Genomic DNA, 72,089 nt, shown 5'->3' with positions numbered 1-72,089 from the left:
ACATTCACTTTGTCCGAGAACGCGTTGCAAAAGGAGAAGTCTGTGTCCTCCACGTGTCCTCTCGCTATCAAATCGCTGACATCTTCACCAAAGGCCTTCCCTCAACACTATTTAAAGATTTTCGCAATAGTCTCAATGTTCGCCCTCCGAACCCTTCGACTACGGGGGTGTATTAGACTATGTATTTAGTTGTTATTTATCTGTATCATTCTGTTACGTATCTCTAGCCTAGAATATAGGTTCAGTTATTGACTATAGTTGTTCACTACAAAGTGAACTGTATTCTGTATAAATACGACACTTCATATCAATATCAAACACAGAGAATTATACTCTTACAGTCTTATCTCAGATACCGAAAATGACTTCAAGAATCGTAGTAGAGATCATGAGACATTACTTGTGAAGGTAGAACCCATATTCAATTGTACAAAGTTAATAGAAACGGGAAGCCCGTGAACCTTAAACAAGAAAACTCATCTCCAAATTAAATGCATTAAAACCACATGTGGCCCATAAACCAATAAGAACAAAAAAGTGCACAAGATTAACATGCGACTATACCGACAAGTCAACAAACACATTCTGAACAATTATACCCAATCAAAATGTTTTAAAAGAATAATCTCAATGCTTACGTCAGCTGCTAGATTCCTGTATAACCTATAACAATGGCTAAATGTTACACATGCTGCCTATCTTATGATTTAATTAAATTAAAATATAGCTCTATGATTATGTGTATCTTTATTGGTGGATACTAATTTCTTAATCTTTGTCAGAAAGTCTTAGCGGAAGGTCGCGGATTCAATCCTTTCCGTAGCTAGCAGTCCCATCTATACGGACCATGACCCTGTTGCTCCTTAAGAAGCAGAGTTTGTTTCTTTCTTTCCAAACGAAGAGCTTCAAAGGGTTTAGAGTTGAGAAAGTTAGGTAATGGAAACTTTCCTGAGCTTCGTATTCTGCATCATCAATTTATGTGTAAGCTTGAAGAATCCAAGGATCTGCTATGATAAATTCAAGGCAGAAGAACACAAGGCCTTGTTTGTATTTGGGGATTCACTTTTTGATCCAGGAAACAATCAGTATCTTAATGGTTCTACTGATGAAGGAACTCAAGCTACTTCTTGGCCTTATGGTCAATCCTTCTTTGACCATCCCACCGGCAGACTTTCCGATGGCCGGATAGTTCCTGATTTTATCGGTGAGATTGTAGTTCACTTCTTTTATCTGATGAAGTCATAAATCCATCTAAATGTTGTTTTTGTTGATTCTTTGCAGCCCAATTCGCTAATTTGGCTCTACTTCCGCCTTACCTTGAATCAAGTGTTCATCCATTGATTGATGGAGCTAATTTTGCTTCTGCTGGAGCTGGTGTTCTTGCTGGAACTCATCCCGGAACAGTATGTACTTCTGAATTTTTTTTTATAAAGACACTTTCTTTTTCTCCTTAACCTCAGATAGGGATGTAGATGGGCTGAGATTCTCTGTTGGTGACCCGCTCCATCCCTAATGGGTACCAGGAATCTTCAATTTAAAAAAAAAAAAAAAAACCTATGGGATGTGGATGGAAAAGATATCCGGTCCCGTTAATTGCGGATGGGAATCCGATTATTTTAAGTACATTTTAACCACTTGATGGATTGTTTTCCATTTTCAATTTTCCGGTGGTTTGAAAAATTTGAGAATAATTTTGGATGATTCCTATTATTAGCTACTAGTACCTAAAGGTTTTAACTTGAAGAATGAGGATACAAGTTTTGGATCACCTTTAAATGGAGGATTCCCAAGGGACAGGAACGGAGACGGTGATGGGACAAATGTGTCACCGTCTAATTCGTGGGGACAGGGACAATGAGTCTCCAACTAGTCGGAGAACAGGGGGATTGGAAATGCATTCTCCATCCTATTTACATCCCTAACCTCGAGGTCTTTGTCATAGGTTATTTAGTCTTAGACTAATCTTTAGTTAAAATAATTGTGACTCTTGTTAGAATCAATCCGTTGTTAATTTGAGTACTAATTAATACCAAATTTGGAATTTCACCAATTTAGATATTGTCGGCTTTAGTCTAAATTGAATATGGTTTTAAAACATGTCTACATTTTTATGAAAACATATTTTACCATTTTCAATACAGAATTCAGTTCATTCTTATCCACGTTGTCATCAAACATATCTTACCATTTTTAACTGAGAATTCAATTCATTCTTATACATGTTGTCATCCCTTAAGTCACTCCATACTCAAATCTTTCGCTTCTGCGCCACATACTCTAATCCGGATTGTTACATGTAGGACTTTCAATTTCTGACATGATAACACATTTTACAGATATAACATGTTGTATTTAACACGATTATCATTTTTATTACCCATTCTTTCCCAGATACATATAAGAAAGCAACTAGAGTATTTCAAGACTTTGAAGAACTCACTAAAACAACAACTAAATGGAGCAGAAGAAGCTGAGAAGTTCTTAAGAAGAGCTGTCTACTTATTTAGTATTGGTGGAAATGATTACTTCGACTTTTATTCCTCAAATCCTAACGCCACTGAATCTGATCAAAGAGCTTATGTAGAAATGGTGGTTGGAAACTTAACATCCGTGCTCAAAGTAAGAACATCTTATTTACAAAATTGATTTATTTATTTGGATCAAATCATCCCCAAATTGTTTATGTTTATGTTCATCCATGGCAGGAATTATATAGCTTAGGAGCTAGAAAGATTGCATTTCAAAATGCAGGACCATTGGGTTGTGTACCTGTAATGAAATCAATGAATCCAGAGATTGGCACCAATTGCTTAGAACAACCATTAGCATTAGCAAGATTACACAATGACTACTTATCTATCAGTCTTAATTCGTTACAAAAGACGTTGCCAGGATTCGAACACGCGATCTTTGATTACTACAATTCGCTCTTCGATAGAGTGAATAATCCCTCCAAATATGGTACCTTATCTATCAAATTTATCTTTTTCGAATTGAATTTTAGTGAACATAATGAGACTATCTTCATAGTTTGAAGACGGTCTTTATTACGTACTTCTAATTGTGTAGGATTCGAGGAAGGAAAGGTTGCGTGTTGCGGTTCAGGAGCATATAGGGCATTTGGATGTGGAGGAGGAGATGGAGAAGAATATGAACTATGTAAAAATCCAGGTGAGTATGTGTGGTTTGATGGTGCACATACTACTGAAATGGCTAATGGACAGTTAGCTGAGCTACTATGGAGTGGAGATGCTAGTGTTACAGGGCCTTATAATATGAAACAACTCTTTGAACATTCTTAGACTTTTGTTGTAGATAGTTAAACACGGACTTCGATTTACTTTGATCTCGGTAGAGATGACAATTCGGGTTGGCATGTCATAATCTTGTTATATGTGTTATGTTTAACATGTACGGTATATGTAATGATCCGTTTTGAGCAAGTTATAAGGTTATGGATCGTAGCACAGATTGTAACATAAGTCGAGCATTTTTTTTTTAAATTAAGTTTGTTTCTCACTATATACATCTGTAAAGAGAGGTGAAATAGCTCATAAGTAAACATGTGAAAAAAAGTAGTTGATTAATACGAATCAATTTAGTCTGAAATAAAATTTATGTATCAATTTAGTCCTGTAATTTCGTATTTTAGAATTAAATTAGTTTAAAATATCATGTGTTATCACGTGAAAATGAGACATTCATTGTTAGGGTTGTCAATTAGATGGGGATTCCCCATACCCGTTAGAGATCTGTCCTAATGGGGACGGGGAATCCCCATGAGACGCGGATGGTTTGTATATTGTCCCCGACAGTCGGGAACGGTGCAGGCATGGTTATAAGTGTCCCATCTCCGTCCCCGAGTGTCTCCAATGGGGATTCCCGACTAAATACCCGAATAAAGAAAAAAAAACTAAAAATATATTATTAATTTATTTTGAACTTGTTGTTATTTTATGCTTTGAATCTTTGTTTGTAATTGTTTAATTAATTTTCTATGTCTAGTAGTTTATGATTTTACATGTCCCTCAAATAGTAGTTTATGAATTTAAAAAAATTATATACTACAAATTAATGTGTTACAAGAAAAAAGTAAAAAATTTAAAAACTTAAACGGGGATGGGGATGGGGATCCCCACAGGGTGGGGATGGTAGCTAAATTTTCCCTACTTATAATTCGGGGACGGGGAATCCCCGATAGACCAGTGGTCAGGGATAGTTAATGCAATCTCCGCCCCGTTTACAGCCTTATTCATTGTTCAAAAACAAAGCCGTCTGGACCGGCTAGGTTCCGTCTAGACACTAGAAATCGAAAATTTGCTCCGATTTTCTTCGATTAGTCCATCTGAGTATTTTTTTTTTCTCTTAAACGATTTTTAGCCACCTCAACGTCGCCTAGACCACCTAAACAACAATGAACAAAAGCATTTGTTTTTTATGAATTTATTTTTGCTTTATTATAAATCATTTTTAAATTGTTTCAATGATATTACTATTGAAATCTTGATGTTTGTACATTTTTAAAGATATATGTTACAAATATACGTGTTTTTCTGTGTTAAATAATTTTATATTATTATTTTTAGATAGTATAATTCATATTTTAATTGAATTTATATAACAATTTGTTAATTAACAAATAAAAATATAAAAATACAAATCCAATTAATCTCCGATTAATCCTCGAAGGCATTATCCGTCTGACTAACGTCTAGCGTTTTTTACAACGTTAGACATATCAAGTAATTATTAGTAATATATATGAACAATGTAGCTTCCGCCTGTTAGCCCATGGCCCAGGAAAATAGTCCACTCTAAGCCCAATTCATCTAAAACCTCTTTTTCTGGTAGCAGAACAACACATATTAAAAAGAAAGGAAATTTATTTAAAATTTCATTTTTATTTGCTATATATCAAAAATATTTAAATATTGAGAATTAAGTTTGATGATATAATTTTATAGGTATTTATGATATTCATATGGAAAGCTCAAAATTTTTAAGATCTAACATTTATAATTTAAGATTTAGAGTTTATAAATTAACATCTAGAATTTATTCTTTTAGAGGCTAAAGTTTATATATTAGAGTTTTATATATGGCCTATAATTTCTTTTTAAGAAATATGTGATCTGTATTTTAGATACTTCTATTTTTATTTTATTTTTTTTGAAAGAAGATACTTTTATATTATTAATTAATTAAAATATATATATTAAATTAACTTAGCAAATGTCTAAAATTAATGCTTTCCTTTGCGGTTTGACATTTCTAAGATAAGATTAATGTTTTGATACATTAAGGATCAAGTTACCAACATTAATATTAGTAAGCAAAATTTAGATACACGTTATGATGTCCCTGTCCGATCCTGCGGCAGCCCTAGGGTTGTCTTCGCCGGACCACCGCCACCGCTCGAATTTCACCCCGACCGAAGATCAGTTACCCCCGCCACAGTCTAATCCGCCGCCGCCCAAGCTGTCCTGGAAGGATATTGCCGCCGTGAAGCCTTTTGCTTCGTCTTCTCGCCCTCGTAAGGACCTCTGTGCGGAGGGGTTAATCCGGATTAATGAGAACAGCGAAGACCCCCTTGTCCCGATTGTCACCATCGACCCTGAGCTCAAAAAAAGGTTGGCGAAACCCTGGGAAAACGCCCTAATCATTAAGGTCCTTGGTAGAAGCTTGGGTTACGTAGCGCTTCAACGGAGAACCATGGAATTGTGGAAGCCAATTGCAGGGGTGAGTATGATGGACTTGGGAGAGGGCTTCCACCTAGTTCAATTTGATTAGGAGCTGGATAGAAGCCATGTGATTAATGATGGTCCTTGGATGATCCAGGGACACTACCTGACAGTTCGTACTTGGTCCGCCTCTTTCAGTCCAGTTGAAGCTAGCGTGGAGAAGTCTATGGTTTGGGTACGTTTCCCTCAACTCCCTCTCTTATTCTATAATGAGGATACATTGTTAGGAATTGCAGCGACCATCGGAAAACCGGTTCGTGTTGATGAGAATACGGCCATGAGGACTAGGGGACGGTTCGCCAGGGTATGCGTGGAAATTGACCTACTGAAGCCTTTAATTGCACAGTTTGAGCTTGATGGGGAGTTACAGCGTGTGGAATATGAAGGCCTCCATATAGCTTGTACAAAATATGGTAGATACGGCCATCTAAGGACGGAATGCAGCTGGCAGAGTGTCGTGCCTATCAAGAAGACCCAGGAGACCAATGATATGGTAACAGCTGAAAGAGAGAAAGAAGTTGATAGCGATAACCAAACTACGGGTCCGAATTTGATGTCTGAATCAGGATCTGGAGTCCAGGACATGAACGCGGAGGTTTATGGGCCCTGGATGCTGGTGCCTAGAAGGAAGTTCCAGGCTAGAAATACCAACCAAGGTAATGAAAACAGAGGGAGATCGAATGCCTGGAAAGAACCAGTCTTGAACCCATTTGTCCAGCAGCAGGTAAGGGAATTGGGAAGCACAAGCAAGGGCGACTTCACAGGTTTTAAGGCGACGGAGCCCGAAAAAAGTGAGAAGGAAAGTACAGGTGGTACCTCCGCCCGGAGGCAGAAATTTAAGGGACCGGTAAAGCCTAATAAACAGAAGGAAAACAAGGAGCAAGGTTCGTTCTCCCATCCTAACAGATTTGCTAACTTGAACAACGACCTGATGGAAATAGAGAAGGGCAGCCGTATGGGAAGTGATGGGATTCAGGAGAGTGCCATGACAGATACAGGGGCTGGGAGAGGGAAAAGAACCAGGTTTGACATGGATCCACGGGAGCCTCTCAGCGCTCTAAACGTCAATGTTCAGCATGAGAATCCTAAGTTGAAAGGGAATGACAGGCTAAATCAGAAATTAAGAGAAAGGGCAGCAGTGCAGAGTTTAGGCAACGTAATCAGAATGGAGGAGGAGCCTCCTGGTTGGAGCCCGAATTGAGTCGGTTCTGGCTTCTGTTCCTTTTTATTTTGTCCATGAAGATTATTATTTGGAATTGTTTTGGTGCCGGTGGCACTAATTTTCAGAGAGCCTTAAGGCACATGGTGAAGGTTCATAAACCACATGTTGTTGGTCTGCTTGAGACCCGCATTCCGGGGACTCGGGCTCCGGCTATTGGTAAGCAGATGGGCCTCAATAATTGCGAGATCGTTGAGGCAGAGGGGTTCAGTGGAGGAGTCTGGCTTTTCTGGGATGAAGCGCAGGTTCAGATTAATATAAAAGAGAAGAATTATCAGTTCATCCACTGTGCCGTTGCTTTGAAGGAGGGTGAATGGAAGGATCAATTTTTTGACCTTACGGTTGTCTATGTGAGACCTCAATTATCTCACAAACGTACTTTTTTTGTGGATACTGGCCAACTTCTAAGATACACTACGGGGCCCTGGATTCTTTGTGGTGATTTTAATTGCATCAAAGAAGGCAGTGAGAAGCAAGGAGGATCGTATAGAACTCTTAACAGATGTAATCTCTTCTCTTCCTGGATTAATGAGCTTGAATTAGTGGATTTGGGGTATGAGGGGCCGAAGTTTACGTGGTACAGGGGATCCACGCTAAGAACCCGTGTAGCGTGCAGGTTGGATAGGGGCTTGTGTAATGCCGAGTGGCGTCTCCGCTTTCCCTCTGCTGTGGTGAGACATCTCCAGAGAACTCAGTCTAATCACACTCCTATCTTGATTGACGTTCTTAATAACATAAGCAAGCCCAGGAGCTCTTTCCGCTTTATGAGTGCCTGGCTTGAAGGGAATTCTCTACAGGAGTTGGTTAGTCAAAACTGGAATGACGCGATTCCCCTTGGTAGAGCGCTCAACGATCTGGCAGATCGGTTGACGGTTTGGCACAAGGAAGATTTTGGGAATCTGGCCCACAGGAAAAAGAGAGCCTATGCTAGGCTGGGAGGGATCCAAAAGAGCTTGGCTTCTAATTGCACGTCTGGGATGCTGAGACTTGAGAGCAAAGTAAGACAGGAACTAAGCACTATCCTGCATTAGGAGGAATTGTTTTGGGCGCAGCGTTCGAGGGTGCAGTGGCTCAAGGAGGGTGATAGAAATACAAAATTCTTCCACCTGTCAACCGTGATCAGAAACCGCCGTAATTGGAAGATTGGGCTTCGATGTAGTGATGGTACCTGGATTTGGGAAGATCGGATGCTGCGCATCATGGCAGATGATTTTTTTAAGCAGCTGCATTTTGATGAGTTACCGAACAGGATCCAAATTCAATCCGCACATGGGTTCCCTGCGATCAGCTGTTCGGATTACTCGGTTATGGAGCAACCGTTTACTATGGATGATGTGAAGGAAGCCCTCCGTAGCATGTCTCCTTGGAAAGCGCCAGGTCTGGATGGGTTTCAAGCGGGATTCTATCAGCGGTTTTGGGATACTGTGGGAGCCAGGACTAGGGACTGTGTTCTTCGGGGCCTCAACTTGGGGGAGTTGGAGGAGGGAATGAACGACACCCTCATTTCCCTCATCCCACTAGTAAAGGATCCTGAGAGCCTTACGCAGATTAGGCCGATTAGCCTATGCAATGTCAGTTACAAGCTCATCACCAAATGTATTACAAATAGGCTCAAAACTATTCTCCCTGATGTAGTTGGTCCTATGCAGAGTAGCTTTGTGCCGGGTAGACAGATATCGGACAATGTGATTCTAATGCAGGAAACCATCTTCTCTTTCCAACGCATTAAGAATAAAAAGAAGCGAATGCTCCTAAAGCTTGACCTGGAAAAGGCGTATGATCGGATCAATTGGAATTTTCTTCAGGATACTTTGACCTTGCTCGGCCTTCCCCCGGGTCTCATCTCGGTCATCATGAATTGTGTCACTACACCGGTTATGCATATCCTATGGAATGGGGAGAAAGGGACTGGTTTCAAACCGACCCGAGGTCTCAGGCAGGGGGACCCGCTGTCACCTTATCTGTTTGTCCTTTGTCTCGAGCGCCTGAACCATCTCATACAGGATGCGGTGGAAGCAGGGGAATGGATTCTAGTTACTCACTCTAAGAATGGGCCCAAAATATCCCATTGCTTCTTCACTGACGACATTGTTCTAATGGCTGAGGCTTCTAAAAAACAAGCGGAAACGATTAAAAAGATTCTGGGGGCCTTCTATGATGGGTCTGGGCAGAAGGTTAGCCTTGAAAAATCATGCTGCTTCTTTTCTTCTTGCGTCCAGACTCAGCTCCAGAACCAGATAACATGGATTTTGGGGATAAAGAGCACCAGGAACCTTGGAAGTATTTGGGAACTTACCTTGCTCATGAGAAAATAAACAAGCACTCTTTTGACTATGTGATTGACAGGGTTAGGAACCGCCTAGCGGGTTGGAATGAGAAGAGCCTATCCCTTGCAGGGCGAGTAACACTGGTTAAGTCGGTCCTCTCGGCATTGCCTATCTACACTATGCAGACGTCGACACTTCCGGTAAGTGTTAGTAAGCGTATGGACAGCATGAACAGGAGCTTCATCTGGAGTAGTGAGAACAGTAGGAGGAAAATGCACCTTGTAAAGTGGGAAACTATATGTAAACTGAAGGAGCTTGGAGGCCTTGGCATTCGTCAGACCAGGAAAGCAAACCTCGCTAATATTGCCAAGCTAGGCTGGAGACTCCTCACAGAGCAGGATTGCATTTGGGCTAAGGTGCTAATGAGTATATATGGGGGGAACAGGACTGGCTTGGATGTGTTCAGGAAAAAGAACCCGCAAAACCCTGTGTGGAAAAGCATCATTCTGGGGGTGGATTTACTGAAACAGGGCATCAGCAGATTAGTTAAGAATGGAGAAGATACGAATTTCTGGATGGATAGGTGGCTACAGGCTGGTCAGTTGAGTGAGGAAGCACTTAAACCCTTGATGGAGGAAGAGAAGGGGAAGAGAGTGGCGGACTTATGGATTGAAGGCCGTGGTTGGGACTGGGACAATCTTCATCTCCTGCTCCCTCGAAATGTCTTGTATAAGCTAGCAGCTACTGTTCTATTCCGGAATGATGAAAATAGGGATGGCTGGAATTGGGAACCGAGCAGAACGGGTTGCTTCTCAATAAAGACGGCCTATTTATTACAAACGCAAGCAAATGACGCTGTCTTACATGGGAGGGCTACTGATTGGAAAATCATCTGGGGTATTAAAGTGACGGAAAGGATTAGGCTCTTCCTCTGGACCGTTGGGCATGAAGCGGTGCTTACTAACGCGGAACGGGTGAGGTGTCACATAGGTAACGAGGACAGGTGCGGAGGCTGCGGGCTAAGTGAAGACCTGATCCATGTTCTCCGTGATTGCGTTGAGGCACGCAGAATTTGGACTTTTTTGATCCCTGTGAATAAACAGGCTGTGTTTTTTTCAGGTGACGTGAAAACTTGGTTGTTCGGTAATTTGAAGGCTAAGGAGGAATGGAATGGGATTTCTTGGGCGGTTGTTTTTGGGAATTGCTGCTGGTTAATATGGAAGTGGAGAAATGAAGTTATTTTCGAAGGCGTGGGACGTGGTCTGATAGAGAAAATCGATGAAGTGATCCGCCATGCCACGGAACAAGCCGTTGCGGTTTTAAACAGCTACAGCATGAGTTTGGCTCCGCCGTTTGCTGCAGATCGTCTGGTAAGGTGGTCTCCTCCAGGGGAGGGATGGATAAAAATCAATTGTGATGGAGCGCACAGCATCAGTACGGGGTGGGCTGCTTGTGGGGGTTTAGCTCGTGACAGCAATGGCGAATGGTTAGGGGGTTTTGCTGCAATTTAGGTATTTTCACAGCAGATCTGGCTGAGATTTGGGGCGCTTACGATGGTCTCGAGTTAGCTTGGAGAAAGGGTTGGAAAAAAGTCTTGATTGAGATGGATGCCCAGACAATTGTGGAACTATTGAAGAAGAAAGGCCATCGCTCTCATCGTTATGTTTGGCTTATTGAGGAATGTCGGAAACGGATAAGTTCAGATTGGGATGTCAAAGTTACTCACACCCTTCACGAAGGGAATAGAGCAGCGGATTACTTGGCAAATTTCACAGGAGTTATGAGTTTGGGGTATCACGGGTGTGATAATCCCCCTACAGGCCTAATGGACATCATTAATACGGACCACTCTGGTGCTGGCATTATTAGGAGAGCGCGGAATCTGGTTTGATTTCCCTCTGTGTTTTGTTTTCGGGGCCTATGCCCTTCCTTCTGTTCAAAAAAAAGTTACCAACATTAATTAAGGAGTAGTATTTATGATATTTATATTTAAATTATATAGTATTTATGATATTTATATAAAAAGCGTTATATGTATATATGTAGACCTAACCTATTGAAAGTGGGTTAGAACGAATTGGATCGGCACGCGGATTTATGAATAGTTGTATTCAAGAAGTAGGAAAATGGTGTACAATGAGCTCTTCCGCACAGGGTTCCAAATTTAAGAGGGTCTAATTTTTTTTATTATACAAATCTAAATAAATTATTGTTATTAATTATTATAAGAAAAATTAAGTGAATGTTAATTTATCTAGAAAATTGACGTTTTAAGAGTCTTAAGGGATCCAATTTATTATTATTATACAATATCTAATTTAATTATTTCTATTATATTTATTAGGTTAAAAATCAAGTCAAATGTATTTTAGTGTTTCATTTTGTAGAAACATTATTTGAAAGTATTAATTTTTTAATGAATATTTACCAAAAAAAAAATTAATGAATAGAAGCCTTTTTTTTTCATTTAGCACAGGGCCTTAAAAATGTTTAAGACAGTCCTGGTTGTATTGGAGCTTGTCTCCTCGTAAAACAAAAAGAGATCAAGCGTAAAAATATTCCTAACGTTAATTGCCAAAAGCAATTTTATCAGCAATTTTAGTCATAATATTAGTATTTAAATTAATTTCAGACATCATTATAAAACATATATATTGTTTTTGGTTCTATACCAGTTACCAATCAGTTTGTTCTAAAAAAAAATATTTCATATTTTTTTTACAATTTAATAATAGAATTAGAGATTGACATTTTTAAATTCTACAAAATATTTTGATTTCTTTTATTCAATTCTTACAAAATACATTATGTTTTTTTTAAATCACGTCTATTCACTTGGTTGTGATTTATTCTAAATAATTGATAAAATGACTCACATATTAAGCATAGTAGATGACACAATTCATAACTGAGTAAACAGTTTGATAAATTATTTCTCAAATTGACTTAACTTGTTAATGTTAAAGGTAAATTTGTTTCTTATTATCAATACTCTGGAATAAAATTACATCATTTTAGATATTATAAGTTATTTGTATTAATATTGGAACATTTTTACATCTTATTCCAAACCAAAAGGCAGATGATATTTATTCACTTGTTTTTTTTTTTTTTTTGTGTTTTGATAAAGATAACAATATCCATATATTTAGTAGTAGTGTGAATTTATATATAAATTCCACAAATATGGCTGATCTGATCTGACACATGTTTGCTCAAATAAACAAAAATGTCCAAAACATAAAATCATATACAAGACAAATAATATTGGCAATTGTGGGGATTAGCTAGGGCTAGGCAATAGGATTTTAACCACACAAAAAAAAGTGGTTTCATAATGCTATTATTAGAAAAATATTGATAGAAACTTTGAAGTAACCCCTGAAATAAGAGGACAAGTGAAAGCAATAACTAGATAATGATAGCATATACATAGCGTGTGAGAAACAAAAAAATATATTAAAATCAGTATTATTAATGTATCGATTCAACTCTGGAGACATCGGATAGAATATTTGAACAGAAAGTGATTTAAGGATGATGAAATATGAATGAACTGAATTTTACATTAAAATCCATATAAACACTGTTGTACATTGAAAATAGATAGAAATCGATTAAACTATACTAGTAAGCTAGATTTTTAATATAAATAGAGGTGTTTTAAATTTTTGAGGTCCAAAGAATAGAAGTTGAGTCAAAGTAAACAATATCTATGTGGCATTGGATCGGATTGTTACAATCTGGTGATATCGGAATAGAGGTACTGAGGAGTAACCGATCATATGAGACATAAATGAACTGAACTTCATATTAAAAATAGAGAGTGTGTGATTGTGTTTTATTAGTATTATGTGATTCTAGTATATGTACATGTGTTTTAAAACCGTTGGCATAATACATAATTATACATCTAGAGTTGTAACTTTCTGTCGTTTGATACGTTGTACTTATATTTGGATCTATCTCATACTTTTTTTTTTTTTTTACAAAGACCTATTATATATCTAAACTTGTCAATTTAGACCTATTACACATATAAACTTGTCAATTTTAGACCTTCGAAGCCCTTATTTATAGATTCCACAAACTTCAATTATGACATTGCATGTAACATTTTTTTATATGTGGGTGTCTAATCATCAAATAAGAGTGTTAAGTTGATGAGTTCAGGTGTTTGATGAGTCCAAATTAATAAGTTCATGCGCGGAATAAGTTAAAATATGAGTATAATGTGACAAACGAGAAAATATTATAAGTTCATATGTGTAATTATATATTAAGTCTCAAAGCAGATAATATAATATAATATTATATTAATATAGGTTAAATTACAACCATGTTAAGTGAATTTTGCCCATTTTAACGGTTGGTCACTAAACTTATATACATAACATAAAAATTACTCAATTTTAAACTCACTAGTGCAAACCAGTCTTTAGGGTCTATCCTTTTTTACTATTTGAGTCGGTCCTTGTAGGGATGTCAAAAACTAGTGATGCCAAAGGTATGCTCTTTAGGGTCGGTTCTTAGTAAATGACTGATCCCAAAAACCCTTCAAAAATTGGAAAAACATGTCTCAAAATGATCGATGACAATATCAAAATGGAAACATTGAAAAATTAAAGTTGTTTAGAACCATTTTATAATGGAATCACGTTTTTTATTTTTCAAAATCATGATTTCGAAAGTTTTCTCTCTCTAAACATTCACTTTCTCTTTCTTAACCAAATAACACATAAATGGTCTCAAAAAGAAAAGATTGAAGAATTAAATTTTTTCAAAAGATCATCAATAGTAATTTTAAAGTGTTAATTTAAATTTAGTAGTTATAATTTTTTTAAAGTAGTTATAATATTAAAAAATGTAAAATTGAATTATTTTTTTAGATACGTTTTGAAGTTTAGTTACATTTTAGTGGCAATGGATATAATTTACTTGACTAATATAGGATTTTATTAAGGTGTGCCCGCTATGGTTACTTTGTTTTTTACAAAGTACCGTTACTTGATGTGTTTTCACCATTGGATGATGGAGCATAAAATTAATCCAATTGTGAATATGAGTATAAAGTAACGGTACTTTATAAAAAAACAAAGTAACTATAGCGGACACCTTTTATTAAAAGGTACTTATAATATTTGCTTAAAAGAAATGAAAGGGTATAATATAAAGCACAAAGTTGGAAATAGATAAACATAGAATTGACAAATAATTAGGTTCAATTATTGATAGCATTGAAAGACTAATTTTGTAGTTATATACATGATATGAAAAGGCTATAAAAATAGGCTATTTATATATAAATGTAGTTAGTGACACATAAGATTAAAAATATTCTTTTTAGAGTAGAAAAGAAAAGAAAAGAAAGTGAGAATCCAAATAACATAATTGTTTGACAATTTCTCCATTGCCTTTGCCATACGCATCACGTTCTCAATTATTGGCTTTGCTCTCTTTCACTAAACGACACACTCAATATTTATATACTTATTTGACACGTGTCAATCTTCATCATTTTCTAGAAACATATACTAACAAAAATATATGGAAACTATGATAGTTATTTATTTTAGGGAGAGGTAACTTAAACGTGCTTTATCACTTTATCATCACTATAATACACACACAATTATTAAAAAAAATTAACAAAAAGTATTATTAAATTTTATTTTTTAATAAAATTATTCCGGTTAATTTAGGTATAAAAATTTACTCCCTCGTGTTATATAAATACACTGTAGTTTTACTGATTTACAGATGAGTATACTCATGGTATTTTTTTCTAAACCCAACCATGTGGTTTTGAAAATTTTGCATTTTGATTCATTTTGTCGGAATTTGGCCGATAACGATCTCGAAATTAAATTTTTCAAGAGCTAAATGATATTTTAGGCAACTTTAATTCTTCAATATTTTAGGTTTGAGATCATTAGAGAGAAAGTTGATGTTTAGAGAGAGAAAACTCCAAAGATGATAATTTTGAAAAATTAAAAATATGGTTCGATAGTAAATATGATACTAAAAAACTTTAATTCTTAAAAAAAATCATTTTGAGGTCGTTATCAATCAAATTTGGTAAAGTAAAAAAATACAAAATTTTACAAACCACAAGGTTCCGTTTATAAAGAAAAACCACAGATACTCCTGTGTAAATCTATATAACCACAGGACATCTACTTGTAATTAGCCTTTTTTTTAAATAAAGAAATTCCAGTTAAAGGATATCAGCATACAAAACAAGAACAATAAAATGAAAAGGCCTTAAATACCAGTCTTTATGCTATGACAAAGAACAAGGTACTGTAGCAAAACTATGAGTAATTCTGTTCAGAGAACGACTAACAAATATGACAGAAACATCATTAAAAGGCCCAAACAATGTTTTACAGTCATCAACAATCAAACCATAAGCAGAACAAAAAATAAAGTTGATGAATATCTCGTGTTTGATTCCACAATTATTCCATCAACCCCTTTATCTTTTATCCAACTCAGAACCTTTCTAATGTCTATAGTCTCCCCTCCTCTAGGATTATAATTACCAGGAAAAAAATATGGAGAAAGCACCACCAAAAACACCTTTGTTGTCCCTAATCATAGCTTCCACGTCTAATAAACTAGATTCCTCAATAGTGGACGTGTCATCCTTAATTATTGTACGAGCAGAGGGAGGACACATCCAAGACCTTAAACAGCATACTACACAAAAATCGAACTACTTTGCCCACGCACGTTCAAACTGTCTAATTGAGCATCTTACTAATCAAGAAGGTAACACTTCCTCCAAAATAAACTATTCGTCCCAAACTACACTATTTCTTCTATACCATAAGCTCCAAATCACCATCGTCCAACATTTATCCAAACTAAATTTTGAAAAAACCCAAACCATCCAATTGAAAAAAGAAAACTCAAAGGTATGCAAAGGAACCAATTTGTTCCAAATTGGCATTGTAAACTACAATCAAACATGGCATGAATAATAAATTCCTCATTAATGCCACATAGAACACATAAGTGATTAGAGTTTACATATCTTTTTCTGAGAATTACAACCGTATGTAGGATCCTAATACAAGCTCTTCACGCTAGATTTCTTACTTTGAGTGGAATCTTGATATTCTAGAGTTTATTCCACCAATGGCTATTATGGGAAGATTAATCTAGACACATAAGCTTATAACAACTCTTAACAGTGAACTCACTGTGATGCTCAAAGCGCCAAAACCAGTCTGTTGAATTATTAGAAGACACAAGAACCCTGAAAATATTTCCCTGAACTTCGGTATTAAAAATGTCAGCAATCACTTCTTTATCCCACCTTCTACCACCAACTTCAAAAAAAAGAAAAAACTTTGATTTTGCAATTTTTAGGGTAACACAGTAATGAGACAACCCAATGGCCCATTTATAAACCAAGGATTGAAACCAGTGTTTAGATTATCTCCACTTCCCACCATTCTCCTACAATCTCTTTGAAGCACATTCTGAGCTTCCAAAATACTATGCAAAACTTGGGTTACAAACTTTTACAACACTCAAGAAATCACCATTTGTGAAATATATTGCCTTAAATATTCTTGAGGCCAGAGAGGACGATTCTGTAATGAAGCGCCATACTTGTTTACCAAGAAAAACGAGATTGAAGTCTCTAAGCCTCCTAAAACCCAAGGCACTGGTCCAGATAGAATGAATATGAGGTTCTTTCACACTTTTTGGTCATTTTCCTCTAGGTTTGAATAATACTAATATGGTCCTAATTCCTAACAAAGAGCATCTGATTTGTATGTATGATCTTCAGTCAAATTCTTTATGTAATGTCATTTATAAGACTACTCTCAAGATTATCGCTAATAGATTAAAGCCTCTTTTTTTTAATTCTATGATTTTAGATTCCCAAAGTGCTTTCACTCCTCGAAGATTAATTATAGATAATATATTAATTGCTTTACGAGCCACTTTCTTAAACATAAAACCTAAGGGCGCAATGGTATGACGACTTTAAAAATTTATATGAGTAGACATATGATAGATTGGAATGGAGTTTTAATAGGTCTATGCTTTCTAAGTTTGGGTTTTGTAAAAAATGGATTGATTTGATTTTAATTTGTATCTTCTCTGTTCAGTACAAAATAGTAATTGAAGGTCAAGAGTTAGGCCCTATCATTCCTTTCAAAGGCTTAAGACAAGAGGATCCTCTATCCTATTACCTGCTTATCATATGTGCTGAAGGCCTGAGTGCTTTGATCAAGAGTAAGGAAAGACAGAATATCTAGCACGATTATAAAGTGCTCATTCAGCTCCCTTTGTTAGTCACATATTCTTCACTGACGACTATTATTTATTTTTCCATTCTTTTGTAAATGAAAGTCAAGTTGTTCAAGAGGTTTTCTAGGAATAATAGTTAGCTTCATGTCAAGTGGTAAATTATCAAAAGCTTGTCATTCTTTTCAGCAATAAAGTGTCCAGTTTATTGGGAGGGGATATTTAAAATATGCTTGGGGGTCATAGAGACCTTGAATCAAGGTAGGGATTTAGGTATTCCATCTATGATTGGTAGAAGCAATGTGAAGTCTTAAAATTCAGAAAAAGATCGCGTTTGGACTAAGCTGAAATCATGGCATTCTAAACTCCTTTCAAGGGCTGGTAAAGAAATTTTGTTAAAAATCGTGCTTTAGGCTATTCCAGCGTATGCTGTGAATTTCTTTTTAGTACCAATTACCCTTTGTGATGAGTTAGAACATCTTTTTAATGCCTTTTAGTGGTGTAATGGCAACTTTGGGGTACATGTGATAAACTTTATGCTCCAAAGTCGGCTAGTGGTATAATTCTCTATATTTAAATACATAACGCCTAATACATTTGAACTTGTCCATAAAAATAGACTAGTTCTCTAAACTTTGTTAGTGTCTCTCCAGTTCCTTAAACTTGGCAGGATTGGGATAGTAGCTTGGAAGCAGTTATGGTAAATTATTTTGATTTTTTTCTTTCAATCTTCTAACTCTTTTTCTTTTAAGGTGTTAGACAACATCGACCCTGTTATAACCGATGAGCAAAACCATACTATTTTAGAAGATGTTTTTAATGATGAAGTTATAGAAGTATTCAGTATGCACCCGATTTAAAACGCATCAAAAACATATTTTTTTTTTGTAATTAACAGTCAATAAATTTCTTCAAAAAAAAAAACAGTCAATAAATTGAAAATAATAATGGATAACTATAAAAATAAAACTTGTGATTTTATGCCTCTGTAAAAAAATTATTTTTGGCTCATCAAAAAAAAATATTTTTGTAATTTTTGTAAAAAATTTATTATAAATTAGTTAATATAAATTATTTATATGTTATAGCAAATAGTATAGTAAATTTTACTGTATTTCCTATGAGTCCTTTTTTTTATGGAAGTGGAATTTAGAGCTGAATTAATTTAAATAGTGATGTTTAAATTCATGAATCTTTTTTTTTTCAAAAAAAAAAATTCATGAATCTTTTATTTTTTATATCCATTTTCTTAATTATTGGACTTGTATGTATTTACATTTAGAAAAAGGAAAAAAAAAACTGAAAAAAATTAATTATTTAATATATTTTTTAAATAATAAGATAATCAAGTATTTTTTTTAATGAGATACTTAAGTATTAAATATCAAAATACATAATTATATTTTGAATTTTTAAAATTTTAAAGATTAAATCTCTTATATTTCATTTCACACGTACATAGACTCACTAACGGGTTAGCTAACAGAGTCTTTAGTTAAGAGCTCAATGTATATAAAAATTAAAATTCAGAAAATTAAATTAAAAAATAAATGATGAAAAACTTAAATTCTTTTTTTCATAGAAAGACAAATTGTTTCAATTATAGAAAAATTAATATATCTTGATATAAGTAATTATAAAATTGCAATCCACAAATATATGAGAAAAGTTTGAATTTACATCTTAAATATCATAGATCGTGATAGTGCTTGAAACTGTTTTTGACATAACGGTAAGAAACATATTTCATCCAGAATGAATTTCATAGTTTTTTTCTACATAAATAACTTCATGATCTTTAAATTAATTAGATTTATATAATAATAGATAAAACTGTTCTGTTTTTCTATAAGGAAAAAATGATAACACTCATGTAAAAGATATACTATAACCACTAAAAAAAACTAAAATACTATCAAATTGATTCTAATAGATTAATTAAAAATTTATTTAATAACAAAATTTAAAATAAAATAAAGAAGCAATTTAGGGGTTGTTTGTTTTGGGGGGTTTCAGGAAAGGGTAAGGGAATGAGAAGGTCTCATTCATTTTATTGGTGGTTGTTTTATCAATTCAATCATTCCTTTTACCTCTTTTTTAATTTTGAATTTACCCCTAACTCCTCTAATCTCATTCCTCCCAATCCCCTAAGGTTTTCCATTCCCTTTCCCCTTTTCTTACTAATTTATCTACCCTCCTTATAAAATTTCATTTTAGTCTCTATTTTATTTTTAATTTTATTTTGGTCCATATATTTATTTATTCTTGCTTTTTTAATCCTTGGATTAATTTCACTTTTGATTCTTATACTTATATATTATTTATTTATTTATTCTTAAAAAATATTTTTTAACTAATTTTTACTTTTTTATTTTTATTTTGATCCTTATATTTATTTTTTTTATCCCTACACTAATCTCACTTTTGATCCTTATACTTATTTGTTTTTATTTTTTATCGTAAAAAATAATTTTGACAAATATTTTTCTTTCATCATATTATTCGGTTTTGGTATTTATTTTTAATTATTTTAAAATAATTATTTTCTTTTTAAAATAAAATACTTATTCATTTTTTATTTTTTTATTTTATTTCTGTTTCGTCAATTTCATCGCCTTTTGATTTTAATAGTTGAATAAATTGATTTTCATTCTTATATTTACATGTGATTAATTTATTAATATAGACATATTATTGTATAGAAATTATTATTAAAAATACAAGTCTAGTTTATTACCTCATTTGAACCAAACAACCACAAAGGGAATTATGAGTATATCATTCCTTCTGTGGAACTGAAACATACAGCGAAGGAAATTCAGGGTCATTCTATTCCTTTCTCCTTGTTTCTCTTTCTTGATTCCATCCGTTATCCATATGCGAACCAAACACTCCCTTAGTGTTTAATTATTGTGTTGGATAAATTGTTTAAACATTTACAAATTCGTAGATAACTTAAATATATAAAAGCTATTAAAATTAAATGAGTGTGCGTGACATTTTTATAATTTGTGGGACATTATTATATTAAAAAAAGAGAAGAAGAAAAAAATGTAATGAATCCAATTACCTATGGATTTGAAAAAAGAAAAAAAAAAGTATATATATTATTAAATAATAATTAAAAGAGAAAAGAAAGAAAAAAGGGTAAATTTTTCTGTAATTGCTGTAAATGAGAGTAGGAAAGAACAGAGTAAAAGGTCCCACATACGATCTAGGAACCACTAATATAATTGCTTTGTTCTTAACCTATTAGAGACAGGACACGTGGCGTCACTGTCGGCTGAAGCAAAATGTTACAGTTTTGACATCACGTTTCACGTGGTTGCGACTACGAAACGTTCTCATATTTCCACGTCATCTTGCCAGCTAGCTACAGCTTACCCCGTAATATCTGGCCACGTTGATGTTAATATCTACATTTACCATTTCCTTTTTCCACTACTCTCCCTCCCTCTTTCTTTTTCAATTTTTAATATTTTCTGATTTCAATATATTAATAAAATAAAGGGTTAATTATAAATAAATATCCCGTGGTTTGACCGATTTATAAACTGGTAAATGTGGTATTTTTTTTTTATAAATACAATCTCATGATTTATAAAATTTTGCAAATAAAAATATGTGGTTTGTAAAATTTTGTATTTGAGTTCACTTTGTTATAATTTGGTCGGTAACGACATCGAAATGAAAATTTTCAAGAGTTAAATGATATTTTAAACAATTTTAATTCTTTAACTTTTTATGTTTAAGGTCATTTAGGTGTTTTTTTATAAGAGAGAAAGATAATCGAGAGATTTTTAAAAATTAAAAATATGGTTCTATAATATATATGATACTAAACAACTTTAATTCTTGAAAATTTTCATTTTGAAGTCGTTATTGGTCAAATTTGACAAATTAAAAAACATATAAAATTTTACAACTACATGATAGTGTTTGGAAAAAAAAATACTACAGATAAACCGCAAAGTTATTATTTATAATTAACCCTAAAATAAATAATTTAGTATGAGTTTATGAAAGAACACAAGATTTCATCAAAAAAAAAAAAAAAGAACACAAGATAAATCTTAAAAAAAACACAATATAAATATAATTTTATGTATGAGTCCTCCGTAATCACAAAATGGCCATGTTTGGTAAAGAGCGTTTTGGGATAAAAAGAGCGGTTTTGACTAACTTTAGCGGTTTGACCACTGAAACCGCTGATTGGAGTGTTTGGTGGAGAGAGGTTTGGAAGAGAGTTTTGGGATGAAAACGCTAATTTAGAAAAAGCTCCTTTTAGAAGCTTTTGCAATTAGCGTTTTGCAATATTAAAATTAATGGACTTCTTTAACCCTAATTATTTTATGTATATTTTTATGTATAAAAAAAGAAGGGTAAATTCCAAAAAAAACCCATGTGGTTTCACCGATTTCCAAATAAACCCATGTGGTTTGTTTTTACCAAAAAAAAAGGAGCGTGGTTACGCCGTTACCCGAAAAACGGAAAATGAATTAACAGTGTTAAAAATGCTGACGTGGCGAAGGGTAAATTTAGAAAAAATATTTTTTTTTATTTTTTTCTTTTTCTTTTTCCTTTTTTCTTTCTTCTTCTTCTTATTTTTTTCTTTTTCTTTTTTCTTTTTTCTTTCTTCTTCTTATTTTTTTCTTTTTTCTTTTTTCTTTCTTCTTCTTCTTCTTCTTCTTCTTCTTCTTCTTCTTCTTCTCTTTCTTTTTTTTTAATCGGAATTTCCGATTTCCGATTAAAAAAAAGAAAGAGAGGAAGGAGAAGAGAGAGAGGAAGAAGAGAGAGAGAGGGGAAGAAGAAGAGGAGGAGGAGGAGGATGAGGAGGCTGGAAATTTGAAGAACAATAATATGCATAATGAAATCATTTTATGACAATCCTATATGCAAGTTCAAAGCTGACACAGTTGGTAAAATAAAATAAAAAATTATAAAGCCTATTATTGAATTGAATGCTTCCAATCCAACTGATAGCTTGCCAGAATGTTGAAGAGTAGGATAGTTAATTTTCCATTTGTTTGGTGTCATACATGAATATGGTTTATGTATTTCTGAAAATGCAGCATTTGATGGATATGAAAGACTCATAATTTGTGATTAAATGGAGCAATTTGAGCTTTCGGGCTAATAACATCATGAAGCTTCAACTTTCAAGTATGGAGGATTACATTTTGCAGAAGTCTGAGCGGTGCCATATTGTTTCAAATGCTGCATTTAATCGGAAATCCCCAGATTTCCGATTTCGGAAATCTGGAATTTCCAGATTTCTGGAATTCCAGAAATCTGGAAATTCCAGATTTCCGAAATCGGATATCTGGGGATTTCCGATTAAAAAAAAAGAAAGAGAGGAAGAAGAAGAAGAAGAAGAAGAAGAAGAAGAAGAAGAAGAAGAAGAAGAAGAAGAAGAAGAAGAAGAAGAAGAAGAAGAAAGAAAAAATAAAAAATAAAAATAAAAAAATAAAAAAAAAGAAGAAGAAAGAAAAAATAAAAAATAAAAATAAAAAAATAAAAAAAAATCTTTTTTTCAAATTTACCCTTCGCCACGTCATCAGATTTAATGGTGTTAAGCCATTTTTCGTTTTTCGGGTAACGGCGTAACCACGCTCCTTTTTTTTGGTAAAAACAAACCACAGGGGTTTATTTGGAAATCGGTGAAACCACAGGGGTTTTTTTTGGAATTTACCCAAAAAAGAAATGCCCTTATTCGTCTTTTTGCAGAAACCGCTATTATCAATCAGCTAATTTTTATCAAACAGGTCTACACAAACAGTTAGTCAAATCAGCTAATGTAATAAACTAACAGCTAACAACTAATATAATCACCTAACAGCTAATTCCCAAATAGGGCCACAGAATTTCTTCCCGGTCATTCTATAGAGTTCTTTAGTTTTTTTTAATCACCTATTTAATCCCTTCATCAATAATTTATTAATTAACCCTTATATATTATTACAAAATAATAATTTCACGTTTAATCTATTTGATTAGATCATATAAACATCAAATGTATTAATTTATTACAACATAGAACCTATTTATTATGTATTTAGATTAGGAAAATTTTAGGTACTTCTAAAATAATACTCCCGAGCAATTAATTCACAATACATGTACATATATTTTTTCTTTCCACCAATCATGTCCATAAAGTGGTATTAATTGAATTTGTTGTCACGCGATGCTTATTTTTAAGGTAAAGTTCAAATAAAATCCCCGTGGTTTCACTAATTTTCAGATAAATGACTGTGGTTTACTTTTTGTCAAAACGAGGACGGAGGTTTTTAACTTTAACAAAGTAAGGACTTTTTCGATTGATACTATTAAAATCACCTTTGACGACTTCAAAAATGACATATTTTAGGAACTACTAATATTCTAAGCAACTTTAATTCTTCAACTTTTTTATTTTGAGATTGTTTAGATGATGTTTGGGAAAGAGAGAGAAAGTTAATGTTAGAGAGAGAAAGTTCCAAAAAAGATGGTTTTCGAAAATCGAAAATGTAGTTCCATAGAAAATATGACATTGAACAACTTTAATTCTTGAAAATTTTCATTTTCAGGTCGTTAAACATGGTTTTAATAGCACTAATCCAAGTTTGAAACCTCAATCCTTGTTTTGACAAAAAGTAAACCACAGTCCTTTATCTGAAAATTAGTGAAACCACATGGGTTTTATTTGAATTTACCCTTATTTTTATCTTAAATTTCAATCTTCATTTATCCTCCGTTAATCTAAAGAGAAATTTTACAATATTCCGAGACCAATTAAAATCATATTGTTTACTAGGACTGTACAAAATATACCCAATCTACTAATCCAATCCAACCCAACCCAACCCAATACTATTCAATATGATTTTAATTGATCTCGGAATACTGTAAAATTTCTCTTTAGATTAACGGAGGATAAATGAAGATTGAAATTTAAGATAAAAATAAGCATCGCGTGACAACAAATTAAAATGCATTATGTTTTTTATTGTTGATTGATTGACTAAACATCCTAATTAGTATTTTCGATGAAAATTAGATATGAGAATATTCAAAGTGATTTTAATATACAAAATTATTATTTTATGATTAGATAGCTTTTTATTTATGTAATTTATTCTTTTTCTCCTAAAATTAATTTTTTAGCTTGCTCTAAATTAAACGTGGTTGTACTCAATTGATAATACAAATTGAATTTATAAAAAGAGTTCTCACTAAATACTACTACAAAGAGAAATAATAAATCTTAACTATACCTAAACCCCTAACAAGATAATAAGAATAGATGTGGTTTAGAAGAAAAAACAATGAAAATAACTTATAATTCTAATTTATGTAATGTAATATCTTTAGGGTCTTGTTATATTCAGCACCAATTTCCCACCCACAGCCCCGTGAAAGGATGAAAATGCCCTTTCATGAGTTTTGGGAGTGAAAAGTTTTTTTTTTGTCGGGCGTGATAGCCACACGCCCTACCGTGTGGTCGGGCGTGATAGACAGAACTAGCTAGATGGGGGCGAAATCTTGATGTTGAGATTATCCTTATAGAGGAGGTGTCGGATGAAATATCTCACTGTTATTTACAAGATATATGTAATCTAGCTATTCATTAATACAATTCAAAATTTCCTCAAAAAAAAAAAAAACTTTTGCTTACTTTGTACATAGTTTATTTAAACAGGAAGAATAAAAATTTATTTTGATAGTTTCCACACTCTAAAGGAATGGTAACATGAAAAGAATACTGAATTGTATTAAGAGGAAAGAAAGATGAACCTTACAGAATATGAGAAGAACTCTACAATACAGGAAAAATGAATCGTAAAATATAGATGAGCTTAGCTGCTATTTATATTGTTTTCTAACTGCTCATAACAACTAACTATAGAGCTAACAACCTAACTGATTGGATAACTACTCAATTGTGTAACTAATTATTTACAGCCTTGTAACTGGGAATATAACACAGTAAACTTAACATTCCCCCTTCAAACTTGGTGTTCTTGTGTTGATCACGCCAAGTTTGCACAAAAACTTATTGATGTGTGTGCTGCTCAGTATCTTCGTAAAAAGATCAGCAAGTTGGTGTTCAGAAGAGACATGTGGTGTAATAATGAATCTTTGCTCCACATAATCTCTTATGAAGTGAATATCAATGTCAAAATGCTTTGTTTTCTCGTGATCAACTGGATTAGCTGCAATTGCTATTGCTGAGGTGTTGTCACAGTATAATGGAATTGGTTCAGAAATAATAATCCTGAAAGCTGCTAACATGAAAGTAATCCACTTTAATTCACAAGCTGAAGTTGCCATACTTCTATATTCAGCTTCTGCTGAAGATCTACTAACAGTATATTGCTTTTTGCTTTTCCATGACACTAAAGATTTTCCTAGGAAGATGCAATACCCTGTGATTGATTTCCTGGTAACCTTACAAACTCCCCAATCTGCATCACAGTAAGCATACAATGGAAGTGTAGATTGAACAGGATAATATATTCCTATAGTCAATGTACCCTTAAGGAATCTGAGTATGTGTAGGGCAGCATCCAAATGATGTTGTTGTGGATTGGTCATATGTTGGCTCAATTGTTGTGTGGGAAAACAAATATCTGGACGTGTAAATCCTAGATATAACAACCTTCCAATGAGCCTTCTGTAAGTATCTGCATTTTCTAATTTTGCTGATTCTTGTTTGGGTTGAAACCCTGAGGGCAATGGAGAACTGACTATACTAGCCTCCTGTAGTTGAGTATCAATCAACATATCTTTAATGTACTTCATTTGGGATAGTACCATTCCATTTTCTGATCTTGCCACTTCCACTCCAAGAAAATATTTTACATAGCCAAGTTCTTTAATGGTGAACTGTTTGTGTAAAAACTGCTTCAGTGCAATGATGTGTTTTTCTGAAGTACCTGTAATTAACAAGTCATCAACATACATTACTAATACAGTTAGATGTCCATTCTCTTGTTTGGAATAGAGACAATGATCATGTGATGCTTTTAGGAATCCAAACTGAACCCATTTAGCTGACATTTCTTTGTTCCACATCCTACCTGGTTGTTTTAAACCATACAAGCTTTTAACCAGTTTACACACTTGACCTTATTTAGCTTTCAAATATCCCTCTGGTGGTTTCATATAAAGATCCTCCTCTATAAAGCCATGCAAATATGCATTGTTGATGTCGATTTGATGTACTGGCCATTGTCTAGCTGCTGCAATAGCTAAAAACATTCGAACTGTTACGACTTTGGCTACAGGAGAGTAGGATTCTGTATAATCAAGTCCATAAGTTTGATTGTACCCCTTTGCCACCAATCTTGCCTTAAATCTCTCAACTGAACCATCAGGTTTCCCTTTTATTTTGAATACCCATTTAGAAGCTATACAATGCTTTCCTGGTGGTAGTTTAGTGAGTATCCAAGTACCATTCTTGTCTAAAGCTTGTAATTCATCTGCCATTGCTTGTACCCACCTTGTATCTTGTGTGGCTTGTTTGTAAGATTTTGGCTCTTTTTCATCCAGCAAGTTAGTGAGAAATGCTTGGTGATCTGAAGAGAAGTGTGGCAGCAGACAAACACCTTCTTTTGAAACATTATCTGTAGTAAGCAGATCAACACTACCTACAAAATCTGTCATCCAACCAGGCTTCTTTTTAATTCTACGTGATGTGTGAAATGAATCCTGGTTTGTTGGAGGATCAATATCAATGTTAGAAGAATTTTGTTCCACTGTTGGTACATCATGATCATGTGAATCATTAGATAATGGTTGTATAGTATCAGATGATTGAGTTTGCTGGTAAGGAAAGTAACTTTCATGAAATTTGACATCCCTGGTGATGACAAATTGATTTGTATCTTGCCTCTAAACAACATATCCTTTCTGACCAGCTGCATAGCCAAGAAAAACTCCTCTAAAAGCTCTTTGTTCAAATTTATCCTTATGTGGATTCAAATTTGTAACAAAGCACAGACATCCAAATACTTTGAGATGTGTGTAATCAGGTAGTCTCTTGTATAATCTCTCAAATGGAGTCTGCCATTGTAAACCTTCTACTGGTAGTAAATTAATGATGTGAGTGGCAATCTTAATAGCTTCTCCCCAGAAATCATTTGGTACTCCTGACTGAAACAATAAAGCCCTTGCTACCTCAAGCAAATGCTTGTGTTTTCTTTCGATAACTCCATTTTGCTGAGGTGTATAGACACAAGCTTTCTGATGTTGAATACCAAGACTAGATAACATGTGTTCATATGCAGCATTCACAAATTCTTTTCCATTGTCACTTCTTATAGTTTTAACTGTAATATTAAACTGGTTCTGGACTAAAAGAATGAACTTTAACATTGCAGTGTGAACTTCTGTTTTGGAACTTAACATAATTGTCCATAAAGCTTTTGAATAATCATCAACAACTGTTAATAGAAATCTAGCATTATTGGAAGAAGATATATGGTAAGGCCCCCAAACATCAGTATGCAAAAGCTCAAGAACTGAATTAGAAAATGTATTACTAATAGGAAAGGATAATCTGTGTTGTTTTGCAAGAGGACAGATTTCACAAGGCACTAAAGATTCCGTACAACTAATATTAGGCACATGTTTGAGTTTTTTCCAAGAAACATGACCTAACCTATAGTGCCACATTACATTTTCATCTTCCAAATCAACTGCTGCACTTGTTACCTATAAAGCTTTCTCTTCTCCTTTGAGTAACCTTGGACTAAAAGATTTCTTGGTCAATCTATATAAACCTCCATGCATATGACCAACTGCCAATGTAACTTTAGTCTTCAGGTCCTATAATATACAATGAGTAGGATGAAAACTAATGCCTATCTCCTCTTCTTGCAACAATTGACCCACTGAAAGTAGATTGAACTTAACATGTAGCACATTTTGTAATTAGAACTGATCACTAAACTTTACTGTTCCCTTATGTGTTATCAATTTCACTGAACCATCTGGCAAACACACTCTTTGAGATTGTGGCATTGCATAAGTTTTCACAAAATTAGTGATCTGCCCACACATATGAGAACTGGCTCCAGAGTCTATTATCCAATCATCTATATTCATACAAGATAAAAGAGCATAATCAGGGACATTACCTGCAAATCCTGTGAAACAAGCCATGTCATTTGTAGCTTTGGTAGTGTTGAGAAATTTTTGGAATTCTTTTTGTAATAATCCAGTCAGAAACTGTGATTGTTCTGGCTCAGAATCTGCATCTCCGTTATTCCCTTCTTGTGTTGCATTTGCATATTGACCAGGCTTCTTGGCTCCTCTCTTCTTTGGTTTAAACAAGTATGGATAGCCTTTAAGCTTGAAGCAAGTGTCTTTCAAATGACCTGGTTTCTTGCAATGAGTGCAGAACATCTCTTCCTTTGATTTCTCAGCATCATTCTTCTCTCCTCGAGGAACAGCATTTGCAATTTCCAATTTGTCAAAAATGTGACCTTTATTGACATTTTGTCTCTGTTTCTCCATCTTTTGAATCATTGAGTAAGCTTTGTTGATTGATGGGAGGGGATCCATCATCAAAATTTGATTCCTAGTGTGTTCATAAGTATCATTTAAACCCATCAAGAAATCCATCAGGTGATCTGCTTCTATTAAATCCACCATTTTCTTTACTGCTGTATCACATGTGCAGTCAGGAATGGAATTCAGTGAAGCTAAATCTTCCCATAACTTTTTCATTTTTGTGTAATATACACAAACAGTTAATTCTCCTTGCTGAAGACCAGCCAATTCTTTATTGATCTGATAGATCAGTGGTCCGTTTGATTCTCCAAATCTTTGCTCCAGTTCAAGCCAGAGTTCCCTTGTTGATTTGACATACAAGAAAGAATCTGCAAGATGCTTTGTAATAGAGCTCAAAATCCATGACATAACCATGTTATCACAACGTAACCACTTTCTCAGAGAAGCAGTAGTAGATGGATTTGGTTTTGAATCATCTTTCAAAACAAAATCGAGCTTATCTTTTGCTGCAAGTCCAATTTTGACTACACGCAACCAAGAAAGATAGTTAATCTCTGTTAAAGGAACATTTACCAAAGATTGGCCTGGATGATCAGATTTTTCAAGATCGAGATATGAGGTATCCATTTCCACCATTGTTGTCTCTTCTTCTTTGCTTTCTGTATCAAGAACAGTGAATCTGTTGTTTCTTCTTCTGTCTCGTTTAGAATTTACCATAAAAATCTTTGCGGAATTGTGCTCTGATACCATCTAAAGGAATGGTAACATGAAAAGAATACTGAATTGTATTAAGAGGAAAGAAAGAGGAACCTTACAGAATATGAGAAGAACTCTACAATACAGGAAAAATGAATCGTAAAATATAGATGAGCTTAGCTGCTATTTATATTGTTTTCTAACTGCTCATAACAACTAACTATAGAGCTAACAACCTAATTGATTGGATAACTACTCAATTGTGTAACTAATTATTTACAGTCTTGTAACTGGGAATATAACACAATAAACTTAACACACCTATATTCTTGTATGTCAAAATAGATGATAAGAAATTCTATAATAATAAATAGTTAGAAAATAAAAATAGAATTAAGTTATTAAAATAGGTGTAATGTTTTTGAAAAGTATTAATATGGGTTCTACGTACAAAACATCATCCATGTAAGTTTAACGTTAAAAAAAGGTATCAATTTAGATATCGATAACGAAATGTGACACATCATTCATATTACTCCGATGAGTTCTGTTTTCTCTCTCCGTATACAATTGACAGAACTTAACGAAATAATATGAATAACGTGTCACGTTCTGTTATCAAAACATTAATTGGTCATTTTTTTAAACGTGAAGCATATCTTAGTGTTATTTTATACGTGGAACCTAAATTAATAGGTCTCTAAAACCATATTCCCATTTTCATACCTTATTTCTAAGTTTTATTACATAGTACTGGACGATTTAGTTTATGCTAAAAAAAACTCATAATCTTGAAACCCTGAATTACTAAAGTCAATAAGTGTATGCATATAAATTTTAAGCAAATCAGATTAGTTTTGTACAGCATGTTGGAAAATTTTGAATAAAATTATACATTAATTGAAATACCAACAAACACCTCCTTTCATGAAAAGATATATTCTTTCGAGTTCTATTTATATAGAATGGATTGTCAAATTCACAAGTGGTTGAAAAGGTTGTTCAAAATACTCTTTGTCTATTCATAATCTTCTTGTTTTCCTACTCCGGTGATAACGAGCCTACACACGGTTTGAGTTCATTTGCGTAATCTGTTGTATCCTGGGAGACAATCGTCAATAGCGACGACATATGTCTTAAGAAAACTGCTAATACAAGTCTAAGATTTGTCTAACTCTTTCCTTTTAATTTTCTGTTTTTTATTGTTCATATATTTTCTGTGTTCGTTTTGTTTTTTAGTTAATCGCATCTAACATTCTTAAAACAGACGTAACTGTTTGTCTAACATTCTTAAAACTGACATAATTATTTGTCTAACAGAGCAGAAATGTGAATTAGTAATATTTAATTAAGGAAGTATTAAAGAAAAGATTTTGGCAGCTTATAGAAAGTCAATAACTATATTGCGTTTGGTAAGTTGGGTTGGGTGATAGATAGGTGGGTGAGTGGGTGTGTTTTATTTACTTCCACCATATGCATCTAATTTCTCATCTAATTCACATTATATTTGTTGCTTATTCTTTACTCTTTTCCTATATATTAACTTTTTAATAATTATAAATATGTATTTTCCATTTCTGTCACTCTTTTGAAATCATTTTCAAAGCATAACATTTTGGGTAAATTATATATGAGGTGTACTGCTTTTGTTCCATTTTACGGTATAATAAACGGTACTAAAAAACTCTCAACCCCTTCAATTTCTCATCATTGATCTATGTTTCTCGATTCAAGTACGTGAGAATTCAAATGCATTCTAGATCGGTTAGGTTTGAGCTTTTCAAATTCAATTTCGTAGGCGAGTTGGTAGATTCTATAATTGATGAGTTGGCGGAGGAGGAGCCGCAGCTGTGGGAGGTTTTCAAGGTTTTCAGGAGCATGATAACAAGAGAAAAAAAGTTAGAGGAGAAAGAAAATATGGGTTCTTCTGAGTTTAAAGCTCTAATAGATCTTCAATGGCGGTTTGGAGGGTTTGGATAATGAAAATGAAATTGGGTTGTAAATATAGTAGAGGAGAGAGAAGAAAGAGTGTACTTTAATAGTTTTAGGAGGGAAATTCAAATAAGAGTATTTTAATAATTACATAAGATGTGAGTCTCACTTTTTTAAATGAGTATGATAAAAAATATTAACAGTTGACTGGTTATTTTTTTCCAGAATATACACCATAATGTGATGTCACATAACGATGTACATTTCAGTATGCAAAATAAAATTATATACTAAAATATGCAATAATACAAAAATTATGTAACTTACCATAATCATTTCCTTATACATTTTTTTGGTGTATGAAACTAGGAATGCATGGAAAAAAAAAAGTTAATAACAATAATAATATATATTAAACTAAAAATTTAGAATATCGGACTTTCCTTTTAAAATTCCCACTCAATTCAACTATAAATGGATTCCTTTGGTTATGTCATTCTTTTAATTTTATAGTGATAAAAAACATACTCAAACCTTTGTTCATTAAAATTTTGGTGAATTTATTCCTTAACCTTTTATTTTAAATGAGAATTACACCTAATGCTATTTTTTTAAGGAGGATTATGATAAGAGCCTCAAAAGGGCAATAAACTTATAAATCGGGAGTTACAAAACTCGAAATCAAATTAAAAATAACATGACAAGTATTAAAATGCGAAAATTGAGCCAAAACGTGGGAAAACTCGGTGCTTTATCGCCTTACAAAGTAGACTAAGTAGGAACCATTTTGATGGAGATGGGTGCGACAACTTTAAATAATATCTCCAAATTCAGTACGATCATCGTAAGGGAAATTGATATCATTCACCACCAACTGGACATCCGATTCAAAAATAACACGAGCCAGACCCTGAGTTGTGACCCAATTGATCGTTTCAAGAGGAGGGAGAGAGAGAGCTTCGTGTTCTTGAACCGAAGGAAGAAGAAGAAAAAGTTCGAGCTGCTAAAAATCCCAAAATCATTGGCAGAACAACCCCATGCCACTACGCATATCAGTAGAAAAAATTGTAGCATCAACATTGCATTTGAAGAAGGAAGGAGCAGGTTTGTGCAACAGCAAACAATGATGGAGGGGAGACTCCATGGTTGAGACATATTTCAGTTTCTATGCCTATTTTAGTGAGAAGTTGTGCGAGTCGAGATAAAAGTGAGCCACTTATGAAAAGGAATTCTATGCGGTAGTCCGGGCATTGAAGACGTGAGATCATTATCTTGTGGGCAAGGAGTTCATGTTATACACCGACCACCAAGCTCTCAAGTATTTGGGAAGTAAAAAACAGCTCCGGAGCTTCATGCATGCTAGATGGTCTATCTTTGTGGACCAGTTCCCTTATAAGCTTCTCCACAAATCGGGTCAACAAAACAAGGACGCAGATGCATTAAGTAGGAGGGTTGCACTCCTCAAAACAGTAGCACTTGAGCTAGAGGACTTTGAGCACATCAAAGGGGATTATCGGGAGGATCCAGATTTTGGGAGTATTTGGGAGAAGTGTAGAGATAGAACCAGGGATAGCGAGTATCAAGTGTTTGATGGGTATCTCATGAAGGGTAGTCAATTGTGCCTTTCGGGTATGTCGATCCGAGAGAGAGTGATCCGAGATTTACACGAAGGAACATGGGGAGGACACTTTGGTAGAGACAAGACTTTCGAAGCCATGAGTTCCCGTTACTATTGGCCGAAGTTAAGGTGGATTATATTATAGAGCGATGTCGAATTTGCCAAAACTTCCAAGGGGCACGCCACTAATGCGAGTTTGCTTATACCATTGCTGATGCCGAAATATATTTTGGAGGACCTCTTCATGGACTTCGTATCATGGCTACCTAGAACTCAACGTGGTATGTACTCTATTTTTGTAGTATTAGACTGGTTTTCCAAGATGGCTCATTTCATCCCATGTCGTAAGACAAATGATGCTATGATAATCACTAAGTTGTTTTTCCAGGAAGTAGTGAGGCTACATGGGGTTCTAGCACTACCGTTCACCCGTGAACGGATGGGCAAACTAAAGTGGTTAACCGGACATTGGGCAATCTATCGAGGAGTAAGTGTCGGGACAAGTCCAAGATGTGGGACTATATGATAGCACAAGCCGAGTTTGCCTATAATTTTGTCATAAGCTACCACTAGGAAGTCACCTTTTGAGGTCGTATACACGAAGAATCTAAAGCATTCGCTTGATCTAGGGGATATTCTGAAGGGGGAAAAGAAGAGTGTGGCCGCTCAACACCTAGCCAATGACTTCCACCAAATGCATCAAGACGTGAGGCAAAGTATTGAAGAAAAGAATAACAAAGTTAAGGCTAGAGTGGAGGAACACCGACGGGATCTTCAATTTAAGGTGGGGGACGATGTGATGGTCTACTTGAGCAAGGAGAGACTCATGAATGCTCGGAGTCTCAAGCTTAAACCGACGATGTATGGGTCATATAAAGTGATCAAGAAGTTAAACACCAATGCTTATCATATAGCACTTCAAAATTGGTTCAGGAAGATGTCACCTTCTTTCAATGTGTGGGATTTGAGGCTATAGAAATCGGAAGGAACTCTCGAAATGACATGGAACAAGTTGGGGTCCAACTCCTTTGAAGAGGGAGTGAATGATGAGGGCATTTCCAACACGGGCCTGTGTGAAGGAGCAAGTTCTGTCGCGGCAGACACCGCACCAAGACAAGTAAGGAGCTGCTAAAAATTGTAGCCCACACGTCGTATGGCATAGCCACATGTCATGTGGACTCATGAGAAAAGCTTCTGCCCACATTTTCATTTAGCACTCGACATGTGGAGTGCAGGCCAAATTGGCCATACACCGTGTGGCTTGCTATTTTTGCTATCCTGACCACTTTTGTCCTAGTTGCCATTTCTACACCAAATTCTAAAATTAATGTTTTTCCATTCTAAATTTTATTGTTTGGCCATGTGGGTTTAATCACCCAAATGCCATTTAGCCATTTTGTCTCTTTATTACCCATATCCTTAGTTAAGTGATGGTAACCCTGGTTGGGGAATTAGTGTCTTTTGCTTCCTTTGGAAGAGGTATATAAGTCTCTTTTGTAAGAAACACACCTTTTATGAAATTAAATCAAATTAGCCTTCATTGTTGAGAGCTTATTCTTTAAACTGGGGATTCACTCCTTCAAGCTAGGCTTGAGAAGAAGCATGTGGATTGAAGATTAAAATCCTCACTTTGATTTCGATCCGTGTCACTAGCTATAAATAAATAGATATGAAGGCTAAACCCAAGACCCTAATACACAGATACAAAGATTAGAATACTGCAAAGGTAATTATCCTCTTCCTGCACCCTGAAGTTGCCGCCCCCTCTCTGTCTCGGTGTGTGTTCTTAGTTCGTGGAACAACGATGATTGCTCCTTTGATGTAGCCTTCATCTAGATCAGTGACAGGGAGCCAAGATTCGTTTCTTCTGCTGTTATTCAATAGATTTGCGCTACAATATGTAACTCTAAATATGTTGTTTGTTAATTGATAGATCCGAGTTCATTACCTATCTTTTTGAGGTTAGAAATAAAATATATAACGACTATTATAGCCTCACCAACAAAGAAATATTCTAAAAAAACAAAGGAAAATAGCTTCTCCTTTTAAGAATGGAAAGTAATTTTAGAATGTTTTAATTCAAGCAAACACTATTTAGCTCTAAATTATTTTTGAATTATTTTTGGTAAGAAAAAGTTTAGGTAAGGGTAGGTCTATCCACTTTCAAGGCCAGGGTAAACCACGGACCTCGATGAGGGTTTACAGTAGAATTTACAGATCACCTACTAATGAGGGTTAAATTTTGACGGAGTGGGGAATCGAACCTCAAACCTATCAAGCAGAGGTTCAACGCCTTAATTTGTGTACCAAAATAAAAATAAAAATAAAAAAATTACAAGACTAACATTATAAAATATATGAAATAGAAAGATAATAAAATATATACCATGGGGAAAATACTTTTCAGAAATTATTCTTATTTTTTTTGTTTGTCTTTTTTATAAAACAGAGAAATAAAATGCCCCTGATTTTTCATCTTTTATTTATTTAGCCATTGGTCTTTTATTTAGATACATTAGATCCCTGATTATTTATTTTCTGGTCTCATTAAGTCCTTAATAATCAAATTAGTAAGTTGTGAATATGAAATTCTGTTAAAAATCGTTATTAACTTTATCTTTATATGTATTTGAATTTTTTTTTACAATTTGAATTAAGGTTTTTATAGTTTTTTTATAATCACATTACACATCCAAAACTGCTTTTAGATAGTGAAAAAAATACAAATTTCGAATGCAGGTACAATGAATAATAGTCTGTTAATCGAATGTTATATTTAAAATTACTTTTTTTTTTTATCATCAAGGACTTAATGTATCCAAATAAAAAATTAAAGGCTTAATGAACTAAAAAATGAAGATTAAAGGTCTAATAATGCTTTTTACCAAAAAAAAAACAAGGGTAAATTACAAAACTAGGTCAAATGGGAGGCTCATTTATATATTTAACCCATTTACTCAACCTACTACATATCTAGACTGATTTTGTGTGACTTCCTCATAATACCCTCAATATTTACGCTCGTCTCGCCCCCTTCCGTCTGACTTCGCAGATTCCATATTATACGAAGCCTGCGAAGCTAATGTTTGGGTTTACTTGATGAATTTAATTAGCACATGCGAAGCCTGCGAAGCTTGCGAAACTAATGTTTGGTTTACTTGATGAATTTCATTAGCATATGCGAAGCTAAAGTTTGGTTTACTTGATGAATTTAATTCACATATGTGAAGCCTGGATATGTTTTGAAGCTAATTCATGAAGTGGTATATAACAAAAAAAAATGGCAAACAACAACGGATTCTAACATTAAAATCATAACATTATCAAAATTTACAACAAGATTGCCACAATAACAACATTAAAATCACAACAACATCAAAATTTATAACAAGATTGCCACAATAAACTCCTAACAAAGCACATTCACTCCTAAAATGGTTGGTTAGGAGAGATTGTGCCAATAATCCGGTACCAGTTTTGAGCGGATGAGTAAGGTTGGTGTGCACCGTGAGACACATCCATCCCAAAAGATCTTGACTTCTATTTCTCATCCCAAAAGTTTTGGACTTCCTATAGAGAAGTCCAGACCTTTTGGGATGAGAAATGGAAGTCCAAACCTTTTGGGATGGATGTGTCACATGGTGCACACCAAGATTACTCATCCGCTTCAAAATTGGTACCGAATTATTGGCACAATCTCTCCTAACCAACCATTTTAGGAGTGAATGTGCCAATCTTGAGGGAAATTTCTCCATGTACAGGAAGGAAAGTTATCTCCCCTGCATCCGAGGACGCCGCCTTCTAGAAAGGGATGTTATCTAATCAACCACCTTCAGAAAAAATTAATCGTGTTAGGCAGGGACAAAAACGATTTTGGCTTCACGAAATGAGGATTAGCGAAGCATGCGAATGTAAATGTGCAGGGAAAGAGGTGATTTTACTTCGCTAATCGATGTTTTCGCGAGGTATGGGAGGTCTGAAACGTGACGATCTACGTCGCATATCGATGCTTTCGCGAAGTCGGTGAGTTAAATCATGAACTTTTCTACTCGCAGACTTCGCGAACTAATCGATTGGCGAAGTAGATCCACACGTTTCAAGCTCTTTCTCTTCGCAGATCTTCACGAAATCATCAATTCACGAAGTAGATCGTCACGTTTCAGGCTCTTTCTCTTCGCAAATCTTCACGAAATCATCGACTACGCGAAGTGTATTCATGAAAAAACGCAGAAAAAACAACAGGTACTTACATTTTTCGCGCCTTTCACCCTTAAAAGCGACAATAACAATATGATAAACTGGGAAAAATGAAGGAAATAACGTAGAATAACCATTTCTTTGATGGTAACAAGAAGAAAGAAACCAAGTAAAGAGCAGGAACAGGAAGATGAAGAACCATGACTTCGTTTTCTAGGATTAGGAAGTTGCAGAATTAAGAGATGAAGAGAGGAAAAAGAGAAATTCATTGTGATTTGGCGAAATGATGCAGATTTCGTGTAATTTAAAGGAAGATAGGAAGATCAAAAGTCTTGAAATCATTATGGAGGAGTCAACTTTTTGCGTAACCAAGGAGATGAGGGGAAGCAGCTGTTCGCGTTGTGGGAAGTGGGAAGGTTAGGGGTATTATGGGAAAGTCACACAAAATCAGTCTAGATATGTAGTAGGTTGAGTAAATGGGTTAAATATGTAAATGGACCTCCCATTTGACCTAGTTTTATAATTTTCCCAAAAAACAAACATAGAACGAAGAGGCATTTGTTTTAGATTTGCGTTAAGGTGTAAAAATACTCCCAACGTTTTGGGTCAAGAGCAATTTTACTTTTAACGTCTAAAATTGTGCAATTTTACTCCTAACGTTAGAAGCGAAGAGCAATTTTACCCCTAACATTGATAAATTGTGTTAATTTGAAAAATAATTCATCAAACTATCTTGTCGGTCATAAATCTCGTCATCTACACTTCGCACGTGCGTCATTTTACCAGTAACAAATCACAAACATATGTTAGAATGTGAAAAAAAAATATTATTTTTTTTTGTACAAATTGGACAAAAAAAATCACCGAATTTATAAATATTAATCTTCAACTTTATTATTAAATTATAAAAAAAACATGAGATCGGTTTTTTAGAATGAATTGAAATGTACTTGGTGCAAAATAAGGAAAAAAAAATCTGTATTTTAGGAGTAAAATACTATTACATTAATGTATCACGTCGGAATTAGATGTTATAAAGCTTTGGTAAAATTGCAAATTTTAGATGTTAAGAGTATTTTTTTTCACCTAGATTTTTTTTTTTTATGGAAAAGAAAATCAAGTTTTTGGATGTTACACAAATACTATTATATTAATGTATCACGTGGGAATTAGATGTTATAAAGCTCTGGAATATAGTACATATATAGTTGAAAATTAAGGCCTCTTAATAATTCATGGTTAAATAAGGCAAGAATTTTTTTCAAAATAAATAAATATAGGGCAAGTAATATACTGGTAATAATTTAATAATGAAGCACTAATTGATTTTTTTGGAAACTATTTGTCCAAATTTTGAATTGAATCTAACATCTAGACAAACAAATAAAAATAACACTATTTTTTTTGGCAAAGAATAAAAGTAACAATTTGAAGCGCTGTACACCTTTCTTAAAAAAAATAAAATAATACAACCTATATAATTTTTATACATATTTTTTAATATTTATTTTCATGAAATTTGGCCATCTATTAAAAAAGAGACGTGCATTAAAATTACAATTTGAATGGGTAAAATGTATTCAATTCTATGCTTAACGTATAACCTTTGAATAAAAGATTTATTATTATTTTGATAGAAAAATAATTGTTAACCCAAATAGTTGAAATGGAATATATGATATTGTAGTTGAACACGGAATATATGATACTAATATTTTATGCTTATAAGCTAGTTGTGCAAAAGAAGGCATAAAAGCATATCCTTATTCACTATGACATGAATGAATTTAATTATATATAAGTGTTGCTTTCCAATTCAATATATAAATTAATATATTAGTGGCAAATTATTGCATTTGGGAACCTTTCTCTTTGTAGGAATTAAAATATTCACCACAACCCAATTACACATATATTAAATTAAATTTATTAAATTAAATTGATATGCATTTTCTTAAAAAAATTAAATTAATACTTTATTTCTCTTCAAAAAAATACTTTATTTCTTTTCAAGTTATTTTCTTAGTAAGTACTTATGCTTTATATAAAAAAATGTAATTATATTACGAGATGGAATTACATAATCACAAGTGTCCACCAACTCCCAAATCCGAGAAAAGATAGTAACAAATTAATATCACCAACTCCTGAATCCGAAAAAAGATAGTAACAAATTAATATCTATTGATAGAAAATATAATAAAACGTTGTTATTTTTATTATAACAGAATTTATGATAAATTAACAGAATATCCACCAAATCAAATCCAAGAAAATGTAATAATAAAATAATATCTATTAATATATTCCATTTTAAACATAAAAAAGCATTTGGTAATTTCATTATAATAGAATTTATGACAAATTTCATGATACGGATGAAGTTAATAACATATTTTTAATTTAACAATTTATTGTTTTTCTCATGATAATCAAAATAATTTATAAATTGTTTATTCTATCAAATACAATTTGAATTAAAGAACTTAATTCCACTTTTATTTGTAGTAGGAATTTTTTTGTTAAATATTTTCAAATTAAATTGAATGTTGTCATGTGTAAGCAAATGGAAATATGGAAATATTAAAGCTTATTATAAAAAAACATATAATTTTTTCATGAGTTATTGGTAGTATTATTTACTTATTTTTCTCTTTTTTCATGAGTTATTGTTAGTATTACTTACTTATTTTTCTCTTTTGCTGCATAAATTTTTAATTTCTAATAATAATTTTTGGTGTAAATCATAGATATTTTCACTGAAATAAATTTATTTAACATTGAGAATTTTTTTTTGATCTCTAATACTGCAAAATATTAGAGATAAAAAAAATCAGTAAAAAGACCTATTATAAAAATTATTTCAGTGAAAATATCTATTATAAAATATTTTTATTTTGAAGTAATGTTTAATTTAACACAAGCTAGAACTTTGTCAACTTTGAAACTCAGCGCGTCACGACTGACAAGCGCAGGTCGTTATTAACGTTTTCATTTCACAGAACAAAAGAAGAAAATTACGGCGTGTGTAAAAAAAAGAAAAAAAAAAGTTACGGCTACGTGTGTAATTTAAACAAAGAAAAAAAAATATTTAACAAAATAGTCTGGGCGACTTTTTCGCGTATTATTCCAAAGACAAATCACATATTCCCATTATTATTTCCGTTCGTAATTCAAAATTATACTGTATAAAATAAATCAGCTGAGTTTCTCTCTCCTTTGCTACAGCTTTTTCTCTTTTCTCTCTGTGTGGTCTCTGTTTCTTTCATCCTCTCTCCTCTCTACCTCTCTCTCCGTGCTCCAATACGCTCCGTTTTCCGGTTTGCTTGTCCCTCGACGAACCTCTACTTCCTCCTCCAAGATCACAGCCCTGAGCTGCTCTGTGTTTTTTTCTTTTTCCATATTTGAGGTTTTTAGTTAATTTGTACTGTTATTGTCTGCGAGTTGGTTGATTTTTTTATGTACTTGAATATGAACTCTGCTACAGAAATATACAGAAAATTATGTCTGTTTTATAGTGTGTACGTGTTTAGATTTGAGAAATAGAGGTTTTGTTTCAGTGAGAGTTGACCCGGGCTGAGGATTGCTCTGCTCGGGGAAGAAAGATAGATCCCGCATGGATATGGTAACTAATTTTGACGCTGTAAAGCCTGCCCCGAATTCTTCCTACTTGCAGAAGTTCCGACTCTATGAGACTCGCGCGGTATTGTACTATATACTTTTCTTTCTCATATTTTATCTCCTTCAGTTTGGATCGTTCCTTACTGCCTTTCACTAACTCGTTTGAATTATCTTTTTCCGCTGGTACGCTCATGGTTTTCGTATTTTGTTCATGTTTGTTTGGTCGTGGTGATAGATTCATTGTTTTGTTTTGATAATGAGATAGAATTTTCATTGGCTACATTGATTGTGGCTTAGATGAGGTGCACATGGAAATTTTTCCTTGGTTTGTGTTGATAAGGATCTAATTGAAATTTTTGCTTCCAGAAGCAGCACTATCCGATTGCTGATTTTCTGTGTGCAGTATAATTAATAAAGAGTGCGTTAATGGATATTGAGTTCTGCTCTTGATTCTTTGCTTTCCCTATTCCTTTACTAAATGAAGTACATGTGAATTAATTTTAGGTGCTCTTGGATTTGCACTAGTTTGAATTATTCAATTCCGTCTAGGTTTTTGGTGATTTCTTATTCATGAATCATGATTGTAAGAAGCGATTCTCCTTATCTTTCAAGATTTGGGATTCAAATGTTCATTTCTGTTTTTTTTTTTTTTTTGTGATTTTTTCAGCTAAATTGCAGTTGAACAATCGCTAACAAATTTTACCTGCATTTTTTGCAATTATTACTGGTTTATTAATCTCAATTTTCATATGGCTTCTGCCAATATTTTTTTGTTTTCAATCAGTAAAATGTTCATGATATTTTCATAGGACCCCTTTCCTGTTTATCTTGCTTTGTTATTGAGCAGTCGAGTGTTTTAAGATTTTTGGCATTCTGAGATGCAAATTATTGAATATGACTCGGTTATGAGTCTAAATTGAACAAAGTATTCAACCATAGTTTTTTTATTTCTCAAGCCTATCTGATATTAAAAATGGAGGTCATTTGATTTCCAATTTCAATTGAAGGTTTAGTAGAATGTGGTGACATAGTTGTTTCCAAATTAAGTTCTCCAATATTTTCGTAATGTTTATCTATATGTAATTTGTAGTCACTATATTTCTTTGCCCTCATATTTGGTTGTTGCAATTTATGACCCCTGAAAGTTTCCATCACTCTCACAAACTGAGGTGCCCTTTACAATTTGACCACAATGTCTGCAGGAATTGTATCTTCCTGCCAATGAACCAGGAAACTAGTTGCTTCCTTCCTTTTAGTATGCAGTCTTTCTGGATTTATAACATGTGATTCAATTTTGTCTATTGGCTACACTTCTGCGTGGGGGGACTTTTTAATTCTTTCATAGTTTCATTTTCCCTGTATTTGATTTAAGAGAGACAAGTTGCATCAAGAATAATAATAAAGAGAAAGAACCGCAAAGTACCTTTTTGTGTTGTGTGCTGTTTTTGATCCATTTTCATTTTTCATTTTATGTGCAACAGAATTTCTATATGATTGGAAGAGACAAGAATAGAACCTTTTGGAGGGTTTTAAAGATTGATCGGTTGGAGCCATCTGAATTAAATATTCTTGAAGATAATACAACATACACAGAAAGTGAATGCTGTGATCTGCTAAAGCGAATCCATGAGGGGAACAAGTCAACAGGCGGACTTAAATTTATGACGACTTGCTATGGAATAGTTGGTATGTATTTCATTTACAAGATCCTCTTTGTAAGATTTTACATCCACTTCACCAGAAAACTCATTGACTTGTTCCTTATTTTCTTCGAAACTAGGTTTTGTTAAATTCTTGGGACCCTATTACATGCTGCTGATAACAAAACGAAGGAAACTTGGAGCAATTTGTGGCCATACAGTATATGCCATTAGCAAGAGTTCGATGATTCCGGTTCCACATTCTTCTGTGCTGTCCAATATGACTAATTCTAAGGACGAGAACAGGTCTTTTGTTCATTCTGCATGTAAATGTAATATGTACTTGGTACTTCAAAAGAGACCCATGAGATTAAATATGGTGGTCGCTCTACGTTCATTTGTAATTAGAAGAGGATTTTTCATGATTCTACTTTTCTTTTTTCAATTGTTTTTTTGGATTAATAACTTGAGTTGGGTATCCTTATTAGAAGTAGAAAAGTTCAACACTGTGGAGGTAATCCCTGTACTGTTTTCGTCAATACACCCCACAGTGTTAATTGATGATCTGTTCTGGTGCTATTTCTTTTTTCTTTTTCAGTTGTGTTTTTCTTTTTCTCTTTTTTTGGTATTGACTAGTAGAGCATCTACTTCCTAGTTATATAATAGTATATGTTACTGCTGCATCATTTGTACTTCATAATGTTGTGTCGTGGCTATTTCCAGTTCATTTCCTTCATATGTACAGGGGCAAACTTCATTGCCGTTGTGATGATGTTAGTATAACATGTTGAATGAGACCAGGTATCACCAGGGTTTGTGGGGGAGAAGTCACTTCCTTTTTTTTCACTCTTTCGTTTCTTATTTCTTCCTTTTAGCTTCCCGATTTAAATATATTATGCAGGCACTTATTTTAAATTTATGGCCCGTGATAACACTATTAGAAATGCACTAACCTTGCAGTTTCTTTTGTTGATTATGATGGTGTAGATACAAGAAGCTCCTGTGCACAGTGGATCTTACCAGGGACTTCTTTTTCAGCTATTCGTACCATGTTATGCATTGTCTTCAAAAGAATTTGAAAAACAACGGGACAGGGCAACTTCATTATGAAACAATGTTTGTGTGGAATGAATTTTTGACACAAGGAATCCGGAATAACCTCAAGAATACTGTATGGACAGTGGCATTAGTATATGGCTTCTTTAAACAGGTTCAGTTTTTATGACAGCTTTTTATATTAGCTGAGCTATCTTAGATACATTAAAAAACAGTTGTATGTTCATATATTCAGTGTTAACTTGAATAGGATTCCAATCTTCAATATTTGTTATATGTTCATTAGATCCTTGCTACTTTGTGATGGTTGTAGTTGTATGTTTAGCTCTTTGAAGTTATTGAGGTAACTTATATCTGACTTCGAGTTGAATGCTGATGGAGCTAATATAGCAAGGATCAAATGAAGAACAATATTGCCTTTTGTAATTGAAGCCAGTAAACTTCAGCAGATCAGAATTTATATTGCATTCACAATTATTGGGAAATTAAAATGTACGCAAATTGTTGTGTAAAACGCGTGCAACTTTTTATTTTCTTTTGTTTTATTTGTGCTGCTATCCAGGTCAAACTTTCAGTATCTGATAGGGACTTTAAGTTGACCCTCATTGCCAGACGTTCACGGCATTATGCTGGCACAAGGTACTGAGGCTTCTAATTTTGAACAACTTGGTTCTTAATTGCTTAAATAATCTCAGCTTTTATATTGTGCTTCTGAATTTTATAAGCACCAAATGTATGTAAACTGTCTGTTCTCCGTCATATGGTGCTGCTGATATTAAGTTGAATTTTATTTTTTCTGCTTTTATCTTGTATAGATATTTGCGACGGGGTGTGAATGAGAAGGGCAGGGTAGCTAATGATGTTGAGACAGAACAGATTGTGTTTGAAGATGTTCCTGATGAATATCCGGTGCAAATTAGTTCTGTCGTGCAGCATCGGGGTTCAATCCCACTCTTCTGGTCCCAAGAAACTTCAAGATTAAATATTAAACCTGACATAATGTGTATGGTTTCAGCACATTAATCTGTAGTATTTTGATGGCAACCTCTCATAATTATATGCTTATTTCTTGTTCTGGTTTACAGTATCAAGGAAGGACCAAAACTACGAGGCCACAAAACTTCATTTTGAAAATCTTGTCAAGAGATATGGAAATCCGATAATTATTCTAAATTTAATAAAGGTACGCTTCTGCATCTTGAAGAAATAAATTATTATGTATGTACAAGTCCAGTTTTCTCTATGTTCGGGCTGATGAATTTGGATGTATGGTTTCTTTGTTGTTGTCATCATCTTACGGTAATTATGTTGATGGTTGACAGACTCATGAAAAGAAGCCTCGTGAAATTATACTCCGTGCTGAGTTTGCTCATGCTATCAGACATATAAACAAAGGCTTATCTGATGAGAATCGCCTAAGGTTCCTCCACTGGGATTTACATAGACAATCTAGAAAGTACTTAGCTTGCCTTAGTCCCATAAATTTTATTCCCACATTATCTTTAGTATTGTTAATGTAAATGGCATTTTCTTTCTTTTTTCAACAGAGCTTCTAATGTGTTGTTGCTTCTCGGGAAAGTGGCGGAATATGCAGTGAAGTTAACTGGCATCTTCTATTGCCAAGTTAATCCAGGCTTAAGGCCCATAGGATTATACAATTCTTCCTACTCTGAGTAAGTGAATACTTTGGCTTCCAACTCTTTCATACCAATTTTTGCCTTTCCGTCCCAAGTTTAAGAATGGTTTGAAGCATTCATTGTCCTGCTCTCATATGATATAGTTTTCATAACTAGTGCTTGAGTAACGTGTGAAATGCAAATCTTATAAAGCTTTGGAAGAGGGAGAAAAGAGACTTAAGGAGAATAAAGTTCTTGGAAGGAGTTGCTATTAGGAAATTATATTCTATTAGCAACTTCTCCATTTTTGCCTACTTCCCATACTTTCATTTTCTTTTCTTTTCTACGCTTAGTTCCTGCTAACTTCTTATGCTGTTGGCAATGCAAATGCTTTCCAGGAATGACGATGATGAGTGCTCTCTCGAAATTTCTTCCAATGAAAATGACTTGGCAATGAGTTTGGATTTGGGAATTGACAATGTTGGTTCTGAAAGTAATTTAAATCAGAGTATTAAGGCCCCAATGTTTCAAAAAGGGGTTCTAAGGACTAATTGCATAGACTGTTTAGATCGCACAAATGTTGCCCAATATGCATATGGTTTGGTGGCTCTTGGCCGCCAATTGCATGCACTTGGATTTATAGAATCCCCACTTATTGATCTAGATAATCCACTGGCGGAGGATTTAATGCAGATTTATGAGACAATGGGTGACACGCTTGCACTGCAGTATGGTGGATCTGCGGCACACAATAAGGTAATACCTTTTGAGAGCAAAGTGGAATTCCTAATTTCTAGTTAGGATAAAATGCAAATATTAAGTAGAGTTTGTTTCCCTCCAATTCCTTTTCCTGAGGGATAGCCGTCATCTTATTTTTTTTGTTTGATAACTGTAAATGAATTCTTATGGTCGGGATCTGGAACTCCTGAACAAGAGTTGGGCATTAGTGAAAATTAAAAAAAGAAAGTAGAATTTCTAACTAAAGTGAAGGAATTATGCTAGAGAATTAATTAATAAATTCTAAATTGATGCAAAAGATCAATTTATGTACATAGCTAAGATATATTCACAAGCTTACGTTATTACATAGATGCCATTCGGTGTAAATTTATTATACAAGGCAAGGCAAATACTTGTTGTCATCCTATGGTTTAGTTACTAAATTAGCGCCATATCCAATACCAGTATGGTAAAAGAAGTAAAAATTGGAAACAGGAGGGGAAATAAGAAGAAATAAAGGTCAAATTATGTTGTAGAAGAAGCTGATCACATATATTATTGATAGGAAAAAAAAGCATCTTTAGGCCCACCTTTTCGATTTTTGTTGATTAAGTCCTTGATCTTTCAATTTGACACATTGAGCTCTCGATCAATTATAATTACATATATTAAGTCCCTGATTACCAAAAAAGTTAGTTGTGCACATCAAACTCAATTAAAAGAGTGGTATTCATTTCATGTGTTTGAAATTGCATTTCTTACAATTCAAAATTATGTCTCTACAGTTTTTCTATAGCACCTCAGAAATTTAAAAAGCTGCTTTCTAATGTTAAAAAATGCAATTTCAATTGCAGATGGAATGAATAACTATCTTTTAGCTGAGTTTTACATTGTCATCTAAATTTATTTTAACCACGGGGTTAATGTGTGCGGTTATAATTTGATCGAGGGCTTAATGTGTCAAATTGAAAAATCAGGGGATTGAGGATGCTTTTTAGCTTGTTAATACTAACATTTCATTGTTCTTAAGGCTAACTGGCAAACTGATCTTATTTTTCCTACTTCTTTTCTCAAAATAGTTGATTTGTCTATATCCTTGGGATGATTGTAGATTTGGAATATAAACCATTGGTCTATGTTCAACAAATAAATTCACCTGCCTAGTTATGCTTGTCTAGGCATTTAGGAGCCGCTAAAACGCAAAGATTCCAGTATGAATTCACCTCTGGTTTAATGGATCACATTTTCCTGTTCTTTTTAGCTTTTCTATTTCTCTTGGCAAGAACTTCCTGTCGCTTATTTTTTGCTTGTTTGTAACAATGCTTCACAGATATTTTCTCAGAGGAGAGGTCAGTGGAAAGCTGCAACTCAGTCCCAAGAGTTTTTTAGAACTCTTCAGCGTTACTACAGCAACGCTTACATGGATGCTGAGAAACAAGCTGCCATTAATGTGTAAGTTAAAAAGCTGATTCTCAAAAGTGGGAGTAATTCTAGAGTAGAAGTTCAGGAGCCTTTAATTGTATTCCCTTGATGGTAGGCACTGGTGACATCTGGTTTTTTACTTTTTATCAGGTTTTTGGGTCACTTCCAGCCACACCAGGGAAAGCCAGCATTATGGGAACTGGATTCAGATCAGCATCACAATGTTAAAGGGTGTGGCCCTTTTTTAGTTGACGGGGATACTCGGTATTATTTGCCTCACTACTGCCAATCTATTTATTGTATAATACTGAACAGTGCTTTGTTCAAAGTTGCGATTTGGTTGCATGATAGTAAGAAATTCACGATATATTAACGTGCGCATATTCCTATCATCATGAAAATACAAAAAGCTTAGCGTAGTGGAGATGGTAAAATGATGCTCAATTATTTATCTCTAATGGATGACAGTCTTGCCAAAAGAAAAGTCTGTTTTGTTCGAAAATTTGCTTAATTGGGTGGTGGACCTCAGGTACGGAAAATATGCTTCTCTGTGCCCTATAAGATATCATTATGGTGTTGAACTCCATCATGCAGTTAAGATTTGATCTTTTTGTGCATGTGTTGTCAAATTCAGACCTGTCTGATAAAATATAACCTACGCTAGATCAAGGTGATATCATATGTGATAATGATGAATGGATGATCATACTAATAATCTCTTAAACATAGATTTTCCCTGTGCAGATAGACTTTTAATGTTAGATCCCCATTGTTTGTAGGTCATTTGTCAAAAGATCACTATCAGAAGGCAATCTTGCTAGTGAAAGTGAGTCACTTGCAGCAGATACGGGTTTTCGCCATAATAATCCTTTTGCAGAAAAAGATCAAGTAGCTAACAAGGTTCTTTCAGAGTCTACTCCAGAGATTTCAACCTGTGAAAGTGATATGTCCTATTCTAGGTATCCTTGAATCACTTGCCTGTACTTATGACATCATTACGAATCTTGCTAATAGATGATAACCATGGTAAAGCCTGTGGTATAAAAGTATTCTGCTGCTATTAATTATGTAGCTGTTATTTGAATGCTCAAATATAATTTTTTGGTTTTTGTATGCCTTGTTACAGGAGCGTGGTAAAATTTGATTCTACCTTGTGTATTCCAACTCATTAATTGTTGATGTCATTTCAGATATACTCCCTCAATGCCTAAGAGAGAGCTTTTCAAAGACATCGAGGAGCAGGAATACTCTGAAAGTAATCATATCTGTTATGATGAACATGGTGTTGCATGTAGCTGCTCAAATTTTCTTGATTTAGATTGGCTTTCTTCATCAGGGAATTCTTGTGAAGAAGACCCATTTGATAGGTAAATTATATGGTTTAGTTCTACTCCAGTTGGCTAAAACCAATACTTAGTCTACATCGACAGTTTTACATTTGCATACATTGATGGTTTTACATTTGCAGATCAATTGCTGGCCTATCATCCGAATATCTTGCGAATGAGCTGAAAAGTGAAACATCTGCTAGCGAATCTGGATCTAGCTTGAAGGTCCGTATCTTCTGTTTTAGTGCTGTGAAATTTTTCTATTGATGCAACATCTTTGTGCTAGCCAATTGCATCTATTTATTTTCTTTTTCATGTAACTCGCCTGCTGTGCATCCATCCTTTTGCTCTTGGTTTCTTGCATTAGTTTGTTGAAACATAAACTCTACAATCCCTTTTTCTCCAGGGAAGAAGTCAAACTGGGGCTGACCTTTCTTCTGATGACCTGATGTGCGGATTTTCAGAGCGGTTTGCGCAGTGGGTAACACATGGGGAGACACTTTTCTAAAATGATAAGTTGTTTACTTGAGAAGTTTCTGACCACATACTATTTATTCAGAGCAATTATTCTCTTTGTAATCCTCATCCGAAGGATGTGGATTACTTACACAAATGAATAAAAAGGAGATAACGATTCGAGAAGCAAAAATGTAAATCTCAGGCCATGTAAGGGCTGCGGCATTTTGTTCAAATTGTGCACCTCCAGAGTTAAAAAAGGCTATGATAGAGGGAGCACAAACACAAAAGGGTAAAACACAGCTATAACCTATATAGCTAACACATTTGGAGCTCCACAATTCCTCCAACAACTTTAGGTTTGTAAGCCAGATTTTAACACCATGTAAATATTCTTTAAATGTGTTTTCCAGATTAGAGTGCCTTAGTTTACAATAAATAGACGAATTAGATCTTCAAAGTTGGCTAACTAGATTTTTAGTTTGATGTCTATAAATTAGCGGGATAAAGGTCAATTTTGCGCTAAGGTTTTTGAAGAAGACTAAATTTTTTATTTTCATCGTACAGAAAGAGTTCAATATGCTCTCATAGTGGATACTCTAGTTTAATTTTGCTCTTTTTTAAAAATTTCGTCCGTAATTTTTAGGCATTAATTTGGAAAATATATTGGTGAACTAATGCCTCTACCATAGTGGCAATATTGCATCATTTTGTATTCAGTCCATAAAACCAGGAAATTTGCCAATTAGATGGACCACTCACTTCGATGATAGTACGAAAAGATAGGTGGTTTTGTTGTGGCTCTGGACTTTCGAATTCAGGAAAAAGGACATATTCATAATTATGTTTGAAAAAAAGTTCTATTATGGTTCGTTTGTTTGCTCGAAAATATTATGTTGGAAAATATTTTCTGATATTCGATGTTTGTTTGCTTATTAAAATAAGTGAATGGAAAATTTTGTGAGTCAACGGGAAACTTTATGAAGAAAGTGAGGATATAAGTAGAAGCTCTGATTTTTATGTTTCTACTTTCCAAGCAGAAACTAAGCGAAAGTCTACCTCTTTTGGCTCTCTGAATGTAGAGAAATTCTACTGTGAACCGGTTGGTTCTTTTAATATAGATAATTCCACATCAACAGTTGGTTCTTTCATATAGATAATTCCACATCAACAGTGACATCATCTGAGTGAATAAGACCAGACTGGTTCGGTCCATTGTGAATATTAATAATAACAGTATATTTGTGGTTAATATATATAACATATTAACTTGTACAACTGGACTATGATAATCTATTGTGTTCACCAAAGAAAAAAAAGATGATAATCTATTAATTCATAATTCATTTGTTTAGTTTTGTCAGCTGCATTTTTTAAATAAATAATTTTAAAAAATAAGTAATGGTAATATACTTTAAAAACTTATTTATATATGATGATATTATTCATCACCATCTAATGGTGGAAAAAACAAAGTAATGCTTACTTTGTCAAAAACAAAGTAAACATAGCCTAACTCTATTATCAAAGTGTAAAAGATTATTTCGATTTGATTCTACATTCTTTAAGTAATTAAAATACACAGTTTCTCTCCCACTATATAGGTTTTAACATGATTGAATTTTCATATTTTATATTCACTTTTCCCATTTGATCATTTTGCAATAAACTTTTTAAAAAGAAAAACTCTAAAATGTTGGAAACATAAAGAAAATTGTACATAATTAAGATGGAAGACCTGAGATCTGAATTAGTACACGGAGTGCTTTAGTAAATTATAAAATGCATCTTAACTCACTTGTGGTAATTGAGAAATTAATGATCTTCATATGAGTACATATATTCATGAATTATATCAATAATAAAGACGAAAAATTCATGAATTATATGGTGCATGTCATAAAATGATTTGTAGCCTAAAAAGTAAATTTACAATAACGATGAACAGAAACAAGCTTTCAATGCAATTTCTCATGGACACAATTTTCTAGTCAATTGCAGTACATGCGGATAGTAATTTCTCCTCTGAGGGCATTAGCCTTCCAATATTACCAAAAAAAATTTCTCCTCTGATCGCTGGTGGTCACTTAGAAATTGCTAATTGCCTTACCAAATAAACAAATCAAAGGTTAAAGAAAGAATGTCATAATAGTCTTTTGAATTATAAAAGAATGCCTTACAATTATATAAAATGTTTTTAGAAGTGTTTTGAGTGATTTCTTACTATTTTTACAAATGACGAAAACCTCTGTTTATAGGCCTACAACTAACCTAGTGAATTTAATATACTCCATCTAGTTCATATTATTTGTCATATTGATTTTCATTAAATTTATAGATGTACTAAAATATCATCCATCTCTCTTAATTAATAATCACAATTTTCCATAATATTCATTAAATTATACCACTCTTCATACATTAAAAACTTAAAATGACAAAAAAAATAATTAATGCTAAACTCATTAATAAGGGTAAAATGGAAAAAATTTACATGGAAAACCTAAAGTGACAAATAATATGAACTGGAGGGAGTAATAGATATACTTTAATGTCTAGAAAAATTTGGGACGCCAGACTAGCAAGCTTTTGGGACACTTTTGGGCATCTCTATAAGCTTCCAGGACGTTCTGGGACGCTTTGGCAGTGTGCAGGCCCGTAGCGCGCCAAACTTTGGTTCGAGTGCGCCAATTCTAACCTTCATGCCAATTCTTAAATCCTTTAGAACTTTCTCGTGCCTTATCGATTCTTCTAGGGCTTATTTTGTTATTTCAAGACTACCCTTAAATTTTCATGGCCATTGGATGCCTATAAGGTACTTCGGGGAGCTAGGTCCAATGGAACAAAGTAATGTCTACTACCCTAGGTCTAGAGTCAGTATAAGCCACACTATAGGCGAAGTATACACTACAAATAACAAGCATGACCGCGATGTCCAGCTACAGTGAGCCCGTTGGCTATCCAAAATGGCCTAATGTGGGGGAATTAGGGCGAAGCATGACATCCTCCCCACTCAATCAAGCAACAACCCTATTGCTTATCGTTGATGATTGTCGACCTTGTGCATGATGTCCCACAAGGGAACATCTCGTTTCCATCTCGCCTTGCTATCTGGAAGTCCCTTCCATTTTACAAAATAATCCTTATAGTCGGGATGAACCCTCGTGCCTTGACATCGGTGTGCTAGAATCTCCTCGATCTCATGGCCATGTGCATCGTTATAGCCGCAGGCTCTCGTTGTGACTCATTTTCGCTAGGGTCCTCATTGTAGGGCTTCAAATAGTTAACAAGAACAAAATATGTAATTCAAAATGCAATGGAAATTGTACTCGGTACACCATCTTGCCAATGCATTTTTCTATCAGAAATGGGCCCTCGCAGCATCGTACTAAGCTTACCGAAGCTTAACGATAACTATCACCATGTCTCCTTCCTCAAACTCCAGGTTATAGGCCTATTTTTATCGACCCATTTTTTCATTATTTTGGCCGCCTTTGTTAAGGATGCTTTCGCCAGCTTTGTCTTCATGTGCCATCCCTTGGTAAACTTGAATGAGATAAGGTTTTGGCTTCGACAGCCGGCAACAAGGTCTTGGGGTATTGTGGATTGCTTCCCGTTGGTAATCTCAAATAGGCTCGCCCCCGATGACTCGATCTTCTATAAATTATACGAGAATTGGGCAATGTCGAGCAACTTTGCCAATCTTGTTGGTTAGCACTCACATAATGATGCAAGTAAAGATCCAACAAGTTGTTCACCTGTTGTGTTTGCACATCGATTTGTGGGTGGAAACTTGTGGAGAAATTGAGTTTCGACCCTAGTAGTTTGACAACCTCCATAAAAAAACTTCCATAAATTGGGTGTCCCTATCGTTCATTGTAGTTTTTGGGATGCTCCAATACCGCGTATGGGGAAAATAGGCTCATTGTGTCTTCCGTGTTGAACTTCATCGATACTGGAATAAATACCTCATACTTAGTAAACATGTCCACTGCCACCATGATATTGTTGCAACTTTTGGACTTTGGTAGGTAGGTGATGAAGTCAATAAAAAAATGCTTTCCCAAGGCTTCTCATGGATCAATGGAGGCCGTAGGAGTCCGACAGACTTGTCTTGATCGACCTTATCTTGTTGGCAAACCAAGCAAGTCTTTACTTATAGCACCACACTGTCCCGTATCCGAGGCCAATAATAATTATTCTTGATGAGTGTTATTGTCTGATGAATGCTCGAATGTCCTTCCTATCTTGAATCATGGCATTCCTTAACGATCGCCTTCTAAGCCTTTGCCATTTTGGTATGTATACTCGTTCCTTTGGTGATTAGCAATTTGTCTTCCAGACAAAATCAGCGAGTCTTGCCCTCTTTCGCTAATTCCCTCAAATTATTAGCTTGCAAATCTTGCTCGATGCCTTTCTTGATTGTTGCCGCAAAATCTATTTGGATGATGGGGCCCAGCTCACCCTTGAAACTCAAGGCATCAATCACGAGGTTGGCATTGTCGGGCTTATGCTCCATAATGATATCGAACTCCGCCAAAAATACTTGTTGTCAACTGACTTGTTTTGGCGTGCGTTTTTTCTAGTTGAGGATGTAACTGACAGCTACATTATCAATCTTCAACATGAACTTTGTCCCCGATAGGAAATGTCTCCATAAACACAAACAATGGGCGAGGATGATCATTTCCTTCTCTTTGGATCATGTAGCGACGTTATATCTCATTAAGATTCCAACTTTCATATGCAATTGGGTGCCCCTCCTGCATAAGCACTTCCCCGATCAAAAAATTTGAGGTATTAGTGTGTACTTCATATGCATTTGTGTGATCGGGAAGTGCCAAGATTGGTTCTTCGGTCATCGCCTTTTTAAGATTCTCGAAGGTGGTTTAACACCTTTCGTCCTAGCTCCAAGCTCGGTTCTTCTTTAATAAATCCTTGTAAGGGGATGTCATGGAGGAATAGCCCTTTATGAAACACATGTAGTAATTTGTGAGGCCTAGGAAAGATCTTAACTCAGTCACCTTCTTAGGCGGTTCCCAATCGATGATCACCTATATTTTTTCCTTATCCATACGAGTTTTTCCACTTCTAACAATGTGCCTTAAAAACTATACTTATGTTTGAGCAAAGACACATTTTTCTTTCTTCACATATAACTCGTGTTTTCTCAGCTCTCAAAAAACTAGTCGTAGGTGTTGCATGTGCTCTTTCAAAGTATCACTATATACCACAATATCATCGAGATAAACTACGAAAAATTTGTCCAACAACGGACAAAGCACTTGATTCATCAACGTACAAAATGTGGCAAGGGCATTTTTTAATCCCAAAGGCATTACTAAGAATTTGTAAGAGTCGTACCTCGTCACACAAGCTGTCTTCGGTATGTCTTTTTCAACAATCCTTACTTGATAATAGATCGAACGTAGGTCAAGCTTCGTGAACAATCTTGCTCCCTCGATTTGATTGAAAAAATCAATAATGAGAAGAATCAGGATGTTCTTCAGTGTTATTTTATTGAGCGTCCTATAATCAATGCATAAACGTAACGATCTGGTGTGTTCTTTTGAAACTATACTAGTGCATCGTAGGGTGACTTCGAAAGTTGGATCTATCCCACATGCAACATCTCATTGATCTGCCTCTGTCATTTTCAAGCTCCGGAGGTTCCATCCGATAAAGCACTACCGTAGGTGGCGAATCCTAATATAGCTCAATCTTGTGGTCGACTTTAGGAGCGAGCAAAAAGTCTAAAAATCGATGGCCGAATCGATAACCAAACTGAAATTCTTATTTGGTTGAGTTATTTTGATAATTTAGTTCGGTTCAGTTGTCAATTTTTCCTTGTTTGGTATTGGTTATTCCAATTTAATCGAAAATCAAACCGAATTTATGTTTAAATAATATAAATATAACTTTACTTATATTATATATTCTTCGTACTTCAATTTGTACAAGAAAGCCTAAAAATGTAGTTTTCAATATTATTAAATTAATTTGTAATATGTTAGATATTTGGTTAATTGATTTTGAAATTACAAATTTCAAATCAACAAGCACAAATTTCATAATTTATAATATTTTAAACATTTAAATTACAAATATGAAAATTTCGGCTATTTGGTTGGTAAACGAACCGAACTGAAATTTTTTGGTTTGGTCAAATTTTGTTATTTGTTACGATTATGTTTTTAAAATTACACAAACATCGATTCCATTAATCGACAATTTGGTTCGATTAATAACGGAATCAATGCTCATCCCTACTTGACTTCCCTTTCTGGCGGAAGTCTCTTTGGCAATTCCGGTAGCATGACGCCCGTGAACTCCTCAAGGAAAGTAGCAACTTTCTTAGCCTTATCCTTTTCTTCCTCAAAAGCCGCAAGGATCGCCAGTTTGTCTCTCCTCATCTCATTAGATAATTGCATGGTCGATAGTTGTTTGGCTTTCCCCAAATTTTCTTGTGTTTGTGGCAGAATGCAAGTGTTTCTCTTTTCCAGAATGCACATTGTATCTGCAAAAAAAAAAAAGGATATGCATAACTTACCAAAGGCATGTCTGCATAAGTTATGCATATCCTTTTTTTTCAGATACAATGTGCATTCTGGAAAAGGGAAACACTTGCATTCTGCCACAAACACAAGAAAATTTGGGGAAAGCCAAGCAACTATCGACCATGCAATTATCTAATGGGCTGAAGAGAGACAAACTGGCGTTCCTTGCGGCTTTTGAGGAAGAGAAGGATAAGGCTAAGAAAGTTGCTACTTTCCTTGAGGAGTTCACGGGTGTCATGCTACCGGAATTGCCAAAGAGACTTCCGCCGAAAAGGGAAGTCGAGTAGGGCTGAGCATTTATTCCGTTATTAATCGAACCAAATTATCGATTAATGGAATCGATGTTTGTGTAATTTTAAAAACATAACCGTAACAAATAACTAAAATAACCAAATTTGACAGAATTTACTTCCTTGAGCCATCCTCGCTCGTCGGTGTACTTTACGCTCAACCTCTCAACTTCAGTGACGTCGAGGAAGTTGTTAGTCGCTCCTATGTCCACCAATGCATTAGTCATATGGCTCCCTTGGCATGGCTCGACTTGGGCTTTTACAAGCGGTTGAGTTCGATCAATGAATCGACAATGGTGGGGAGATCGACAGCGGTCCTTCTCTGAATCTCAAACCTAACCCAAGGTTGCAAGCCTTCTAGAAAAACTTAGAATGCCTCACCTCCGACAACTCCAATAAAATTTCAAAAAACTCCTTAATGTAGTCATGAATGCTACCATGTTGCTAAATATGTCTCAATTTGGCCCGCTTCTCTAATTCACCGACCTTCGGATAGAATTGAGCCTTAAGGGCTTTCTTGAAATCCTCCTAAGAAGTTATAGAGCACATACCTCTCTTTATTTCTTATTCCTTCATGCGCTACCAAACCATTGCAGAGTCTTGCAAATATAATAGCACGACATCAAGCATGTTCGTGTCCTCCACAAAACCAAGTGACCTAAAATACTTCTCTAAACTCCAAAGGAAGTTACCAATCTCCTTTGAGTTTCCAGCGCCACTATATGCCTTAGGTTTTGGAACCTACAATCGTTGCTGACTAGAGATTCCTGATGTTAACGCTCCACTTACAAGTTCTCTCTTACAAAGCATCAAGTCGACCATCTCAGTAAGGACTTCCTCTAGCTCCTGCCAAAGTTAATCTACTTGGGCTTCTAGTGTCTTGTCCCTTCCCTCGCTATCGGCAACGACCTTGTTTACGACAGCCAACACCTCTCCCCGAAACTCTTCTCCCTCAAGTTCATCTAGGTGATTGTCTATCTCTTTGAACTTTTCATTGCCCTAAGAATTTCCACCTTTGTAGCCTTCTGTTGATAACGGTATAAAGTATCTTGACATGGATCATCCCTTTCTCTTTCTTTGTGGCTGCTCATGTACCCCGATCACTTCAACTTCCTCACTCCTTCCTAACATTGTTCAATTCCATTAGAAATCCCTTAGTAACTCATAGGTAAATTGTCTCCAATACCACTTATCATGGGCATAATTCTCTCGTCAATTGCAGTCTATGCAACACTAGTAATTTCTCCTGAATTACTAGTCAGTCTTCTCCCAATCTGCATTAGCAATTACTAATTGCCTTAGCAAATAAACAAACCAAAGGTTAAAGAAAGAATACTTGCACAATAAGATGGGGAATATTCTTTAAGAATTATAAAAGAATGCTTTACAATTACATAAAATGCGTTAGAAGTGTTTGAGTATCTTATAATGCCTTTACAAATGATGCTAACCTCTTTTTATACGCTTACAATCGAACTAGTAAAAGGCTAGGATTGATTTAATTTAATGACTACAATTTAATGTATAGAAAAATCTAGGAGCGCTTGGCTGGGGAGCTTTTGGAGCGCTTCTGGGTGTCTCTAGAAGCTTCCATGTAGTTCTGGGACCATTTGGCAATGTACGGGCCCGTAGTGTACCAAATTGACAGTGCACCAATTCTAGAGCCTCCATGCCAATTCTCGAATCCTTTAGAACTTCCTCGTACCTTCTCAATTCTTGTAGGCTGATTTAACCATTTTTAGACTACCTTCAAAATTTCATTACTATTGGATGCCTCTAAGGTACTTTGTGGAGCTAGTATCCAACGAAACAAAGTAATTTCTACTACCTCTGTGCTCAAAGTCAGTATAAGCCACACTATAGGGGGAGAGTAAAATACTAAACGCCCTGCAAGTATGGGCACGTTGTTCAACTGTGACAGACCCGTTGACTATCCAAAATGATCTATAGCAACGGGTACTATACCCACAGATACCCGACACTACGCGACCCTAATGAGGCTACTCGTACCCTAGGACATGTATTTACCCATTACCCGTCACAACTCTTTTATATATTAAAAAATATTATTGTTTTTCAGATTTAAGAGTTTAGATTTGAACTCCAACCTTTTATTCTTCAACCATTAAGGACACTAAGCTATTTTATTCTTATTGATTAAAGTTCAATTTGTTTTTGTTTAATTTTTTGATTGATGATTTATCAAATTTATACTTTGTGGGTAAGTGTATCCGTGAATACTCGTGAATTAAATGGGACGGATATAAGATAAAAAAAAAAAATACCCGTTGCCATCCATAGATGTGGGGGAATTAGGGCCTACCTTAGCACATTATGGAAAAGCACAACTCCTTAGAACATACGTCTATCTCTTTTTTTCCGAGACATGAGAGAAGCACAACTCCTTAAAAACATGTCTATCCTTGTTCAAGACCAAAGGTAAAAGTAAACACAACTCTTAGAAACACATGTCTATCCTTGTTCAAGACAAAAGGCAAAAGAAAGCCTCTGTAAGAGATGGCTATAATTATGTCACTGAATTAGAATAAATAGTCTATCTAAAGAGTAAAAAAGTAGAAGTCTATTTCGTGAGTTCGGAGAAATTATACACTCATAAAGCAATATTATATGCCTTTTCCTGAGCTAGATGTGATACAGTGGAAAGAGGAAACCAAACAATTATTGGGAGATGAGAAGGTGCATTGTGTATATGCCTTTTCAAGAAGAGCAAGTCAAACATGTCAAAACTCACTAATTATTTATTAATTTAACATTTTCTTTTTGACACGTACGAGTCATTGAATGTAATTAGACAAGAATAGGAAATTGGTTGAAGCTTTTGAAAATGCAAGGTCACAGTTCAAATTTGGGCCAAATATAAAGGTAACAGATTAAGTTGCAAGATGAGCAAGAATCAACAATCACTCAAGAAACAACTCAACTAAAAAAATTATAACCATCGAAAAAAATTAAATAAACAAATAGAAAAGAAATATATAGCATTACTGCACTAAAATAAAGTCAAAATTGTTTCAAATCCAAGGTCAGGAACTAAACTATACCTGTAGCAAAAAGAAAAACATGTCGATTTTCCACGTTGATGTCCAAAAATCCCTCAATGATACAACTAACAACTATAGAAGACATGCAAAAGATTGTAGTACTTTTCTTGCTTTACTCTTCCCAGCCAGCAGCAGCAGGTGCAGCAGCCGGAGGAGCTGCAAGTTGTGCTGGTGGAGGTGCAGCATCCCATTCCGTAGCGACTCCACCTACGGTTTATAAAGAAAGAAAGATCACAAGAATGAATAAAAAATAACATGCAAATGTTGAATGTTTGTAAGCATGTAAATGTTGAATGAATATGGGGTCTTTACAATAAAAACATAAATTTAGCGTCTTTATAATGCATAAAGATTAATCAAGGAAGTCTATTAGGGATTGATAAATTTTGTAGTTCTTACCTTGTTCTGGCAAAAAGGTGGCAGCAGGAACAGCCGCAATAGGTGGTTGAGCTGCATCGGCAGTCCATTGGCTGTCGGGAATTTGGTCACCCCAGTCAGTAGTAGAAAGACCAAAATCGGCCGCAGAAGGAAGTGCATAATCCGCAATAGGTACTGATTCGTCCTCTTCCTGTTGCTTGGCTTCTTCAGGCTCCCTGTAGAAAAACAAGTCAACCTGCACAAAGAATGAATGGTCATTATCTAAGTGAATTTGTGAAAAAGACAACCAAATTCCATGCTAACCCTCTAGCAGGAACAGAAAAGTTAAGTTTAACATAACATTACGGAAGCAGAGAAACATCACTTAAGTTCTCCCCCGAAGAATATACTAAGCATTCAAATCATGAATTTATGCATATTGGTATTTAAAGGGTATATGAGTAATCCAAAAACATGTCCGTACCATAATATCCCACTTGTGACCCTGAGGAATAGTGCCACGCATCTGCAAAACCATTCTTGCCAAGAGCCAAAACAGGCATCCAATACTGTGCTTCCCTTTATTATTGGCAGGAATGCCAATATCTACATACCCCATAGGAGAATCAGTATCACAGAAAGCAATGGTTGGAATATTTCCAAGCGCAGATTCCTTAATAGGCTGCAAGATGTAATAATAGCAATTAACCAATGTATTTGAAAATTGCAGAGATACTAAGCTTAAGGTCACCAATAAAGTGTAATCACCTGGTGATCTGTTCTCGGGTCAGTGAGAATCAATAGACAAGGCTCACAGAATGATGTTTGAAGCTGGTTTGTGAATGTACCAGGAGTGTGCCTTCCTGCAATGGCATGAGCACCAGTGTATTGGGCAAATTTGAGGACAGCTCTTTGACCATAGGGCCTTGCAGACTGGACAATGATGTCCTTAGGGTTCTCAATGGCAGCAATAACTCTGGCAGCCATATGAAGTTTTTCCCAAGTCTTCCCAAGATTGATGATGTAGATTCCTAAGAAATGAACATCCAGTGATTAGAACATCATCCAAATCACATCAACAGTACAATAAACTTCATGATTTAGATAAGGAATTAGAAGGAAGACTGACAACAATTCAAATAATGGCCCTCTAATCATGAATACCGGTCCTACAAACAACAACAACAACAAAGCCTTAGTCCTGAAATGATTCGGGGTCGGCTAACATGAAATGTCAGCGACATAAATTCTCTCCATCCACTCAATCCTACCCACTACCATATTTTCCTCAATACCGGTCCTACAAATAACCATAAATTACTTATATTTGGCTGAATATAGGATCACATATGACAGGAATTCTTCTGTGAAAAGAATCAAGCGATGTTTATATTAAAATTAGCAATCACTCATTCAAATAATCAAATGCACTATGTTTCTGTTGTGACAATATGAAATCATACATCTCTTCCCTTGTATTCATGTACAAGGTATTCCAAAACAAATGTAACATAAATAAGAACACAAATGCACTTTGAATATCACGATAAAAAAACTAAAACCAACTCACACAAATACAAACAAATGCTGAAAAATCATCCAACAGATACAACTCGAAAGCACCAAAGCCCAAAATTTTATCAGCTGAACTACCATTTAAAAGGAATTATACACTTAAACATGATCTATCAAGGACATAATTGGCTGCAACACAATTTTTCATAAACTACGGATCTAGATCTCTGAATGATTTAATCTCAAACTCCATCATGTAATTTCAAAACGCACCAAATAAAGAACTAAATAAAATCAAAATTTCGGAATACCATCGTTACGGCGCTTAAATGTATATCTCTCCATCTGATAATCGCAATTCTTGGTGCCGAGATGCACCTCCGCAGCAATCATCATTTGTATATCCAGTTCTTTCTGTGACATTGCCCTTGCCGGCGTTGCTGCTGTGCCCGTCGCCATGACTTCTGCTAGAGAGCTTGGGAGTGACGGAGCAAGGGGCGCAGCAAGGGGAGGAGCGTAAGACGAAAGCTAGGGTTTTCTTTAACTCAGAGGGTGACAGAGCCTAGGGTTTTAAAGGCCCGGTGATATTATAGGCCGTGTTTGGGATGACCTGATGACTCGCAGGCCTACACCCTATAGACGACTTGTCGTTTGACAATAATCAACGAGATATAAGTTTATGAGCTAAATTTTGTTACTAGAGATCTATTTAGAAAGAAATTGGGTAAGTTTCATCAATGGTGTACAACTTTTGTCTCATTTCACATTTTGGTGTACAATCTTCAATTTGTCGCACTAATATGTACGAACTTATAGGTGACCTCCCACTATGGTGTACAACTTTTGTCTCATTTCACATTTTGGTGTACAATCTTCAATTTGTCGCACTAATATGTACGAACTTATAGGTGACCTCCCACTATGGTGTACAACAGGTAAAAATGACCGGTCAACGCTCAGTCAACGCGTCACCTCAGCTTTGACCGGTCCAAAAGTCAAAAAAATTCAATCACTTAATATGAAATTACTTATATGTCCATATCTCTCCATCTATTCATCTTCTTCCCTCCATTTCTTTCTCTCTCTTAAATTTCTCTCTCTCACCTCTTTCTCTTTCTCTCTCTCTTAAATTACTTTTACTATATCTACAAAAGGAAAAAGTAGAGGTATTGTTGAAATCAATTTATAAATAAGAAAAGTAAAGGGACAAAATCACATAACTCCTCCTGGCTGATGCAAAATTAGCTCCATCTGTAAAGTGGTGACTTCCATGTTGAAGAATTGGTGGTTACTTATGTACCCCTCATTCTTATCTCTATAATAAGCTGGGTGCTTTAACAACCCGTGCCGTGGATCGGTTTAATATAGAATTCAATTCAAAAGAGGGTTTAAAAGTTGTTTGTAATGTCATGAATAAACTCCAGGACCAACCTTTTGAAATAAGCACCACATTGCTAAAGTTTATTCAAGATAATCCAAAGAAATTAGAGGAATTCAAATTTCTGGAGCCTTCCTATCTTTCTGATGTTGATTCCCACATGGCACTTGATCTGATGAGATAGCACTATGCGGAAATGCTAACTAAAGACGAGATATTTAAGAATGTTGGAAACGTTGGATGTTTTATCCGGATTGTGGAAAATATGTGTTCTATTGATTCATCCAATAACGATAAATTGATTCAATTAGCTATTGATGCTAGTGATAAATTTCAGTTCATATGCAAATACCTGTGCAACAAACTCCCAGCGGCTGAAAAATGGATTTCGATCTCTTGGTGGAATTAAAGGTAACTTTAAATACTCAACTGCAAAAAGTGCAAAAACTAAGGACAATGGAGAGTGTTAATATTAGAGAGTCTTAATTTTAGAGAGAGAAAGAGGTGAGAGAGAGGAGTTAGAGAGAGAAATTTGAAGAGAGAGAGAAAGAAATTTGAAGAGAGAAAGAAATGGAGGGAAGAAGATGAATAGATGGAGAGACAGGGGCATATAAGTAATTTCATATTAAGTGATTGAATTTTTTTTACTTTTTGACTGGTCAAAGCTGAGGTGGCGCGTTGATTGAGCGTTGACCGGTCATTTTTACCTACTGTACACTATAGTGGGAGGTCACCTATAAGTTTATACATATTAGTGAGACAAATTGAAGTTTATACACCAAAGTGTGAAATCGGGCAAATGTTGTACACCATTGATGAAATTTATCCAAAGAAATTCACTAAACTTTATTTTCTTTTTTCTTTGAATCAAAACTTTATTTTCTTTTAGGAAAGTAATTGAATTTTCATTCTTATCTTAATAATTTTAATAAAGTTATTCAAGTTAATTTATATAAAAATATATTTATCATCCCCAAAATTAAGATATATAATTAATCAAAAATAAGTGTGTAATTAATTAAGATAATAACTAATTATGGTGGTATATTAAAATATGCTTTAATATATTAAGATGTGGTTTATAATATAATTTCAGTATTTTAGATTGATTTATTCCATATTTTAAATCCCTAGTTCTGGGGCATGCACCATCAATTACGTATTAAATACGATTTTCTAACCTTCCTACTTCTTAGAAACAGGCTTTAGGCTTTCCTTTCCGGTTTTCTTCTAGTGCCTCTAGTCCAACTTTCTGGAATTTTCACATGCACCTTAATGAGCAAGTGAATTTGCTCATTCACCGTTAGATATAGACATATTAAATCTAAGCCTCGGGATGTTTTGAATTTCCACTTTAGGATTCCAATAAACCTAGATCTAACGGTGAATGAGCAAATTCTATATGTTTATTAAGGTGCATGTGATCAAGACTGGCTTTTTTTTGTTTATTCACCTAGGCTTTCTACTTTTTTTTTGACAGTAAAGGCAATTTATTGATTATCAAAGTCAAGCGCATTACAAATAAATTGAGGGGGGGTCATTCACCCAAACCTCAAGGTCATACTCTGAACCTGCTGCCCGGGCTAATAAGTGAGCAACATGGTTCGCAGACCTTCTAACAAATGAAACCGACCTAATCTCTTGTTCGGAGATCATAATCTTGCAATCTTCTACTATTATGCCAAAGGGAGAAACTAACTCAATGGGGTTGTTTATGGCTAACACCAGGAGTTGTGAATCTGATTCCATTTGAACATTTTGAGTAGCTTCCCGCTTCAGCCAGCTTAGGGCCTCGCGACAACTCATTCCTTCTGCAATGAGTGGATCCGAGGTGGTTCCCAGCATGCCGTTCCCTGCCGCAAAGAACTTTCCCTCATGGTTGCGCATCACATATCCGTAACCTGCTCTTCCAGATGTTGGAAATATAGTTGTGTCAAAGTTTAGCTTTACCTGGCCCTCCGGCGGTTTTCTCCACTTCTCATCCGAACCTAGGACTGTACGCGAACAACCCTTTACCTGAGCCTGGCGCCATCTGCTGAGAAAAGCCATTGCATTACTAAAGGAAATTGTAGGCGCCGTGGTGCGGTTCTCCTAGACTTTTGCGTTTCTGTCGTTCCAGATTGACCAGATCAGTGTGGCTGTTTGTTCTGAGGTTCCTTTATTGTGTTGGCCGATAACAACTCTCCAAAACGCTTGTAAATTACTGACCCTTGTGCTGATATCGCCTAAGCCTGTGAGAAGCCAAATTTGGCGAGCCTCCGTGCATTCTATCAATGCGTGAAAGGTGGTTTCCGTTTGTAGTTCACATCTTGGACAGAATCTCGAAATTTCCACTCGTTTTCTGAATAGTGCATCTCTTGTTGGTAGCAAACCGGATAGAGCTCTCCATAGCAGTTGTTTCACTTTTGGTGGTGTTTGTAGTGACCAGATACTATTCCAGATTTCCTCGTTTACTGTCATAACTTCCGTCACTGGGCTGTCCTTCAAGAAGCGGTAACCACTTTTAACCGAGTAACTCCCACTTCGTTCAAGCTTCCACCACCATCTGTCTGGTATGTCTCTTGAGCTGAGGACTATTTCAGCCGCAAGTCGTCTATCTCTGGCTGATAACCACTCAGATAAACGGTTCTGGTCCCATCCCCCATTCGGTTCTGTCCTTAATTGCGCCACTACTGCATCTTCAGCCCCTGGAGGCGGTATACTGTCAATGTACGGGTTGAAATCATCCGGTAACCAAGGGTCCGACCAGATCGATACCTGAGATCCTGAACCGATAAGGCGACGGGCCTGTGCTCTGATGAGAGGTAATCATGCATAAATACTTCTCCAAAGGAAGCTTGGATTAGCTTTCAGTTGTGCTTCAAGTATTGACGTATGAGGATAATATCTTGCATTGAATACTCTTGCAACTAGAGAATTTGGTCTGTTTAACATTCGCCAGATCTGTTTGGCTAAGAGAGCGATGTTAAAATTTTGTAAACGCTTGAAACCCATCCCTCCATGCTTCTTAGGTACACAGAGCCTCTCCCATGTCTTCTAGTGAATCTTTTTCCCACTTCCATCTTCGGAACCCCACCAAAATGAATTTAGTAGTCTCTCCAGTTCTTCACACAAGGTACCAGGGATCAGAAACATGCTCATTGCATACGTTGGGAGTGCCTGGAGGACAGATTTTATCATTACCTCTTTCCCTGCTTTTGATAAGTATCTAGCTTTCCAGCTGTTAATTCTCTTCCTGAACATGTCTTCAAGGTACCCAAAGATCTCTCTTCTATTCCTTCCTATCAGTGATGGGAGCCCCAGATACTTACCCGGGCTAGAAGCTACTCCTACCCCGAGCCATGCCCCTACCAGGGCAGCTTGAGCTGCGCTTACGTTTTTACTGAAGTGGATGGAAGATTTATTGAAGTTTACTTTCTGACCCGAGGCTTTCTCATATTGCCAAAGACATTGCCTGACAGATTCACTTTCTTCGATCGTAGCCCTGAAAAACAAATAACTATCATCAGCAAAAAACAAGTGGGATATCTGGGGTGTCTGTGCTGCTACTGAGCACCCATGAATGATTCCTCTTCCTTCTAGCTTTGATAGGGAGTTTGACAGGCCTTCTGCACATATCAAGAAGAGGTATGGGGATATGGGGTCCCCTTGCTGAAGCCCTCTCTGTGGAATGATAGGGCCAATAGTATGTGAGCCATTTATAATGTTATATCGAGCTTTTGTCACACATTGCATTACTAGTTGACTCGAGAGGGGAGAGAAACCCAACTTTAACATCATCTGCTCCAGAAACTTCCATTCCACTCTATCATATGCTTTTGCCATGTCAAGCTTGAGAGATGCAAAGCCCACCTGTCCTTGTGTTTTCCTGTTTAAGTAGTGATTAACTTCAAAAGCTAGCATTACATTATCTGAGATTAGCCTTCCGGGGATAAAAGCACTTTGTTGTTCCGATATAACCAGATGGAGAACCGTTTTAAGCCTGTTAGCAAGTATTTTGGAGATGATTTTGTATATTACGTTGCACAGAGCTATCGGGCGCAGGTCAGAGGCATATTCGGTAGGGACTTTTTTAGAATGAGAACCAGTGTAGTTTCATTAATCTCATCAGGAAAAATACCTGTATTCAGCCATTCTAGACACGCTTCCGTCACCTTTTCACCCACAATACTCTAAAATTTCTAGTAAAAACCCGGGTTAAAGCCGTCTGGACCCGGACTTTTGTCCGGATGCATAGAGAATACTGATGTTTTGACTTCTTCGGGGGTAAAAGGTTTGGTCATTTGTTCATTGTCGGCTACCGTTAATCTGCACGGTACATCGGATACTACTGGATCGGTCTGACACTGTTCAGATTTGAAAATATCCTCATAATAATCCTTCAGAACTTGCTCAAGTCCGTTCCCCCATTCATGCCAACTGTCGTCAACCCCTTTTAGCCTGGTGAGAATGTTCTTTTTCCGTCGAGCCGTAGCCGCTGAGTGGAAATATTTCGAGTTTTGATCGCCATCTTTTAGCCATAACTGTTTTGATCATTGCCTCCAGTAGGTTTCTTTTTGTAATAGTAGATCATTCAGTTCCTCCCTTGTTCTTAGATAGAGCTGCTGGTTCGCCTCATCATTTCTACGCTTAGTTGCTCTCAATGTTTCTTTACATGCCTCAATTTTCCTTTTGAACTGACTTCGCAGCTCGTCTCCCCACCTAAGTAGTGTTTTACCGCAATCTTTTATTCTGTCTGTTAACTGTATGTTTTTGGTATTCTGCCAGCCGTTTTCCACCTTATTTTTACAGTCAGTTTCGTGCAGCCATGCGTTTTCAAATCTGAAGAGGTGTTGTCTATAATTACTCGCTCCCCCAAGAGTCAAGATCAATGCTGTGTGGTCAGAACACGAAACCTCTTCATTTGTAACTTTTGCTTCCGGGAACAGATTAAGCCAGGCATCGGTGGCAAGTGCTCTGTCTAGCTTCTCCTTAATCAAGTTGCCCGACTCTCTTCCTCTTTCCCATGTAAAAGGATAGCCTACCATCCTTATTTTTGACAGCTCACTTTCAGTGATTACATCATTGAAGCCACGGAGGAGAGCTGTGTTGTGTCTGGCTCCTCCTTTCTTTTCTGACTGAGCCCTGATGTCTTTGAAATCCCCAACAATTAACCAAGGTAAGGTAGACGTTGTAGCTAGCCGCCTTAACATCTCCCAAGAGTCTTTCCTTCTCATCCTTTCCGGAAATCCATAAAAACCTGTCAAGCGCCATGAGGGGTGGCCAGAAATTGTAACAATTACATCAATATAGTTTCTTGAGAATTGAAGTAACCTGACAGTATTTTTGAGGTTCCATAAGAGAGCTAAACCACCTCCTAGGTTGACAGGATCAACATAGAAAACCCTATCAAACCCAAGTTGTTTCTTTATTACTTCTACTTTTGATCGGTTGCATTTCACTTCAATTAGGAACACGAATTCAGGCTTTAGTTTGGACACTAGGTCCTTCAACATTCGAACTATCCGGGGATTGCCTGACCCTCGGTAGTTCCAGCTTAGGGTGCTCATTAGCCTGGGCAAGCCTGGTTACCAGGTCCCGCCGGAATGTTGTTGTTAATCTGCTCCTTCTAATCATCAGCCCCCTCTAGTTCAGTGAAAACCTCAGGATTGCTCTCCATGTCTGTATCCGAACTGCCTGTAATTTCATGTCGCCTCCTCTTAGTGTCAGATACTGTCAACACTTCTATGTTATTGGTAGCAGCTTGTTTGTTCTTGTGGTGCTGTGTATCCTTCACCGTGCTGTTGGTTTCCAGGTTCTGGTGGCTTTGGTACTGGATTATCAGGCTTGAAACTTGTTTATTTTGGATTGAAGTAGCTCTATGACCTGTGCCATTGGTGTTCTGCAGAGGATGGTCTAATTCCTGTCTCGCTGGGGGAGTGGATAGAAGGAATTTAGATTGAATTTGCTGCGCAGCTCGCCATGACGGGGCTCGGAGGAATTGTGTATAAACCCTCTCCTAAGCCGTCGGGTCAGGAACATCAAGGAGAAGCTCACAAAACTTATCAGAGTGCCCTATGCATCCGCAGTAGAAACAAAACGTTGGTAATCTCTCATAGCGGAAGCATACCCACGAGAAGCTGCCTCCTTCCTTGCTAATTTTTAACTTCCTCTTGAAAGGTTTCAGTACATTCACTGATACCCGAATCCGCATATAAGTTCTTCCTATCCCATTGAAATTATTCGGGTCTGATTCCACAAAACATCCCAGAAAATTCCCAATAAGAACTGCAACTTTTTTAGACATAAAACCAGAGGGTAAGTCATGTACCTGAATCCATAAGTCGGTGCTGTTCAGTTCTACTACCTTTGGGTCTTGTCCCTGTTCTAGTGGCGCTAGCATCAGTAGCTGTTGATCGAAGGTCCAAGGACCCCCTTTCAGAACACGGTCTCATTCCAGGGCATGGAAGAATTCGAATTGAAAGCGATTAGTGTTGAAACATCTTTCCAATATGATTTTGATTTGACAAAATTATTTATGTTAATCCATGATTAAGAGGCAATTAAATTTAAGTGCTTTGATTTAATTGTACTAATGCGTTTGTTCATTGTTGAGCATAAATATAAATGAAAATATAAATAAAAAGTAAGACAGGATGAAGTCAGCATGAGAACACAGCACAAGCTGAGTGAAGTACAACTCAGCATTATAGAAGATAAGTTAGCTTCAGAACAAAAGATTCAAGATGAAGCAGATCATCGAAGCTGAGTGGAACGCAACTCAGTATCAAAGAAGAGAAGTCCTTCTCGGAACTATATCTTGCAGAACGAAGCTGACCATAGAAGCTGAGTAAAAGGGAACTCAGTATCGGAATTGGCAATAATCAAAGACAACGGATATCAAAGTCAAGCTGAGTAATCTTCAGGATAGCACGAATGATCCGTTTGCTAAAAGACAAGATCCGACAACTGTCTGCACCAATAATAGAAACCTTGGAATTATGCAAAGAGTCAATTTCAAGACGTATGGGTCAAATGTCCACTGGCTAAATGGCGAAACCTGCACTAGAAGACAAACCTGCGAGAATAAGACAAGCCTGGCGCCTGCCGAATTCAGACGACAGGATTGGCCAGCAAATCTGAAGCTGACCAGAACAATGTCGGAAGAAAGAGCCATTTGAATCCAACGGTCAATTCCGAATTCAAATGATTATGTCTTCAGACCTTATCTATAAAAGGACAAGTATACTTCTTGGATCCTTGGCCGATTGTGAAAAGAAAAAGAGAACAAGAGCATATATACAAAAGCACATCAAAACAAGAAAAAGATCTTACACCAAATTTCTATCGCTGTGTAAAAGCTAGATTGATTTTGTAATCATCTAAAGTGTTCTTTGTCTGAAAAAGAACAAATTTGTATCAATTGTGAAATTGAGAGAGTTGTGCTGAGTATTCAGTTTTAAGTACTCAGCGGTAGAGAAATCTAGGTGTTCGGTTATAGCACTTAGTAGGAGTTGAGTAGACAAATAGAGGATGGTACTCTTGCATATTCAACTGCCTTGTAAACGGTTTGTGCTCTACCTTTAAAGAGCTCAATATTGGATTGAAAAAGCCCGGAGGGATTCTGGGGACTGGACGTAAGCGGAGAGGCCGAACCAGGATAAGTCATGCTGAGTAATTTCTAACTCTCTCTCAATATATATCTGTATGTGTTGATTGTTATATTTGCTCAGTATGTAAATTGTTTAAACTGACACTGAGTAAATCAGAGTGCTGAATTGGAAGCTGACCACAAAAGTGTCATTTCCCAACTCTCAAGTAAAACAACTCTAGTCAGTATCTAACTAAAACTGTCTTACGCCTCACTCGGCCGTGCTGACCAAAGCTGAGTTGTAAAACTCAAAGAATTATATTTAGTCAGCATAATTAAAACGAAAAAGTTATATTAGTTCCTAACCCCCCCTTGGAACTAATCACACGGGACCAACACGTGGTATCAGAGCCTAATAGCTCACTACTCAAAGATATAACTATATTGAGCTGATCCCGATAAATGGCTGAGAACAGCACTCGTTTCCTTCCAGGGAACCAAACAACACAGATACTCCCTGAAGGATTATCAATTAGTCGGCCTCCCCTATTCTTTGGATCTAATTATACATTCTGGAAGAATAGGATGAAGAACTTTATTCAAGCCACAAACATGAGTGCATGGCTTGCAATAGTTCAAGGCCCATATGTGCCTTATAAAACTGCTGACAATGAGAAAGTTGTTAAGAGTGAAACTGAGTGGTCAGAAGATGACCTTAAGAAATTACAAAATAACGCTTCGGCTATCAATATGCTTCACTGTGCTCTAAATGCTACAGAGTACAATAAGATTTCAGGTTGCGAGTCAGCACAGGAGATATGGAAAAAGCTGGAGGTGACCTATGAAGGCACAGGCAAGGTCAATGAGTCCAAAGTGAACCAACATATGAGACTATACGAGCTGTTCGAAATGAATGAAAATGAAGACATCTCAGAGATGAACTCAAGGTTCACCAATATTATAAATAAGCTCAAGAGGCTCGGAAAGAACTTCACTAAAGAGGAACAGGTGAAGAAAATATTGAAAAGTCTTCCCAAAAGCTAGCAAGCTAAGAAGACAGCTGTAGAAGAAGCTCGGGACTTGACCACGTACAAATACGACGAGCTGATCGGATCTCTGCTGACTCATGAGATCTTTATGAAAAACTTCGAAGCAAAAGAAAAGTCAGAGGACAAGAAACAAAAATCACTTGTCATGAAAGCTGACTCAACCGAAGCTGACTCATCAGACGATGAGGAAATGGCCATGTTCATAAGGAAGATGAAGAAGCTGTTCAGAAAGAATGAAAAGAACAGCAAGAGGCCGATCAGAAGAGGTGATAGGTACAAAGCTGAGTCCAGTGACAAATACAAAAAGGACAGCTCCAAGCCTGTCACATGCTTCGAGTGCCATCAAACTGGACACATTAAGTCAAGCTGTCCCAACTTAAAGAAAGAAAAAAAGGGAAGCAAAAAGGCAATGGTGGCCACATGGAGTGACAGCGATGAGTCAACATCATCTGAAGGTGATGCCACCGAGTCAGCAAACATATGTTTCATGGCCGATGATGCTGCTGACCACACTCAATCTGAGCAAGCTAACTTGTCTGAAGAATCTGAACAGGAGGAATACTCAAATGAGGTAACTTCCTTACACTTTCTTAGAAATGAAATGGTTAACGCCCTGAGTGATTTATATACACTGACTAAAAAGTGTAACAAGAAAATAAAGGCACTCAGCAGGCGGTGTGACGAGATTGAAGAGGTCAAATTAAGTGACCTTCGATATCTTCTCCAAGACAACTCAACTTTGCATAGCAATATGGAAATCATGCATAAGTTTGTCTCGAAAGTCCAATCAGATTCAAAGAAACTGAGAAAGGATGTCACAAATCTACAGAACCAAATGAAAGGTTCAAATAGATCCCATGCTGAGTACTCAGGTACTGGTCAGCATAGACAGTTCACTCAGTGTGACTGTTGTGGGAAAAGAGGACACACAATAGACATGTGTTGGTATAATAAGCGGATTGTCCAATGTGACTTCTGCGGAAAGAAAGGTCATACCACCAAGGTATGCTGACAT

At 35.5% G+C, this 72,089-nt stretch overlaps 3 protein-coding genes across 4 annotated transcripts; 2 read left to right on the top strand and 1 right to left on the bottom strand.

Annotated features, from left to right (window-relative positions):
- Positions 1-667: 667 nt before the first annotated feature.
- LOC136224849 (GDSL esterase/lipase 1-like) lies at positions 668-3,639 on the top strand. Of its 2 annotated transcripts, none has more exons than XM_066013280.1 (5): positions 668-1,204; positions 1,282-1,403; positions 2,392-2,619; positions 2,706-2,961; positions 3,038-3,176. In XM_066013280.1, the coding sequence occupies exons 1-5, from the start codon at positions 937-939 to the stop codon at positions 3,067-3,069; spliced, it is 906 nt and encodes a 301-aa protein (XP_065869352.1). In that variant the 5' UTR covers positions 668-936; the 3' UTR covers positions 3,070-3,176. The 2 variants fall into 2 exon arrangements, with proteins under 2 accessions (XP_065869352.1, XP_065869351.1); XM_066013279.1 differs by having other exon boundaries at positions 674-1,204; positions 3,070-3,639.
- Positions 3,640-40,609: 36,970 nt separating this feature from the next.
- LOC136223126 (phosphoinositide phosphatase SAC2-like) lies at positions 40,610-50,654 on the top strand. The gene is made up of 16 exons (XM_066010950.1): positions 40,610-41,140; positions 42,540-42,744; positions 42,839-43,004; positions 43,686-43,908; positions 44,317-44,393; positions 44,570-44,757; positions 44,840-44,937; positions 45,077-45,210; positions 45,302-45,427; positions 45,769-46,126; positions 47,421-47,542; positions 47,663-47,776; positions 48,292-48,471; positions 48,703-48,879; positions 48,981-49,065; positions 49,247-50,654. Exons 1-16 carry the CDS (start codon positions 41,054-41,056, stop codon positions 49,346-49,348), a joined length of 2,442 nt encoding a protein of 813 aa, XP_065867022.1. The 5' UTR covers positions 40,610-41,053; the 3' UTR covers positions 49,349-50,654.
- An 8,463-nt stretch (positions 50,655-59,117) lies between these two features.
- Positions 59,118-61,641, bottom strand: LOC136224047 (small ribosomal subunit protein uS2y-like). Its single transcript, XM_066012268.1, has 5 exons — positions 61,389-61,641; positions 60,331-60,593; positions 60,047-60,244; positions 59,605-59,818; positions 59,118-59,412 (listed from the first exon to the last, which is right to left on the bottom strand). The coding sequence occupies exons 1-5, from the start codon at positions 61,534-61,536 to the stop codon at positions 59,318-59,320; spliced, it is 918 nt and encodes a 305-aa protein (XP_065868340.1). The 5' UTR covers positions 61,537-61,641; the 3' UTR covers positions 59,118-59,317.
- Between the last annotated feature and the right edge of the window lie 10,448 nt (positions 61,642-72,089).

The sequence above is a fragment of the Euphorbia lathyris genome, chromosome 3 (genome assembly GCF_963576675.1).
Source record: "Euphorbia lathyris chromosome 3, ddEupLath1.1, whole genome shotgun sequence".
Taxonomy (NCBI): Eukaryota; Viridiplantae; Streptophyta; class Magnoliopsida; order Malpighiales; family Euphorbiaceae; genus Euphorbia; species Euphorbia lathyris.
This window is presented reverse-complemented; position numbering and strand designations above follow the sequence as displayed.

What these genes read in the sequence shown, in the direction of transcription:
- LOC136224047 (XM_066012268.1), bottom strand. Translation starts at nt 61,536, where the DNA reads ATGGCGACGGGCACAGCAGCAACGCCGGCAAGGGCAATGTCACAGAAA. An exon ending in ATTTAAGCGCCGTAACGATG is followed by an intron (nt 60,594 to 61,388) that starts GTATTCCGAAAT and finishes TTCATTTCTTAG; the next exon opens with GAATCTACATCATCAATCTT. An exon ending in CACCTTTTTGCCAGAACAAG is followed by an intron (nt 59,413 to 59,604) that starts GTAAGAACTACA and finishes TATAAACCGTAG; the next exon opens with GTGGAGTCGCTACGGAATGG.
- LOC136224849 (XM_066013279.1), top strand. Translation starts at nt 937, where the DNA reads ATGGAAACTTTCCTGAGCTTCGTATTCTGCATCATCAATTTATGTGTA. An exon ending in CTGGAACTCATCCCGGAACA is followed by an intron (nt 1,404 to 2,391) that starts GTATGTACTTCT and finishes ATTCTTTCCCAG; the next exon opens with ATACATATAAGAAAGCAACT. An exon ending in ACTTAACATCCGTGCTCAAA is followed by an intron (nt 2,620 to 2,705) that starts GTAAGAACATCT and finishes CATCCATGGCAG; the next exon opens with GAATTATATAGCTTAGGAGC.
- LOC136223126 (XM_066010950.1), top strand. Translation starts at nt 41,054, where the DNA reads ATGGATATGGTAACTAATTTTGACGCTGTAAAGCCTGCCCCGAATTCT. An exon ending in GACTCTATGAGACTCGCGCG is followed by an intron (nt 41,141 to 42,539) that starts GTATTGTACTAT and finishes TATGTGCAACAG; the next exon opens with AATTTCTATATGATTGGAAG. An exon ending in AGTGATATGTCCTATTCTAG is followed by an intron (nt 48,472 to 48,702) that starts GTATCCTTGAAT and finishes ATGTCATTTCAG; the next exon opens with ATATACTCCCTCAATGCCTA.